The 72,089-nt window shown below is 43.8% G+C and overlaps 1 protein-coding gene across 1 annotated transcript; it reads left to right on the top strand.

The window, feature by feature from the left end:
• The first annotated feature begins 30,232 nt into the window (after positions 1-30,232).
• SNX18 (sorting nexin 18) lies at positions 30,233-59,910 on the top strand. Its single transcript, XM_068990539.1, has 2 exons — positions 30,233-31,868; positions 56,745-59,910. Exons 1-2 carry the CDS (start codon positions 30,233-30,235, stop codon positions 56,996-56,998), a joined length of 1,890 nt encoding a protein of 629 aa, XP_068846640.1. The 3' UTR covers positions 56,999-59,910.
• Positions 59,911-72,089: the final 12,179 nt, after the last annotated feature.

The raw sequence follows: 72,089 nt of genomic DNA, 5'->3' as shown, positions 1-72,089 counted from the left end.
TCCCTCCCCATCCCATCCCTCAGGGTCATCCCAGGGCACCAGCCCTGAGCACCCTGTCTCATGCATTGAACCTGGGCTGGCTATCTGTTTCACATATGGTAATATACATGTTTTAATGCTATTCCAAATGTTGAATTTTAAGCCAACTTTTTCACTCTCCTCTTTCACTTTTATCAAGAGGCTCTTTAGTTCTTCTTTACTTTCTGCCATAAGGGTGGTGTCATCTGCGTATCTGAGGTTATTGATATTTCTCCCGACCATCTTGATTCCAGCTTGTGCTTCCTCCAGCCCAGCATTTCTCATGATGTACTCTGCATATAAGTTAAATAAGCAGGGTGACAATATACAGCCTTGACGTACTCCTTTTCCTATTTGGAACCAGTCTGTTGTTCCATTTCCAGTTTTAACTGTTGCTTCCTGACCTGCACACAGGTTTCTCAAGAGGCAGGTCAGGCGCTCTGATATTCCCATCTCTTGAAGAGTTTTCCACAGTTTGTGGTGATCCACACAGTCAAAGGCTTTGGCATAGTCAATAAAGCAGAAATAGATGTTTTTCTGGAACTCTCTTGCTTTTTCCATGATCCAGTGGATGTTGGCAATTGGATCTCTGGTTCCTCTGCCTTTTCTAAAACCAGCTTGAACATCAGGGAGTTCACGGTTCACGTATTGCTGAAGCCTGGCTTGGAGTATTTTGAGCATTACTTTACTAGCATGTGAGATGAGTGCAATTGTGCAGTAGTTTGAGCATTCTTTGGCATTGCCTTTCTTTGGGATTGGAATGAAAACTGACCTTTTCCAGGGCTGTGGCCACTGCTGAGTTTTCCAAATTTGCTGGCATATTGAGTGCAGCACTTTCACAGCATAATTTTTTAGAATTTGAAATAGCTCAATTGGAATTCCATCAGCTCCACTTGCTTTGTTCGTAGTGATGCTTCCTAAGGTCCACTTGACTTCACATTCCAGGATGTCTGACTCTAGGTGAGTAATCATACCATCATGATTATCTGGGTTGTGATGATCTTTTTTGTACAGTTCTTCTGTGTATTCTTGCTACCTTTTCTTAATATCTTCTGCTTCTGTTAGGTCCATACCATTTGTGTCCTCTATTGAGCCCATCTTTGCATGAAATATTCCCTTGGTATCTCTAATTTTCTTGAAGAGATCTCTAGTCTTTCCCATTCTATTGTTTTCCTCTATTTCTTTGCACTGATCACTGAGGAAGGCTTTCTTATCTCTCCTTGCTATTCTGTGGAACACTGCATTCAAATGGGTATATCTTTCCTTTTCTCCTTTGCCTTTAATGTCTCTTCTTTTCACAGCTATTTGTAAGACCTCCTCAGTCAACCATTTTGCCTTTTTACATTTCTTTTTCTTGGGGATGGTCTCTTATCCGTCTCCATCAGAGGGCAGACAGACTGAAAACCACAATCACAGAAAATTAACCACTCTGTCTTGCACAAGACCACAGCCTTGTCTAACTCAATGAAACTATGAGCCATGCTGTGTAGGGCCACCCAAGACGGATGGGTCATGGTGGAGAGTTCTGAGAAAACATGGTCCACTGGAGAAGGGAATGGCAAACCACTTCAGTATTCTTGCCTTGAGAACTCCATGAACAGTATGAAATGGCAAAAAGATAGGACACTGAAAGATGAACTCCCCAGGTTGGTAGGTGCCCAATATGCTACTGGAGATCAGTGGAGAAATAACTGCATAAAGAATGAAGAGATGAAGCCAAAGCAAAAACACCACCAGTTGTGGATGTGACTGGTGATAGAAATAAAGTCTGATGCTGTAAAGAGGAATATTGCATAGGAACCTGGAATGTTAGGTCCATGAATCAAGGCAAATTGGAAGTGGTCATACAGGAGATGGCAAGAGTGAACATTGACATTTTAGGAATCAGCAAACTAAAATGGACTGGAATGGGTGAATTTAAATCAGATGTCCATTATATCTACTACTGTGGGTAAGAATCCCTGAGAAAAAATGGAGTAACCATCATAGTCAACAAAAGAGTCCAAAATGAAGTAGTTGGATGCAATCTCAAAAGTGACAGAATGATCTCTGTTCGTTTCCAAGGCAAACCATTCAATATCACAGTAATTCAAGTCTGTACCCCAACCAGTAATGCTGAAGAAGCTGAAGTTGAATGGTTCTATGAAGACCTTCAAGACCTTCTAAAACTAACACCCCCAAAAGATGTCCTTTTCATTATAGGGGACTGGAATGCAAAAGTAGGCAGCCAAGAAATACCCAGAGTAATAGGCAAATTTGGCCTTGGAGTACAGAATGAAACAAGGCAAAGGCTAATAGGGTTTTGCCAAGAGAATGCACTGGTCATAGCAAAGACCCTCTTCCAACAACACAAAAGAAGACTCTATACATGGACATCACCAGATGGTCAACACCGAAATCAGATTGATAATATTCTTTGCAGCCAAAGATGGAGAAGCTCTACAGAGTCAGCAAAAACAAGTCCGGGAGCTAACTGCGGCTCAGATCATGGTCTCCTTATTGCCAAATTCAGACTTAAATTGAAGAAAGTAGGGAAACCACTAGACCTTTCAAGTATTACCTAAATCAAACCCCTTATGATTATACAGTAGAAGTGAGAAAGAGATTTAAGGGACTAGATCTGATAGACAGAGTGCCTGAAGAACTATGGACAAAGGTTCGTGACATTGTACAGGAGGTCAATGGAAGGTCAATGGAAGGGTTGAAAAGCCAGGTACCAAAGTTAAGATTCAGAGATAAAAAGAAAGAGGGAGATTAATCTCATGATGTTCCTGCTCAAGAACGATTCTATATTGCTCATCCTATTAGCTCCAAAGGTGGCTTCAAGTGTTTCAGTTTGACAGAATGGACATTATACATTTATGTAGGTATGACAGAACAAAACTGAAGTGAGAGTGAAAGTCACTCAGTCGTGTCCGACTCTTTGTGACCCCATGGACTATACAGTCCATGGAATTCTCCAGGCCAGAATACTGGAGTGGGTAGCCCTTCCCTTCTCCAGGGGACCTTCCCAACCCAAAGATCAAACCCAGGTCTCCCATATTTCAGATGGGTTCTTTACCAGGTGAGCCACCAGGGAAGCCCAAGAATACTGGAGTGGGTAGCCTATCGGTTCTCCAGCGGATCTTCCTGACCCAGGAATCAAACAAGGGTCTCCTGCATTGCAGGCAGATTCTTTACCAACTGAGCTATGAGGGAAGCCCTGACAGAACAAAACTAGATCCTGATCCTCTGTGCATCAGCTGGGCCACCGATGGGTAGGGCTTGTGAAACGTGTCCTCATTCAGCCTTGCCTTCCAAGCATCTGCCTAGAAGGCAAGCAAGGCTGGAAGTACAAGTGTGAGATTTAATATGTTGATATATTTAAGAACTGAAACCATGACACGTGAAGCTCCCTGAAAAATAGATTGTAAAGGAGGCAGAAGAGAAATACCAGTAGAAGAGGGAACATGGGCAACCCAGGGCTGTGGGTGTTAATTGACCTGTAAGACTTTCCTGGTCAGCTCCTTTAAAGTAGTGGCAGAAGATGAGGACAGGTACAAAGCCAGGAAATTGAATAATGAGTTGAAAATCATAAAAGAGAGGAGATGAAGCTTGGCTTCTTCCCTTACATCATTAGTGCATCAGGTAAAGAAACAGACAGGTTTCCTGGTTTGTGTGATGCTCCATACTGTTCACCATTCTCCTGGGGCACTGCTCTTGCTGCTGTTTAGTTGCTAAGTCATGTCCCATTCTTTGTGACCTTCAGACTACAGCCCGCCAGGCTCCTCTGTCCATGGGATTTCCAAGGCAAGTATACTGGAGTGGGTTGCCATTTCCTTCTCCAGGGGATCTTCCTGACCTAGGGATTGAACCTGCATCTCCTGCTTGGCAGACTGAAGGTGAATTCTTTACCATTGAGCCACCTGGGTTTTAAACTGGCTCTGATGCTGCTGGCAGTGGTGGTGAACAGGCACTTTAGAGAAGTTTGGCAATAACAAGAAATCAGGAAAGGGTAGCAGATTTTTTCAAAGATCTTTTAAGATAAAAGGATTTAACAGAATGCCCAACTCGTGGTATCATATATGTTTAATTCTTCCTATATAAATGCCATGATTATGTTATCAAGATCTTCGTATCAGTCCAGACCCCACCAGAAAAGCAGAAACCATCATGACCACTTGAAATTGGGGGCTTTAACGCATGTAACTTATGTAGGTGATAGAAAAAGTTGAAAAGCCAAATAGAGGACAGTGGGACAGCTTAGAAATTAGCAACAGCAGGAAGCCACTTCTTTGCCAAGTCTGTGATTTGGAGGGTCAAAGAGAAGAGGCTGCTTTACTGGACATCAGAGACCAGTTTGACCTGCAGACACTGGAAGAGGTGGGCCTGTGGGAAAGTTTGATAAAGAAGAGATGCAACTGCTGCCACAGCATCCCCAGAATGGGGGCGGGAGGAGCCTCTAGCGTTTCAATTCCTCCCACTCCAGTCTCCCTCTAGCACCTCCCATGACCGAGTCCAGTGGGACATTCACTGACGGGGAGCCTGGGAAACTGATCCAGGAGGGGTCAGGCACCAGGACACAGAACAAAGCCGGGGACTGGCCAGGGGGAGGGGGCACCTGAGGGCAAACACATCCCAGTCCTGACCTGTGCTCATGTAACATCTGGCCCATCGTGGGGATGGTCTCTTCCTTACCAAGAGCCGAGGCTCATCTGAGGGTGACGTCATTTCTATGAGAAATAATTAGACTCATTCTTCAGCCTCAATTCCAGAAGAATCAAGGTGCCTATTGGTGCCTCTCGGGTGGGCATGTGGTTTCTCCCAGATGGAGGGAGGCCAGCTGAGAGGTCGAGAGTGAAGGGTCAGGAAGAGCGTCCCAGGAGCACCTCCCTCCCCCGTTAGAAGCTGTGAGAAACATACTGCGGTGGGGAGCAGAGTGGGGCAAAGCTGGGCGTGCTGGAGCTGAGTTGTGATAGGAATAGAGACCTCTACCGTGTAAGCCAGAAGGTTTCTATGTATCCCATACTTCCTCTTTGGTTTTCTTTCTGTGTTTTGATAAATTAAGAAAAGACATTTGAAACCCCTACATGTGACGGTGGTGTTGAGGAGATGGGTGGGGTGGGTGGAGTTTTGTTCAAGCTTGTGCCACAGCTTTAGAGGGCAGTGGATTCCTGGGGCTGGTGGTCATGGGAGCCGAAGCCCAAGGGGAAATGAAATCCAGAACAGAAGGTCCAGGCAGAGGGAGGCAGTTGGCTGTGTGCCTGACTATATAACCCTGTGAGATGGTTGGAGAGTATCTTCAACTCAATGGACAGGAATTTAAGCAAATTCCAGGAGGTAGTGAAGGACGGGGAAGCCTAGCGTGTTGCCAGCCATGGGGTCACAAAGAGGTGGACATGACTTAGCAAATGAACAACAACAAAGCTTAGTGATTTGGAGGTTTTTTGTTTCGTTTTTTTTTTTTTTTTGGCCACACCTCCAACTTCCCAAACAAGGATAGAACCTGTGCTCTACGCAGTGGAAGTGTAGAGTCTTAATCATTGGACTGCCAGAGAAGTTCTATTTGGAGTTTTTTTTTAATAGCTAAGAGTTATTGAGCACTGTCTAACTCTATGTCCTTTTATTTACACTGCCTGTATCAATTAATTTAACCCCAATAACAAACTTATGAGGTAGATTAAAGATGGGGAAAACAAGGCTTAAAGGTTAAGTAACTTACCCTGGGTAAACTGTGGAGCCAGGACTGAATTTTAGGCAGGCTGTTTCCAGAGTCTGCATGTTTAACCACTTTGAGAAAATCTGAGAACATTGAAAAACAAGAGAAGATGTCTCTGGGAAAAGAGGGAAGATTCTGGAAAAGATAAGATGAGGGAGGGAGCTCTTAGAAGAAGATGGGAAGGGCTGGAGAGGAGAGGACAAGTGAGTGGTTCTATGAGAAAGTCTACGCTGCCCTGAGATTACATCAGCCAAGCTGAAAACACTGCTGTACAGTCTGTGTCTGACGATTCTAATAGCTGGATTCCCTGTGGAGCTGTCTGTTGTGTCTGTTATTTCTTATTTAGGGTCTTGTCTCCTCATGTTTCTGGCACTCATTGAGAGGTGGAGTTGTACTTTAAAAAATAATTTATGGAAATATTTTAAAGTCTAACTTGTGTAATTATCCTCAAAAAAAGACTTTGGTTTATTTCTGGGAAACGCTGGCAATCTGGGATCAGCTTACTTCAAGTTCAAGGCCTGAGGTTTTTCTGAACCACCAGGTAATGATAAACCTTGCCTGGTATAAGCTGGCTTATTTCTGATTTACTCTTCCTCTTGTGGTTATGGGAGAGGTCTTTGGGGTCATAGGCCATAGCAAAGGATTACTTGCCATGGAAGAAGTGCTATTAGAAATAATGAGAAAGCAGTGAATGGATTGCTGTACATTTATCATGAGTTGGTTCTGCATTTCCTCTCAGACCTCTGCTTTCTCTTTCCTATCAACTCTTGTTGATTGTTGATTCTGGGCTGTGGACTGAGGCAGGTGACGTGGGGAGAGGTCAGGGTGGGGTCACAATCAGTAGACTAGACAGAGAACTATAGAAATGGTTGAGTGTAAATTCAATGCTGAACTTTTAGAAATACCCTGAACAATCTAAACTCACTCTCTGATTCAGAGAGTCAACATGAGTCGTGAGGGCGCCGTGGGCTGTGACGTCTCCCACATCATGAAAAGACAATGAGGTGGGGAGAGGAGGTTAGGTGGTCCTCGCTCAAGCACAAAAGGGCCCAGGTCAGTGGGCTCCCTGACCTTGCTTTTCCCACCAGACCTTCTCTTGGCTGTGAAGGGGGCTCCCAGGAGCTGAGGAGGGCAGACTATGTGCCGTGACTCAAAATTGGAAGGGGCAGGGATGGTCAGGGTCTGGGATTTGATTTTATCCTGTTTTTAAGTGAGTAAGTTAGCTTTAAAAAGCTAATTTGGGTAAAGAAAATATGGGGTGTATATACACACACACACACACACACATCCATATATACACACACATCCATATATACATACACAATGGAATATTACTCAGCTATAAAAGTAATAGCTTATACACACACACACACAATGGAATATTACTCAGCTGTAAAAAGGAAAAATGCCATTTGTAGCAATATGGATGGACCTAGACATTATCATACTAAATGAAGTAAGTGAGAAAAAGAAAGACAAACACCATACGATATCACTTATATGTGGATTCTAAAAAATCATACAAATGAACTTATTTACAAAACAGATTAACAGACATAGAAAACAAACTTGTGATTACCAAAGGGAGAAGGTGGGGGAGTTGGGGATTGGCACATACATACACACTACCATATCTAAAGCAGATGAACAAAGACCAACTGTATAGTACAGGGAACTCTACTCAGTATTCCATAATAACCTATATGGGAAAAGAATCGGAAAAAAGAATCAATATATGTATATATATAACTGAATCACTTTGCTGTACACCTGAAACCAATGTAACATTGTAAATCAACTATACATCAATATAAAATAATTGGCAGAGGGGAGATGGTCATGATCTGGGATTTGATTTTATCCTATTTTTAAGATAACAAATTAGCCTAAGTATTTCATGCACGCTAGTGACAGACATTGACTTGGGTTTCACGGAGATGGGACTTTACTACCCATGGCATAGCACGGCCACTACCACATTGGCATGGAGTCTTCTTGCCTCTGGCAAGTCCCTTGAGGGTAACAGAGGGGCCTGGGATGGCCATCTGCACGGGCAGTGAGGGGTGCAACAGAAGATAACCTTGAACTTGGGAAACCTGCTGTTTAAGAACCAGCAGTGAACAGCTTCCCCTTTGCCCCAGGGGGACACTTGATCTCATTCCTCAAGGTTGCCCTTAGCAAACAACGCTGAGAAATGAACTGGGAAAATCGAGGCCCTGCTTCATCCACATGTCAGCAAAAATGCCCAAGGGCCTTTCAGGTTTCATGGTAAATTTGTTTTCAGACAGAGGTGCTATAGGGGTATAACTTAAAATGTGCATAACCTTAAAAAATTCTTACTTTCCATTTGCAGTCTCTAAACTTGGTGGTGAAAGCCCCAATTGTTAGGGTTCTGCTACTTGTGGGATCCCATCCGTCCAGTTAGCACGGCCTCCTTCACTGTTCTCTCCTGAAGTTTGCTGCCTCATTTCAACGCTGTGCATGTTTTCAATCATGTTCTTTGCATGCTCTGCTGATTTTGAAAGCAGTGTGCACAGTGGCATGTTTGCTGATCTTGGCATTAAGAAAGCTGGGTTTAGGTCCAAGCTCTACCATTTGCCAAACAGGACACCAACATGGCTGTCAGGCAATTCAAAGTTGGGGTAACATAATACCTTTCCTTTGTTTAGTGAAGTACACTTCAAGATGTTCATTTTGAAAGTAACTTCTCCTCCCAAAACGAGTTCCACTGCATTCTTTATCTCACTGAGGGACCCCATCTATCTGTCCGGATTCTTAACTTCCCTGCCTCTGCCTCAGGCTGGCAAGCTTTACCTTTTAAGTAGTGCTGTTCTTTTCATCCTCTACTCTCTCTTCTCACTGACACTGCTCATCTTGATCATGTTTCACCTGGAATCATTCAACAGTTCCCGCAGGAGCTTCTGACCTCAGGTTCACTATCCTTCAATAGAACCATCTTACTACTTACTGCCTGGTCTTTTCGTTTCGCTCATTTCAAATGCCTCGCATCCTTGTCCAGTCAAATCCCCTTACAGCATGCTTTTTCCTTAAGTCCTTCTGTACCTTACATTGTATTATTGTTACTTACTTCTTGTATTTCTTAGCTCCCAGCATGGTGTTTTAAATCACTGAGTCTTTGACGTTCTTCCTACCTGGAATGACAATCCTCTCTATCTAAGCCCCATTCCTTTAAAAACTCAGGTCTTCTAATAGCCAATTACATCGAAAGGAAATTAGGAGTATAAAGCTGGAACGGATATTATAACCCAGGAAAACTCAAAACAATCAATAGAAAAATTACTAGAAGCAGTAAGAGAATTCAGTAAGGTAGCTTGATCAAAATAATACCCAGAAACATCCATCAATGGGAGAGGGAATGTTTCAGTGTATTATGGTACATCCACATAGTGTGATGTGATTGTGCAGTAGAAGGACAAGGGCATTTCCTATATCCGGACACGGAAATATTTCTAAGATATGTTGCTTAAAAAAGTTGCTTTACAATGCATATAATATGCCACCTCTGTAAAGGAGGAGGGATAAATATATTTGTGCAAGGAAACTGTGTATGCAGGTCAAGAAGCGACAGTTAGAACTGGACAGATCCACTCACAGTCTGGAACAAGAGACTGGTTCTAAATCGGGAGAGGAGTACGTCAGAGCTATATATTGTCACCCTGCTTATTTAACTTATATGCAGAATGCCAGGCTTGATGAAGCACAAGCTGGAATCAAGATTGCCAGGAGAAATATCAATAGCCTCAGATATGCAGATGACACCACCCTTATGGCAGAAAGTGAAGAAGAACTAAAGAGTATCTTGATGAAAGTAAAAGAGGAGAGTGAAAAAACTGGCTAAAATTCAACATTCAGAAAACTAAGATTATGGCATCATCTGATCCCATAACTTCATGCCAAAGAGATGTGGAAACAATGGAAACAGTGAGAGCCTTTATTTTGGGGGATCCAAAATCACTGCAGATGGTGACTGCAGCCATGAAACTATAAGACACTTGCTCCTTGGAAGAAAAGCTATGACAAACCTAGATAGCATATTCAAAAGCAGAGACATTACTTTGCCAACAAAGATCCATCTAGTCAAAGCTATGGTTTTTCCAGAGGTCATGTATGGGTGTGAGCGTTGGACTATAAAGAAAGCTGAGCACTGAAGAATTGATGCTTTTGAACTGTGGTGTTGGAGAAGACTCTTGAGAGTCCCTTGGACTGCAAGGAGATCAACCCAGTCAATTCTAAAGGAAATCAGTCTTGAATATTCATCAGAAGGACTAATGCTAAAGCTAAAACTCCTATACTTTGGCCACCTGGATGGGAAGAACTGACTCGTTGGAAAAGACCCTGATGCTGGGAAAGATTGAAGGCAAGAGGAGAAGGGGACGACAGAGGATGAGATGGTTGGATGGCATCACTGACTCAGTGGACATGAGTCTAAGTAAACTCTGGGAGTTGGTGATGAACAGGGAAGCCTGGCGTGCTGCAGTCCATGGGGTCGCAAATAGCTGGACATGACTGAGCAACTGAACTGAACTGAAGGAAACTCTTGAATGATAATGCTAAGCTACTGCTAAGTCACTTCAGTCATGTCCGACTCTGTGCGACCCCATAGACGGCAGCCCACCAGGTTCCCCCATCCCTGGGATTCTCCAGGCAAGAACATTGGAGGGGGTTGCCATTTCCTTCTCCAATGCAGGAAAGTGGAAAGTAAAAGGGAAGTTGTTCAGTCGTGTCTGACTCTTAGTGACCCCATGGACTGCAGCCTACCAGGCTGCTCCGTCCATGAGATTTTCCATGCAAGAGTACTGGAGTGGAGTGCCATTGCCTTCTCTGTTGAATGATAATAAGAAAGTATAAAAGTTCTTGCTTTGGGGGACTTCCCTGGTGGTCCAGTGGTTAAGAATCTGCCTTGCAACGCAGGGGACAGGAGTTCGATTCCCAGTCAGGGAAATAGGATCACACATACTGCATAGCAACTAAGCCCTCGGGCCACAACTACTGAGCCCATGTCCTCTGGAGCCGACGTGCCACAACTAGAGAGAGTTTGTGTGCCACGACAAAGGATCTCACATGATGCAAGGAAGATCCAGCATGCTGCAACTGGGACCCAATGCAGCCATATTAATCAATTAAGTAAAAGTTTTTGCTTTTGAACAGGGATAGTGGAGAGGGCTGGAAGGAGACAGGACAGTACAGGGGCAAGACTTCCTGCTGCACACTTTATATTGTTGAGTTTTGAATTAGATGAGCTTATTCAAAAGACTCAAAACAAAAACAAAAAACAAAACCTCAAGCAGTATCTCTGCTCCTTTATGTCTCCTTCACATGAGAAGAAGTCCAGCGCAGTGGCCAGGAGCAGAGGCTTGGTGTCCAACATGTCTGGATTCAATCCCATGCCTCCACTTAACAACTTTTTGACTGAGGAAAGTCATATGTTCTCTGAGTCTCAATTTTCTTCCTTATAATTTGGGAATAACCGTCCTCAAAGTAACACTTTTAGATGCATATTGCAATGATGTTTGCAATGTAATTAACATGGTACTTTAAATAAAATCAGCACTTGGCATTTTATACATACATATTGACATATATCTACATAATATACACACATATATACACACACAGTTAACCCTTGAATAACATGCAGGTGAGGGGTACTGAAACCCCACGCACTCAAAACCCAAGTACTGCTATCTCTGTTTGAAAAACAAAGGAATTGGTAAATGGCTCATCTAAAGTTGTAACAGTTTAGATAGAATCAGGACTCAAATCCTAGATCTGCTGATTCCAGATACGGTGACCACTAATTGAAAACAAACTTTCCCCCACATTTAAAGATAGACATTACTTTGCCGGCAAAGGGCTGTCTAGTCAAGGCTATGGTTTTTCCAGTGGTCATGTATGGATGAGAGAGTTGGACTGTGAAGAAAGCTGAGTGCTGAAGAATTGCTGCTTTTGAACTGTGGTGTTGGAGAAGACTCTTGAGAGTCCCTTGGACTGCAAGGAGATCCAACCAGTCCGTTCTGAAGGAGATCAGTCCTGGGTGTTCACTGGAAGGAATGATGGTAAAGCTGAAACTCCAGTACTTTGGCCACCTCATGCAAAGAGTTGACTCATTGGAAAAGACCCTGATGCTGGGAGGGATTGGGGGCAGGAGGAAAAGGGGACGACAGAGGATGAGATGACTTGATGGCATCACTGACTTGATGAACATGAGTTTGAGTGAACTCCAGGAGTTGGTGATGGACAGGGAGGCCTGGCGTGCTGCAATTCATGGGGTCACAAAGAGTCAGACACGACTGAGCAACTGAACTGACGAACTGAAAATGGCCAAAAAACACACCAAATTTATGGTTACCAAAGGGGGTGGTGGAAGGGGAGATTAGGAATTTGCGATTAAGTCATCTGCTATATATAAAATAGATAAACAACAAGTTCCTACTATATAGCACAGTTAAGTTCAGTTCAGTCACTCAGTTGTGTCTGACTCTTTGCGACCCCATGGACTGCAGCATGCCAGGCTTCTCTGTCCATCACCAACTCCCGAAGCTTGCTCAAACTCATGTCCATTGAGTCAGTGATGCCATCCAACCATCTCATCCTCTGTCATCCCCTTCTTCTCCTGCCTTCAATCTTTTCCACCATCAGGGTCTTTTTCAATGAGTCAGTTCTTCGCATGAGGTGGCCAAAGTATTGGAGTTTCAGCGTCAGTCTTCCCAAGGGATATTCAAGACTGATTTCCTTTAGAATTGACTGGTTTGATCTCCTTGAAGTCCAAAGGACTCTCAAGAGTCTTCTTCAACACCACAGTTCAAAAGCATCAATTCTTCAGTGCTCAGCTAGCTTTCTTTATGGTCCAACTCTCATATTCATACATGACCTCTGGAAAAACCATAGCTTTGACTAGATGGATCTTTGTTGGCAAAGTGATGTCTCTGCTTTTTAATATGCTATCTAAGTTTGTCATAGCTTTTCTTTCAAGGAGCAAGTGTCTTTTAATTTCATGGGTGCAGTCACCATCTGCAGGTATTTTGGAGCCCAAGAAAATAAAGTCTGTCATTGTTTCCCCATCTATTTGGTATGAAGTGATGGGATTGAATGCCATAATCTTAGTTTTCTGAATGTTGAGTTTTAAGCCAGTTCTTTCACTTTCATCAAGAGGCTCTTCAGTTCCTCTTAGCTTTCTGTCATAAGGGTGGTATCATCTGCATATTTGAGGTTATTGACATTTCTCCCATAAATCTTGATTCCAGGAACCATATTCAGTGTCCTGTAATAAACCATAATGTAAAAGAATATGAAAAAAAAAAATATATATATAACTGAGTTACCTTGCTGTACATCAGAAACACAACATTGTAAATCAACTTCAATAAAAAACTTAAAAAATAAGGGTCTATAAAATGAAAATATAGATACTATATTCGGGGGAGAAAAAATTCATATATATAAATGGACCCTTGCAGTTCAAATCCATGCTTTTTGAGTCAACTGTCCACACACATGCGCACGCGCGTGCACACACACACACACCTGTACATATAAAATACATACATATATGTTTTAGGAGAAGTATAGTTCATGCTACACAGCTACTTTTCAACAGGGCACAGACATTCTTTCTCCAGCCAGGATTTAGGCAGGTAAGAAGTAACTTGGACTTCAAAACACGTGGCTGCAAACTGGAAGCTAATAGAGCAAATGTTGCCCTTAGAAACATGTTACTAGATTCACATGTCTTCAAAATAGGGACATTTTACATCCAAACCACAGTTTCTGGCAATACGAGGCCTGTATTACAGCAGACAGGTTTCCAAGAGGCAGTGCTGAGTGTCAGCGTCCTTTTTAGAAGAAGTGCTACTGCTGCTGCTGCTGCTGCTAAGTCGCTTCAGTCATGTCCAACTCTGCGACCCCATAGACGGCAGCCCACCAGGCTCCCCCATCCCTGGGATTCTCCAGGCAAGAACACTGGAGTGGGTTGCCATTTCCTTCTCCAATGCATGAAAGTGAAAAGTGAAGGGGAAGTCGCTCAGTCGTGTCTGACTCTTTGCGACCCCATGGACTGCAGCCTACCAGGCTCCTCCGTCCATGGGATTTTCCAGGCAAGTACATTGGAGTGGGGTGCCATCGCCTTCTCCATTAGAAGAAGTGAGCTCCCCTCATTTCACCATAGGCCCCCAATTTCTAGCACTCACCACCCCAGCCTCCACCAGTTCCATTTACGCTATTTCTCTGTCTCATGTTGGTATTTAAACTGATGATTTCTCACCTAAAATGTTATTTCTCTCTCATACTTCAGCATCTATGTTTCACATTTAAACAATAGGTCTGCTCTGTACCCACCTCAGGTAAGTCAGATTCCTGGATTAGCACATAGTTTTACCCTTGTATTATAAAAAAATGGGAACACCCTCCTAGACTGCTGTGTTGTTTAAGTTCTCAGGAAGATAAATGTTCTATTTCAAACATATTCACTTCCCTTCCAACTTATTTCCTCATCTTAGAGACATTTGTTAGTGTGTTTTGATAGGCATCTTAGAGGAGTTAAGATATTGTGAAAACTGATCCTGAATAAATTTTCACTTAGGTTTTGTTTGGCTGTGTATCCTTTTAGGTTTGCTTATTGGTTTATTTCTCTGAATCTTAGATTTTCCTCCAATTTCTGACATCCAGGCAAAGGTGAATGAATGCAGTTCTGAAATGACAATGAGATAATCAGACAGTCAGAATTAACTGGCAAGAGAGATGGACACGGCTGCTCTAGGGAGAGCCACCATGGTCTGAGGCATGCAAGGGCTTTTCTCTACAGGATGACTTCTTTCTTTCCTGAGCTGCTGCTGCTGCTATGTCACTTCAGTTGTGTCCAACTCTGTGAAACCCCATAGATGGCAGCCTACCAGGGTACACTGTCCCTGGGATTCTCCAGGCAAGAACACTGGAGTGGGTTGCCATTTCCTTTTCCAATGCATGAAAGCGAAAAGTGAAAGTGAAGTCGCTCAGTCGTGTCCGACTCTTTGAGACCCCATGCACTGCAGCCTTCCAGGCTCCTCCATCCATGGGATTTTCCAGGCAAGAGTACTGGAGTGGGTTGCCATTGCCTTCTCCATTCCTGACTAAAGGATGAAAATGGAAAACTCTTACTACTTCTATTCAGGAACTGAAACTCACCATATTTATCCCAAACATCTCCTTTGATTCTCCTACCTAAGTTGGCTAATGGTCTCTTGGTATTACGTTTATATTTCCTATGTTGTTGTTCAGTCACTAAGTCATGTCCGACTCTTTGTGACCCCATGGACTGCAGCACACCAGGCTTCCCTGCCCTTCACTATCTCCCAGAGTTTGCTCAAACTCATGTCCATTGAGTCAGTGATGCCATCAAACTATCTCATCCTCTGTTGCCCCTTCTCCTCTCACCCTCAATCTTTCCCAGCATCAGGGTCTTTTCCAGTGAGTTGGCTCTTCCCATCAGATGGCTAAAGTTTTGGAGCTTCAGCTTCAGCATCAGTCCTTACAATGAATATTCAGGATGGATTTCCTTTAGGATTGATTGACTGGTTGGATATCCTTGCAGTCCAAGAGACTCTCAAGAGTCTTCTCCAGCACCACAGTTTGAAAGCATCAGTTCTTCAGCACTCAGCCTTCTTTATGGTCCAACTGACACATCCATACAGGACTACTGGAAAACCATAGCTTTCACTTCAGAACTATATATTTTCTGTTTGTTGTAGAGTCACTCAGTCATGTCTGACTCTGCAAACCCATGGACTGCAGCACACCAGGCTTCCCTATCCATCACTAACTCCCGGAGTTTACTCAATCACATGTCCTTTGAGTCAGTGATGTCATCCAACCATCTCATCTTCTATCATCCCCTTCTCCTCCTGCCTTTAATCTTTCCCAGCATCAGGGTCTTTTCAAATGAGTCAGCTTTTCGCATCAGGTGGCCAAAGTCTTAGAGTTTCAGCTTCAACATCAGTCCTTCCAATGAATATTCAGGACTGATTTCTATTAGGATGGACTGGTTGGATCTCCTTGCAGTCCAAGAGACCCTCAAGAGTCTTCTCCAATACCACAGTTTAAAAACATCAATTCTTCACTGTTCAGCTTTCTTTATAGTCCAACTCTCATATCCATACACAACTACTGGAAAAACCATAGCCATGACTAGACGGACCTTTGTTGGCAAAGTAATGTCTCTGCTTTTTAATATGCTGTCTAGGTTGCTCATAACCTTCCTTCCAAGGAGTAAGCATCTTTTAATTTCAGGACTGCAATCACCATCTGCTGTGATTTTGGAGCCCCTCCCCCAATAAAATCTGTCACTGTTTCCATTGTTTCCCCATCTTTTTGCCATAAAGTGATGGGACCAGATGCCATGAACTTAGTTTTTTGACTATTCAGTTTTAAGCCAGCTTTTTCACTCTCCTCCTTTACTTTCATCAAGAGGCTCTTTAGTTCTTCTTTTCTTTCTGCCATAAGGGTGGTGTCATCTGCATATCTGAGGTTACTGATATTTATCCCAGCAATCTTGATTCCAGCTTGTGCTTCTTCCAGCCCAGCATTTCTCATGATATACTCTGCATGTAAGTTAAATAAGCAGGGTAACAATATACAGCCTTGACATATTCCTTTCCTGATTTAGATCCACTCTGTTGTTCTGTGCCCAGTTCTAACTGTTGCTTCCTGACCTGCATACAGATTTCTCAAGAGGCAGGTCAGGTGGTCTGGTATTCCCATCTCTTGAAGAATTTTCCAGTTTATTGCAATCCACATAGTCAAACGCTTTGGCATAATCAATAAAGCAGAAATAGATGTTTTTCTGGAACTCTCTTACTTTATTGAGGATCCAGTGGATGCTGGAAATTTCATTTCTAGTTCCTCTGTCTTTTCTAAATCCAGCTTGAACATCTGGAAGTTTATGGTTCACGTATTATTAAAGCCTGGCTTGGAGAATTTTGAGCATTACTTTACTAGCATGTGAGATGAGTGCAATTGTGCGGTAGTTTGATCATTCTTTGGCATTGCCTTTCTTAGGGATTGGAATGAAAACTGACATTTTCCAGTCCTGTGGTCACTGGTAAGTTTTCCAAATTTGCTGGCATATTGAGTGCAGAAAGTGAAGAGGAACTAAAAAGACTCTTGATGAAAGTGAAAGAGGAGAGTGAAAAAGTTGGCTTAAAGCTCAACATTCAGAAAACGAAGATCAAGGCATCTGGCCCCATCACTTCATGGGAAATAGATGGGGAAACGGTGTCAGACTTTATTTTGGGGGGCTCCAAAATCACTGCAGATGGTGACTGCAGCCATGAAATTAAAAGACTATTACTCCTTAGAAGAAAAGTTATGACCAACTTAGATAGCATATTCAAAAGCAGAGACATTACTTTGCCGACTGAGGTCCGTCTAGTCAAGGCTATGGTTTTTCCTGTGGTCATGTATGGATGTGAGAGTTGGACTGTGAAGAAAGCTGAGGGCCGAAGAATTGGTGCTTTTGAACTGTGGTAGTGGAGAAGACTCTTGAGAGTCCCTTGGACTGTAAGGAGATCCAACCAGTCCATTCTGAAGGAGATCAGTCTCGGGTTTTCTTTGGAGGGAATGATCCTGAAGCTGAAACTCCAGTACTTTGGCCACCTCATGTGAAGAGTTGACTCATTGAAAAAGACTCTGATGCTGGGAGGGATTTGGGGCAGGAGGAGAAGGGGATGACAGAGGATGAGATGGCTGGATGGCATCACTGGCTTGATGGACATAAGTCTGAGTGAACTCCGGGAGTTGGTGATGGACAGGGAGGCCTGGCGTGCTGTGATTCATGGGGTCGCAAAGAGTTAGACACGACTGAGCAACTGAACTGAACTGAACTGAGTGCAGCACTTTCACAGCATCATCTTTTAGAATTTGAAATAGCTCAACTGGAATTGCATCACCTCCACTAGCTTTGTTCATAGTGATGCTTCCTAAGGCCCACTTGACTTCACATTCCAGTATGGCTGGCTGTAGGTGAGTGATCATATCATCGTGATTATCTGGGTTGTGAAGATCTTTTTTGTATAGTTCTGTGTATTCTTGCCACCTCATCTTAATATCTTCTGCTTCTGTTAGGTCCATACAATTTCTGTCCTTTATTGAGCCCATCTTTGCATGAAATATTCCCTTGGTATCTCTAATTTTTCTTGAAGAGATCTCTAGTCTTTCCCATTCTATCATTTTCCTCTATTTCTTTGCAGTGATCATTGAGGTAGGCTTTCTTATCTCTCCTTGCTATTCTTTGGAACACTGCATTCAAAGGGGTATATCTTTCCTTTTCTCCTTTGTTTTTTGCTTTCCTATAGCTACTACATATTTGTTGACTTCCAACATGAAATATTTCAGTGTCTCCTGCCATTAGGATAGCTACAGAGAATATAGGTGTGAACCAAGAATAACCTAGTCTGTAAGAACCATCACCTCAAACTCCTGGAATTTTCACTCTGAAATCCATGTAAGGGGGCAGCCTGGTGATGAATCTGTAACACTGGAGTGGGTTGCCATTTCCTTCTCCAACAGAATGGGATAGTTGCCATAAAACAGGTATAAAGAGAATGCTGTGAGAACACGAGGGAAGGAGTAAATTATTCTGCCAGGGTTGCCAAGAGATGGTTCTTGGGAGAAAGTTAACAGGATTTCAAAGTATGACCAACAGTTGTGCTAAGCAGATTACTACTCCAGGTAGAGGAAAGAGCCTGTGTAAAAGTCCCAAGTCTAGATAGGCACAGAGCCTATTGAGGAAACAATGGGAGAGCTAGTATGGCTGAAGTGGAAAGCAAATAATACCAGCGCACTTACAGTCCATTATAGTGAGAAATGAGCCTAAACTCAAGTAATGGTAGACTGGATGCAGGAGAAGGGTTAACCTCGGGACATAGGTGAGGGAGGGAGGAATTAAGCGTAAGTGAAGTTTGCACTTCGGGAGCACTTCTGTACTCTGACACTATCACTAGAGGAGGAAAACCCAGGGTGGGCAGGTTTGGACACTTGGACCCCATTGAATGACTCCTCTGGCTAAATGTTAAGGGATGTTCTTCATTTTCATTTGCTGATGTGAATTTTTCTTCTGTGAATTTTTTTCTTTCATTTTCGAAGACATCACTCTCTTGCATTTCTTCTTACCTATCCAAACCCTCTTTCTCAAGCGTGCAGACAAAAAGATGCGTCTGAAGGAGGCATTCCTATCTGGAATAGGCTATGGTTGCTATCTCTTGTCTATGCTCTCTTACTATGGCAATTTCCCATTTTACAGCTTCTCAATTACCACCTAAACTGGTGACTTCCAATTCCATGTCTGCATCCTTCATCTCTCTCTGGATTCCAGACCTTTTTGTGCAGCTGCCTACTGAACATTTCCACCTGGGTGTCCTGCAGGCACCTCAAACTCAATGTCCAAAACTGCATTCTCATCTTCCCAAGCCAAACCTGCTCCCACGTATGTCTCATCTCAGCAGATGACTCCTCCATCTACTTGGCTGCCCAGGCTCCTCACAATTCTAAGTTTCACAGGACCATGTCAGTCTTGGTCACCGCTAGCACAGTGAGTGGCCCACACATAGCAGATGTGTGTAGGTACAACAAATGAAGGAGGCGGATCAGGTCCTTAGGTTTCTGACTTCTGTCAATCTTCTTGGAATAAAAGCCATTCTCTACCCTCCTCCTATCCCATTTTGATCAAACCGAGCACTATTTGCTTTAGAAAGACGTCCCTAAGTATCATCCCACCTCTGTCCATGATCTGCTAAATGCTGTAATTTCCTGCATATGCCCCAGTCATAGTTCATAGCAAATGACTTCCACGACAAGTGCATCCACCAACTCCCTAAAGGAAGAAGCAGGTATCTTCTTTATATCCTACTCCCTACTTGCTTGATGGAAGGAAGCAAAGAAAGAAGGACAAACTGACAGGAATTCTGCAGTTAAAAATGAGTAAGGGGCTTGGAAGAAGTCTATGGCAGAGACAGATGTGAATTATCCATGGTGATGCCACTGGGGTGATTGCTTCTGCCCTGAAGGATGTGTGAGGGACACACGCTTCCATGTCTGTAGGAGCTGAGATGGAAGGTGGTCTCCAGTAATGAGTAACAAGGACTGGCAAGAATGTTCCTATCTAAAAAACAGTTACTTTGAAGAAGTGCTAGTCCAGGGTAGCCAGATCTTCTGATCTCTCTCTCTCTCTTTTTTTTTTTTTCCAAAAGAAATCAGAAATAAATATATTTCTGAACGAGAAATCTCCTACATTTTAAATGCTGGTCAAACTAAAAATAGGGAAGGCAATGGAAACCCACTCCAGTACTCTTGCCTGGAAAATCCCATGGACGGAGAAGCCTGGTAGGCTGCAGTCCATGGGGTCACTAAGAGTCGGACATGACTGAGCGACTTCACTTTCACTTTTCACTTTCATGCATTAGAGAAGGAAATGGCAACCCACTCCAGTGTTCTTGCCTGGAGAATCCCAGGGACGGGGGAGCCTGGTGGGCTGCCGTCTATGGGGTCGCACAGAGTCGGACACGACTGAAGTGACTTAGCAGCAGCAGCAAACTAAAGAATGTAAAAGTCGCTCAGTCCTGTCCGACTCTTTGCGACCCCACAGACTATACAGTCCATGGAATTCTCCAGGCCAGAATTCTGGAGTAGGTAGCCAATCCCTTCTTCAGGGGATCTTCCCAACCCAGGGATTGAACCCAGGTCTCTTGCATTGCAGGCAGATTCTTTACCAGCTGAGCCACCAAGGAAGCCCAAGAATACTGGAGTGGGATTGAACCAGGGTCTCCTGCATTGCAGGTGGTTTCTTTACCAGCTGAGCTACCAGGAAAGCTGGTCAAACTAAACATTAGGCCAGATTCAGGCTTTAGCTTGACAAATTGTAATCTCTAGTACAAAACATTGAAGAATGTTGACTTTTAAATCATCAGATTGTGGAGAATTCCCTGGTGGTCCAGTGGTTAGAATGCTGTTCTTCCACTGCAGAAGGCATGGGTTTGATCCCTGGTCAGGGAATTAAGATTCTGCATGCCACATGGCCAAAACCAAAATGAAACACTATCAATTTTTGTATATATTGAAAGTGAGACAGAGGCCACATTCAAAAGGGAAAAGTAAAAAAGCAAATGGGGAAATCTATCTATAAGAACACCCTCATCAGTCGATAGCTGAGTTAACTTAGGAAACACATGTTTGAAGAAAATGGAAAATTTATAAAAGGTGTCGTTGAATTGAATATTGAATCAGGTTCTTGATTTGATTTTGGAGTAGGAATGAGCCATATATGAAAGAAGGCCAGTACTGAAAAATGAGGGATTTGTTCAATAGTATTTTAGGTCCTTGTGTTATATTCAATAACACTGCAGAAAAAGCAAATCTCATAGAATCCAAATACGAAAGTGTATCTAAGTCACTGAGCTCTCTGCTCACCTCAGGAATGAATTGTGCAATTTGGGAAACTGATTTTAATAAAGAATTGGACTATGTTTTAAATTATATTAAAATTACTTTTACGCTTTGAACATTATTAAAAAAACCATATGAACTAAGTACTTCATTAAATCCTATTGCAAACCTATGAATTATTTTTATTCTCATTTTTTCACACTAAGAAACAATTGATCGGAAAGATTTGTTCATTCATTCATTCATGTGACAAATATTTATTTGATTTAATATGCTGGGCATACAGCAGTGAACAAAGCAGACAAAAAATCCCTGCCTTCATGGAACTTATTCTCCTGGTAAAATCAAGTAGTCACAGAGACATAATAATTAGCCTTCCTTTCAGACACAGAGCTGTCCTTGAATCCAGGCCTCCTGTTAAATCATTTACAAAACATCCAGCAAGTGGTCAGTACTCTTTAGCAGTAGCAGTTTTGAGGAGCCAGCAGGGGGCAGACCTACGACAATGGAAGTTCTCACGGCAGCTAACCCAGCTTCATGACCTCAGCAGAGAGCCCTCCATGCAGTCTGTGACAGTGGAGATTACATCTGCTCTGTCATGGAAGAGCTTCTGTGAAAATACATCAGCAAATAAGATTTTAAAGGATGTGAGCGCTTGTAAAATCCTATGTATGTATTTGTGTAATGCTTGATACAGTAAATGAAAAGCTTCTAAGTAAATTGTAAATGCAGTGTTTTATATAATATTATACAAATAACTGAATACAAACATAGATTAGCCAGCTGTGAAATTTTCAGCAATCTCAGAAAACGTGGAGTGGTGTTTTAGGTGGTTGAGTTAGCTTTAATGATGTTGCTTTAAAGAAGTGTAATTTGGGACTTCCCTCAGGGTTCAGTAGTTAAAACTCCACACTCCCACCTCAGGGGGCTTGGGTTTGATCCCTGGTTAGGGAACCAGATCCCACATGCTGCAACTAAGGGTTTGCATGCCGCAGCTAAAGATCCCACATGCTGCAAGGAAGGGATGATCCCGTGTGCCACAACCAAGTCCTGCAGCCAAATAAATAAAAATTAGATATATATATATCTATATATCATATCACATGATCTAGTTGCTCAGTAGTGTCCGACTCTTTGCGACCCCATCGTCTGCCAGGCTCTCTGTCCATGGGATTCTCCAGGCAAGAATACTGTAGTGGGTTGCCAGTTCCTTCTCCAGGGAATCTTCCTGACCCAGGAATCAAACCTGGGTCTCCCATATTGCAAGCAGATTTTCTTTTACCATCTGAGCCACCATAAACATATACATATATGGGTTCCCCAGGTGGTGTTAGTGGTAAAGAACCTGCCTGCCAATGCAGGAGAACTAAGAGGCGCTGGTTCCATCCCTGGGTTGGGAAGAATTCCTGGAAGAGGTCAAGCAACCCACTCCAGTATTCTTGCCTGGAAAATTCCATGGACAAAGGAGCCTGGTGAGCTACAGTCCATAGCGTTGCAAAGAGTCAGACACGACTGGAGCAACTTAGCACATGCACATATATATGTGTGTGAGTGTGTGTGTTCAGTTGCTTCAGCTGTCCTTGAATCTTTGTGATCTTATGGATCGAAGCCCACCAGACTCCTTTGTCCATGGGATTTTCCCAGCAAGAACACTGGAGTGCATTCCATGCCCACCTCCAGGGGATCTTCCTAACCCAGGGATCAAACGTGTATCTTCTGCATTGCAGGCAGATTCTTTACCACTGAGCCACTGAGGAAGCCCATAAATATATTTAGCTGTCCTTAGAAACATTTAATTTCTGCCGGCAGTTGAGAGGCACAGGCAAATAGAGCCAGACACAGGAAGAGCTACTGAGAAGAGCTGACCTCCAGGGAGATAACAAGTGGACATCCCCTCATTTGTACACTGAACAAATATTTGTGGGTTTCCTACCATGTCTGTTGTGTTCATTGCTGTATTCTTAGTACCTCCAAACAAACTCGCTGCCGTGACTATATTAATGTGTTTATATTGGGTAGTAAGTGCTATGATGAAAAGTAGCACAGGATGAAAGAAGGAGATGGGGAAAGGGGAGGTGGTATTTGTCAGAGTAACTGAAGACAGCTGCCTCAATAAACAAACCCATGCAATCTCACTAGCTTACCCAACAAAGGTTTTTTTCTCTCCCAAAATCCAATTGCAGTTGGTGACTCAGGGGCCTGAGCTCCCTCCATCTTATTTCCAGGTTCTCCAAGGCAGGAGAAGAAAGGAGCGAAGGAAAATCCATGTTGATTTGGAATGAAATGAAAGTGCAGTATGGTGGACCTCTGGGGGAAGAGGAATCCAGACAGAGAAGACAGCAGAGAGAGTAAAGCTGAGCAAAGTGGGAAATCAACCACTCTTCTTAGACCTATAAGAAAAGTGGGGTCACAGGGCAAACTCTCCAAATTGGAGAGACCCATGGGAGGATATAGAGAATCACAACTTCCTAGAGTAGAAACCTCTGCAGGAACCAAGGCTGGATAGGAAAACCTGAACTGTAATTCAGGAATTGCTGGAGGCTTAGTGTGGACAACTCTGAGAGTCACAAACTCCAGGGAGACCCAGTTGTCAGGGGGTCCCACACATCTGTGAGTTTCACCTCTTGGATCTCTACCACGTGCTCACAGTGAGTATCAGAAATATTCTGGCAAGGAAAAAGGAACCATTTTGAAATATTCCAGAGCATTCTGTTCTTCTTAACAAGGACTTCCCCCAGGAGAAACTTTCACCAGAGCCTAAGCTGCTTGGGCTTTAATGGAGCCCAGCTGATCTGGGGGCAGGGAAGTGCCCAAGTCCAGCGTCCTCTAGCCATCTAGCCTTACTTAAGAGAAGCACATGTGAAGTTCAAAATCCAGAGACATAAGCTCGCCAAAAGCTTGAGACCTAATCATAGACTAAAATGTTTCCTAGCCCCCTACATCTTACCATGTAGCACTAAAGGCCAATACCTCATGCCTGGCTAGCAAGAAAATTTTACAAGGCATACTAAAAGGCAAAAATATAGTTGGAATAGAGAAAGATCAAGCATTAGAACCAGATTCGTATATGGCCAGGATGCTGGAATGATCAGATTGGGAAATTAAAACAACTATGATTAAAACGCTAAGGGCTCTGATGAATAAAGGAGACAGTACACAAGTGCTGATGGGCAGTGCAAGCAGAGAAATGGAAATTCGAGGAACTAAAAGAAATGCTAGAGCTCAAAAACACTGTAAAGAAATGAAGACCGCCTCTGATGGACTTACAGTAGATTGCACATGACTGAAGAAAGGGTGCATGGGTACCCTTGTAGGAGATGCAGCTCTTCATGCCCTTGAACTTGGTCTGCTAGCTGGGGCTGTTGATGATGCCCTGGAAGGGGTAGGGGTTCTTCCTGCCACTTGGGGCCACAGGGGCCCAGCACCATACATGACTTGTCCCCATCCTTCCTCTTCTCATGACTGCTTTTCAACATCATACTGGAAGTCCTAGTTAAGGCAGTGAAGAATAGGAAAAGTTATACAGTTTGGGAAGGAGGAAATAAAACTGTTTGCAGAGGATATGATTATTTATGCAGAAAAATCCAGTAGAATCAACAACAAATTCCACCTCCCCCCATAAAATCCATTATACATTATAGCAAGGTTGCAGGATGCAAGGATAATATACAAAAGCCAACTGTTTTCCTATACACACCAGCAATGAACAAGTGGAGCTAAAATTAAAAGCACAATACCACTTATACTAGTACCCCCTCAAAATGAACTACTTAGGCATACATCTAACAAAACACACACAAGATGTACATGAAGAAACTACAAAAACTGGGGAAAGAAATGGAAGAACAGTTACACAAATGGAGAGATAAGAACAATTACACAAATGGAGAGATGGTCCATGTTCCTGAATAGGAATACTGCATATTGCCAAGATGTCAGTTCTTCCCAACTTGACCTATAGATCCAACACAATTCCAATCAAAATCCCAGCAAGTTATTTTGTAGATATCCACTAACTGATTCTCAAGTTCATACAGAGAGGTAAAAAACCTAGTATAGCCGACATAAAGTTGAAGGAGAAGAACAAAAGTTAAGACTGCTGAAACCACTCAACTTCAAACCTTCCTCTAAAGCTGCAGTAATCAGTACAGTGTAGTACTGGTGAAAGAACAGACAAATCAGTGAAACAGAGAGCCCAGTAACAGACTCATAAATAGAGTCAACTGACCTTGGACAAAAGAGCAAAGATAGGTTTTTCAATAAATAGTGCTGGAACAACTGGACAGCCATATGTAAAAAAAACCGAATCTAGACACAAATCCTATACCCTTCACAAAAATTAACTCAAATGGATCAGAGACCTAAATGTACAAAATGCAAAATGATAAAAATCCTAGAAAATAACATAGGAGAAAACCTAGGTGACCTTGGGTATGACAATGACTTTTCAGATATAACTTCAAAGGTGCTATCCATGAAAAAAAATAATCGATAAGTTGGACTTCATTAACATTAAAAACTTCTGCTCTGTGAAAGATTACATCAAGAAAATGAGAAGACAGGCCACAGATTGGGAGAAATATTTGCAAAAGACACAGTTGATAAAGGACTGTTCTCTAAAATATTCAAAAGATTCTTCAAAATAAAAAATAAGAAAGTAACCCAATTTAAAAATGGGCCAAAGACCTTAATAGACACCTCACTGAAGAAGATATACAGATGGCAAATAAGCACATGCAAAGATGCTCCACTTCATATGTTATCAGGGAAATGCAAATTAAGACAACAATGGCATACCACTACAAGCTTCTTCAGTTCAGTTCAGTTCAGTTGCTCAGTCGTGTCTGACTCTTTGCCCACACTGGAGTAATGGAGTACTGGAGTTTCAGTTTCAGCATCAGTCCTTCCAAAGAACACCCAGGACTGATCGTTAGAATGGACTGGTTGGATCTCCTTGCAGTCCAAGGGACTCTCAAGAGTCTTCTTCAACACCACAGTTCAAAAGCATCAGTTCTTCGGCGCTCAGCTTTCTTCATAGTCCAACTCTCACATCCATACATGACTACTGGAAAAACCATAGCCTTGACTAGACGGACCTTTGTTGGCAAAGTAATGTCTCTGCTTTTGAATATGCTATCTAGGTTGGTCATAACTTTCCTTCCAAGGAGTAAGCGTCTTTTAATTTCATGGCTGCAATCACCATCTGCAGTGATTTTGGAGCCCCAAAAAATAAAGTCTGACACTGTTTCCACTGTCCCTCCCTCCTAATCCTTGGTAAACACTGATACCTTTTCTACTCCAAAGTTTTGCCTGTTTCAGTGTCTCATACAGTGGGAAACATACTATAGAGCCTTTTCAGATTGGCTTCTTTCATTCAGTAATGTGCATTTAAGATTCCTCCGTGTCTTTTCATAGCTTGGTAGCTCATTTCTTTTTAGAACTGAATAGTATTTCATTGCCGGGGTATGCCACGGTTTATCCATTTACCTACTGAAGGACATCTTGGTTGCTTCCAGTTTTGCCAATTATGAATAAAGCTGCTGTAAATATCTCTGTGCAGGTTTCTGTGTGGCTGTAAGTTAGCAATTCCTTTAGGTGAATATCAAGTAATGTGATTACTGAAGTATGTTTAATTTTGTAAGAAAATGCCAATGGTCTTCTGCAATGACTGTACCAGTTTGCATTCCCACCAGCAAAGAATGAGAGTCCCTGTTTACTGCAAACCCTCACTATCATTTGGTGTTATCAGTGTTCTGGATTTTGGCCCTTCTAATAACCTCATGCTGGAGAAGGAAATGGCAACCCACTCCAGTACTCTTGCCTGGAAAATTCCATGGGTGGAGGAGCCTGGTAGGCTATAGTCCATGGGATTGCAAAGAGTCAGACACGACTGAGCAACTTCACTGACTTCAATAACCTCATGTGAAGAGTTGACTCATTGGAAAAGACTCTGATGCTGGGAGGGATTAAGGGCAGGAGGAGAAGGGGACGACCGAAGATGAGATGGCTGAATGGCATCATCGACTCGATGGACGTGAGTTTGAGTGAACTCCGGGAGTTGGTGATGGACAGGGAGGCCTGGCGTGCTGCGATTCATGGGGTCGCAAAGAGTCGGACACGACTGAGCCTGAGCGACTGAACTGAACTGAACTGAACTGAGGAGGGAGGGAGGAGGGAAGGGATTAGCAGGCAGAACACAGAGGAGTCTGGGGGCAGTGAAAGTATTCTATATGATAATGTACTGGTGAATACATGTCATTATACATTTGTCCAAACCCACAGAATGTACAACACTGAGTGAATCCTAACAGAAGCTCTGGACTTTGGGTGATGGATGTGTCCATGGGGAGGCTGTGTATGGGGGTGGTAGTAGAGTGGCAGGCTGTATACGGAAATATCTCTTTACTTTCTGCTCAGTTTTGCTATGAACCTACTACTGCTCTAAAAAACCAAAGTCTACTGGAAAAAAAAAAAAAAAGCAAGGCATGCTTGTCTTGTTCCAGAAATAGCAGAGAAACCACTGCGGTTTCTCTCCAGTAGAAGAGAGGGATAGAAAGAGGGGCAAGAGCCCAGCCACCTAAGGCCTCTGAGGCCAAGGAAAGAAGTGTGGAAATGTCGTTGTTTGGAGCCATTTAGTATTCCCTAGTGACTTGAGATGGAAAATAGAAAAGCATGAGATGGAAATAGTTGATAGCTATAATGATGATTCTGTAAATTGAGTTAATTGAAGTTCTGTAAATTGAAGTAATATGCTTCATTTTCTAGAGAAATCTCTTTACAATGTACTACTATATCTACTTCCTTGAGTGAACATTTATAAGATTTAATACTTGAGTATATTTTCTAGCTATCCACGGCCTTTAAGGGGTGGGGTCTTTCCTGCTATTAGGGTGCCATGGGGCTAGGAACCACGTCCCTGTCGTTCATGACCGCTAAACATTTTCTCCTGCACTGGTTCTGCAAACAACCTCTGGAATCCAGCAGTTCCCCAGCCATGACTCTACAGAGAAGTCCAACCTATCTATAAATCCCCTCAAATTTCAGCAACATTCACAGCTGAAACAGATTTTCAGTCTCCCTCCCTATTTGAAATCCCAAAGCATCACAAGTTTCATGCTACTTAAATAACTCTTTAAGGTTAACTACCAGATGAATAGTAAAGGTGAAATAGTATAGATTTATCTTAAATATTTCTGATTAGCTTCTCAGGAGCTAATAAGTAAAATAAATTGTAATCTTGATGTTTCATAGATGTTGATGTCATGAATCTGACCACATCGATTGCTGACATCAAAATTCAGTGACCTCTGTTACTTGCTGTGAGAACTGTCCTAACCCAGAATTTTCAGCTACAAGTGGTGTAATTCAGAAGTTGCTTACTGAACTGAATTAAGGGTTTGTATTAGGGATAAATACTGTGGGAGTAACTCTGGTATACTGGGTTGGTGGTTTTGTGCAGGAAGCTTAGAATTCCACAGCTCTTATAATGATTGTATACTCTTCTGGCTTGTTTCCCAGATTTGCTTGAAAAGGGTCAGAAGACAGGATGAAATTAATGACATATGAATGCTAACACCCAATTAGAGGTGTCTTCAAAGGAATAATTAGGCTAGACTTAATAAGAGGAGATTCTGAGAAGAAAAAGCTTTAGGCAAATTATACTCTGAAAGAAAAGAAGATGTGAAATAAGGCAACTCTAGGAGATTGGCATTGATTTAAACTTCAGGAAGTGATTTTATCTACTTATCTCAAAAATAATATAAACATAGTGAGACAAATGAATGGAGAGGGGTGGTCACTGAGTCCAGACTAGGAGCAGGGGTCTGAACACTGGTACCCTTCCTCCAGCACATATCCGGAGACTGTAATTTTAGGACCCCTATTCTCTTTATAATGGAGAAGGAAATGGCAACCCACTCCAGTATTCTTGCCTGGAGAATCCCATGGACAGAGGAGGCTGGTGGGCTACAGTCCATGGGGTCACAAAGAGTCGGACAGAACTGAGTGACTTCACTTTCTTCTTTCTTATCTTTCTTTCTTATGAAGGACAAGGTTTTTGCTTTTCAAAATAACGGCAGCAGCAACAGCGGCAGCAAACACTTAAACTGTGTTTCCCACCTATAATGCTAGCTCTCTGTTTCATTTTCCTCCTCTGTAAATAGGGATTCCACGATTATCAAATCCCCACAAATCCCGGAGTGCAAAAAGTGACTTGCTCAAGGTCATACAGGCAGGGATTATCAGAAGACAGATCGACCCCAGTAGCCTGGGGCGGAAGCGTATGGAAGGGACACAGGCAAAATGCGAGCTTTCTCAGCACATTTATTTTAGTGTAAACTCTCCAATGCCTCCCTCCGCCACACCACCCTTAGCCTCTTAATTGGTGAAATGCAGCGCCTTCCTTACTTTGCTCTTGTCACGCTCCTCTCTTTTTTGACCAAAAACCTACAGTGGGTAGATGTTAGGGAGCTTCTCAGTCAGTTTACAGCGCCCCTCCCGGCATATAGCTAACCTTCACTGAAAACCCTTCAACAGACGCGTGGGTTTATGTCATTGTACGAGTATTCACTGAGCACTCAGAGTGGGAACGTTAATCAGCAATGAAAATATTAACTTACTTTCTAGGATACTTTTTTTTTCAACTTAAAAGCCTAAAAAAAGAAAAATCTCAGTTCACTTCTGAATAGAAACCTTCACCCTCAAGCTCTCACCCCTGCGCCTCACTGAACGGCACTGGCCACAAGGGGGCAGTGGCGGCCACGGAGTCGAACTTGGGGTCGTGCGCGGCGGCTCGGCCATCGCTTGCTCTCGCCTGGAGCGCGGCTCTCGGCCGTGGATTAGCGCAGCTGGGGACGTGGGAGGCCCCGGGCCCCGCCCCCGACCGGCGGCGGCGGCCCAGCGCGGCAGTCTGCGCTGCTAGCGGAACGGCGCGGAGGGCGCGACCAGCGGGTGGGGGCTCAGGAGCGTGTACTGCCTTCGGGGCTCCTTTCCGCGCGCCAGGGCGCGGGCACCACCGCGGGCCCCTCGGGCGGGCGCCAGGCTCAGGGCGCCGGGGGTCAGGGGGCAGCCCGCCGGGGTGCCGGGACCATGGCGCTGCGCGCCCGGGCGCTCTACGACTTCAGGTCGGAGAACCCGGGCGAGATCTCGCTGCGGGAGCACGAGGTGCTGAGCCTGTGCAGCGAACAGGACATCGAGGGCTGGCTCGAGGGGATCAACAGCCGCGGAGACCGCGGCCTCTTCCCGGCCTCTTACGTGCAGGTGATCCGCGCCCCCGAGCCCAGCCCGGCGGGGGACGGCGGCCCGGGCGCCCCGGCCCGCTACGCCAACGTGCCACCCGGCGGCTTCGAGCCCCTGCCTGCCGCGCCGCCCACCTCCTTCAAGCCGCCACCCGACGCCTTCCAGCCGCTGCTGCAACCGCAACAGGCGCCGCCGGCGAGCACCTTCCAGCCGCCGGGCGCGGGCTTCTCGTACGGCGGGAGCGCCCTGCAGCCGTCGCCGCAGCAGCTCTACGGCGGCGGCGGCGGCGGCGGCTACCAGGCCAGCCAGGGTAGCGACGATGACTGGGACGATGAGTGGGACGACAGCTCCACCGTGGCTGACGAGCCGGGCGCACTGGGGAGCGGCGCTTACCCAGACCTCGACGGCTCGTCGTCTGGGGGTGTCGGCGCTGCTGGCCGCTACCGCCTGTCCACGCGCTCCGACTTGTCGCTGGGCTCCCGCGGCGGCTCTGCGCCCCCGCAGCACCACCCGTCGGGGGCCAAGAGCTCGGCCACCGTGAGCCGTAACCTCAACCGCTTCTCCACCTTCGTCAAGTCGGGCGGGGAGGCCTTCGTGCTGGGTGAGGCGTCGGGCTTCGTGAAGGATGGGGACAAGCTGTGCGTGGTGCTGGGCCCCTATGGCCCCGAGTGGCAGGAGAACCCCTATCCCTTCCAGTGCACCATCGACGACCCCACCAAGCAGACCAAGTTCAAGGGCATGAAGAGCTACATCTCGTACAAGCTGGTGCCCACGCACACGCAGGTACCGGTGCACCGGCGCTACAAGCACTTCGACTGGCTGTACGCGCGCCTGGCCGAGAAGTTCCCCGTCATCTCGGTGCCCCACCTGCCCGAGAAGCAGGCCACCGGCCGCTTCGAGGAGGACTTCATTTCCAAGCGCAGAAAGGGCCTCATCTGGTGGATGAACCACATGGCCAGCCACCCGGTGCTGGCACAGTGCGACGTCTTCCAGCACTTCCTGACCTGCCCCAGCAGCACCGACGAGAAGGCCTGGAAGCAGGGCAAGAGGAAGGCCGAGAAGGATGAGATGGTGGGCGCCAACTTCTTCCTGACCCTGAGCACGCCCCCCGCCGCCGCCCTCGACCTGCAGGAGGTGGAGAGCAAGATCGAAGGCTTCAAGAGCTTCACCAAGAAGATGGACGACAGCGCGCTGCAGCTCAACCACACAGCCAACGAGTTCGCGCGCAAGCAGGTGACCGGCTTCAAGAAGGAGTACCAGAGGGTGGGGCAGTCCTTCCGCGGCCTCAGCCAGGCCTTTGAGCTGGACCAGCAGGCCTTCTCGGCCGGCCTGAACCAGGCCATCGCCTTCACCGGAGATGCCTACGACGCCATCGGCGAGCTCTTCGCCGAGCAGCCCAGGCAAGACCTGGACCCGGTAATGGACCTGTTGGCGTTGTATCAGGGCCACCTGGCCAACTTCCCTGACATCATCCACGTCCAGAAAGGTAAAGCCTGGCCTTAAGAGCATACGGTGTGGGATGTGTTGTTTGGGCTGAGAGGGTCACTTTGACAGAAGTCCCATTGTCTGTTTCAGATTAATATCCCACAGGTCGGGATCCCGGCAGGGATGTGGGCAGCCAGGCGGTGCCCCAAGGGTAGGGCGAATGGTGGGCTGGTAGCTTCCTCCTTAAAGTATTTCCAGACAGGCTGCGGGTACACTCTTCAGAGGAGGTTGGGAGAGCACTTTTGGCAACAGTGCTGTCATTTTAGAGTTTGAATAGCTGGGTAATGAGCTTCTGGGATCGGTCATCTTGTGTCTAGGGTAGAATGAGAAGGAGACCCAAGCCATGTTAGGCATCCATTTGAACACTGGCAGTGTCACTTAGCCGTGGGTTTCAGGAAGTGTGGAAATCAGGGGCAAGAGTGGATATCTGCAGAAAGGTAGGTCCTGCTTTTGCCCCTCTGCTCGTCTCAGCCCCTGCATTGGTAGAGAAATTAGGGTCATTTCTCTGTAGTACTACTTAAATGGGGCGGCATAGGAATTTCCTGCACAGTTTTCTTGCTTGCAGCCTTTGTAAAATAAGGTAAAAGACTCGGCCAAATTTCAGGAAGTTTTAAGAAAATTACTCTCTTTAAGCTTGGTCATTTTCAATTTGGTGTCTACTAACCGACTGAAATTAAGAGTATTATTTAGGAAAATGGTGTAGGGAATCTATGCACAATGTAGAGGATCTGAGTATTGTGTCTGAGAGCAGTGTTTCTGGTATCTCAGCGAGTTAGCTGCCCAGCTGTCGGAGCTTGTTGTATTTAGTCGTCGTTAGTGTCCCTAAAGACTGAAGTTTGCAGATTGTTTTCTTAGAAAATAAGTTAGGGCAGAATTAGAGCAGTAATTCCTGCCTTAACGTTACTCGCTGGCTTGCATTCTGATAGCCTGCCTGGAGAGGGGTTGGAGCGGGGAGGCAGCCTTGCTGAGAGGTTTTCGGTTCAGTGTGGGGGAGGGGAAGAGGACGTCACTAACCACCTTCCTGAGGGGGTGGAAACCTCCTGGCCTTGGGTAATGAGTCGCTGGCTGCCCTTTCAGGTGGGACAACCCATTTACAAACAGCCCAGATCTTTAACCTGTTCTTCCTGGTATTAAACTAAAGTTTGTCTCTCTTGATTCTCTTTCTGTTGCCTGGAAACACACACAGTAAGTTTCTTCCTCGTCATGTCAGCCCATCAGACCCTTTGGGACAGCAGCTTCCTTCCTCTCTGCTGCACTCCTGCCTCTTCCGAATAGGTGACAGGCTTCTAACTCCCCAGAGCGGGGTCCTGCAAACATGCTGATGCTGGTATAGTCCCTGCTAAAATGCACTGCCCCAAACATCTGCAATACTAGTTTCAGTGGAGAACAGTAACTTTTTTGACAATTTACATCTTGTAAGTGCAGTATAAGGTTAAATTAGCTGTTTGGGCAGCCGTATCACTATTGACCTGCATTGAACCTGCATCTTTGTTCCCTGTGACCCCCCCTTTTTTGCATAAATTGCTATGAATTCTTGATATTTTAGTCGGTGCTGGTGCAACTGACTCTTTGAGCCTTTAATGCAGGATCTAACATTTAAATTCCACTGTGTTACATCATTCTGGATCCAGTGCTGGGTGCCTTTTTACATGTTTCTGTGAGTTTATGCAGATTGTTGGTAAACAGTTGAAAGGGTGCAGCCAGGTGCAGACTCCTGCAGTCACACACAGGTGGCTGGCTACTACAGGGCAGCATCAGTTCATTCAGTGACTTTCCTGTCTTCAGACCACACACTCAGCCTTGTTGAGTGGCTCTGCTGTCGAAGTGAGTAGAAAATACTTGATGTTTGCCATAAAGTCTATTTTGAGTTTATATGTAGTCTGTTAATTTAACACTAGAACTAAAATCATCTCCTATTGGGATCTGAGAAACTTCCTTCATTAAAACCAGTACCATTTTTATGTTGTTTAAACAATTCAAGGGCCCTAAACATAATCTTCAGGAACTTCAGAAAGAACATCTGTTGATATTCAACATGGTTTGTCTCTGCTGTAGCCTTGGTGTGTGATGTACAGTGAGCCTGTGTCCCTGGATAACATGTCTTTAGAATGTACTGCCATTTAGAGCTGTAGTGTGCAATGCATACAGCTAAAAGCATTTGTTTACAGCCAGCATTTATCAAGGATGCTAGTTTGGCCATTTTAAGAATACAGATGAGCTTTAAGCCCGGCTGAAGCTTTTTGAACATGTTCTGGATGTTCACATGATGGTATAGAGCAGAAGAAACATCCCCCTCCCGCCCCTGCTACACAGTTGCTGTTGGAATGAATCTTCATCTGAGCACTTGGGAATTTTGTTTTCAGGTTGTTTTTTCCTTCAGGATCTCAAAACATAATCATATTGTAGGCCTTACTGTGACTTTTGAGAGAAGAGTCAAAACAAAAAAAAGTGAAAATCTTTAAGCAGTTTGTGCGATCTTTTGTTGTAAGTATTTGGCCCAAAGTTTATATTAGGTCTTTGTTGTTTTCAGTAAGAGAAAACTGGTTTTATCCCTTTTACATTTTACATGTTCTAATCATATATTACCCTGGAGAAAAGCTTGGCAACCCACTCCAGTGTTCTTGTCTGGAGAATCCCATGGACAGAGGAGCCTGACAGGCTACAGTCCATAGGATTGCACAGAGTTGGACACAACTGAAGCGACTTAGCACGCACACAATCATATATTAAGAGACCCACATTCAGTTGAGTCAGAAAAAGATTAGAAAGTACTTTTTGATTACTAAAGCAGTTAAGAAGGGGCGTTAATTAGTTCTTTTTCTCCCTTAATTCTTGGGGGAGAGGATGGGACCATTAGACTCCTCTGGAGCCTCTTTCTTATCCAGGAGACTACTGCCGTCAGCCAGCTTTCCCAGAGTTTTGGACCTGAGTTCTTCCATGCTGAGTCTGTAAGCCACACATAACTCTTTAAGTTAGTTACAGTTCAATAAAAATTTTAAAAATTCGGTTCCTTATTCATACTAGCTATACTTCAAGTGCTTTATAGCCAGTGGCTACCATACTGGACAACAGATATGAGGCCTGTTTCCTTCCTTGCTCTAGGTTCCCATTGGACCGTGTTGAGCTGGACTGTTGGCCAGAGATTAACTGTCCATCCTGTCATGGGTTTCTCGCAAATCGATGGTCTTTTCACATACTTCCAGATAGTTTTCTTTTCTCTTTATTATCACCTGGCATCCCCTCTCTATATGGACTTAAGGGATAAAAAGTAGGCGGGGAAACAGGTCCTGCTAGATCTTTCTCTACAGAACATCCTGGGTACCCAACCATTGAATACTTGTCCAGCGGGAGGAAGTCCACCGGCTTTGCCGCCTGCCTTCATGGCCCGTTCAGAGAACCCACCTGGGTTCTAGATGGACATTTGAGGCTCATAAGGAACCATCTCCAGAAAGAGGGTGGAAAACGTAAATACCCTGCAGTGTGGTCGACTGGGGTTTACTGACCATGCTTAGTACTGAAACCACTTACGCGTAATAATGGTTTTAGTATAAGTGCTTTCTGCAAAAATGAAGAGAGCCTTGTGTTTCCTTCAGTGAAGAGGGAATGTTAGAATTCTGATTTTTTTTAAAAAAATCTACTGATGAAGTCTTAGATAAACAGACCTATTTTGGTTCATGGAGTTCAGTGTAGGAAGAAGGCAGTTTTCTGTAGTCTGAGGTAGAGTAGATGGAATTCAGAACCTGTTTGAATTTTATTCATATTTTGCTTTGTTGTCACAGGAGCCCCTTAAATTCTTTGTTCATGGACAGTTCATTGATTGCTGATAACCAGCCTACACAGGTCTTTCAGTGAGCTTTGTAACCCTGTGCTCTTGATTTTCTTTTCTTGAAATGGCAGCCTCTTATCCCCTTCCTCTTAATCGTCCCTGCGTGCTATATGCTTTTATAATGCCAGTGTTAGTGAGTTTGGTGTGGTGTGTAGAATATATTTCACTATCAGTTTCTTAGCATATTCAATTCTGTTTCCAAAGATACGATTAATCTCTGGTATTTAATGAAGCTTAATCTGGAAGGCAGCGAGGGATGGTGGTTTAAAAGCTTTGGGCTTACCTCTTGGGGAATTCTGTGAAAGGGAAAAACTGGAATGTTAGATGATGAGAAATGTTGGTTTCATCTTTGTTTATGAATCTGGACTAGATAGCCAGAGGCAGTGACTTAAAGGGAAACTGTATTCCAGAGAAAAGGTATAAAATCATGTAAAAGTGATTGGTTGGTAAAGTATAGTCTGAGTATGTGAAGTGGGGATGCAGAACCAGACAAATAAACAGGCAGTCCTGTTTTCTGTGCTCGTAAATTAAACACGCAGGGTCTGCTTCACTGCCATCTGTAAATGGTCCAGACGGAGCTTTCTTTTCAACAAAAAACAACCCCAGGACCTCAGGAATGGTACACCAGTAGTGAGCCTGTCAGTCTTGTGGGTAGAATTTCACCATTGTGCTTCCTGTCAGCACAGGGAGGGTTGGTCTTCTGTCCCTCAGACATTAATTAAAGATAGCCAGAGTCCCGGCAGGGCACTCGAGGTGAGACTGGGCCACTGCGAGCCCTTCGCTCTCTGCTCCCCATTCTCCTGTGTCTAAACATAGCCCTGAGAAGGTGGTGCCAGAAGTACAGAGAAGAGGTCTATTAAGCGGGCTGTTTACAAGCTCATCCTTACTTTGAAACCTCTGGGCTAGCAACTGAGGTCATTCACCTTTTTTGCTTTAGTCTCATCTTTAACTGTACCATTTCTCTTCCCCCATCCACTCCCAGCTATTTTTTAAGGAGACTTCAGTTCCAGCCTTACGATTTGGCCCAATCTGTATTTTCTTAGTGGAGACAAGGTTGCCTTTGGGGTTTTTGTTATACAGATGACTGAATCCCTTGGTTAAAGCATCAGTGTGACTGGCCACCAAATGTCATGGTCACAGTCTAGGTGGGGACACTGCTCACATCACCTTGTCATTGGTTTCTCTGACTTCTTTTTTGAGCCCTGAAGCCCTCTACAGAATCGTATCAGGAAGTCTGGTCTGTTAGGCCAGTCGCTGTAGAGCCCAGAGGTGGCAGGGTCCCGAACTTCCACTCACGGTCTTCTGAGGAATCCTGGGCTCAGCTGGACTGTCTGTCCTCTTGAAGTGTCATATGCACAGGCTCCTATCTGGTCATTTTTGAATTTTCAAAGACCATGTGGAACCCAAACAACCCTTACCAACATGACACTTTTCTTAAACAGATTCCTTCTTTTCAGGCTAAATACCCTGGTGTCTCTTGAAGTGTTTTTTAAAACTAAAGTTTCATATCAAATTAGATTTAATTTGCTATCTATTTATGATGATCACACTCACACATACAAATAGCACACTAATGCTTAGCTCTGTTTAGAGAGACTGTGCCCAGAAGACCTGAACTGTTCTTCATCCAATGTTTACAGAGCACAGACTCGATTTGTGTCTGCAAAAGGGATGGACAGGACTCTGATCCTCATGGAGGTTTTTGTTGTTGCAGTGGAGGTGCAGAGGAAGTCCCATCACGGAGTCTTTTGACTGGTGGCAGAGAAGCTGTGTGCCAGGGTGCTGAGAGTCCCCGGGGCTACACAGAGCAGATGGGGTTGGTCTGGGTCTGATGAGGGGCTGAGTCGGCTCTAGAGCCCCACAGCAGAGTCCGGTCACCATGGGCCAGCCCGACATCTGGGTGACCAGATGTGAGGGGATCCTTGGGCCGCTGTTTTAACCTCTTTGAGCCCCATTTTCTCCCTGACAGAGGGAACACTTCCTCGTAAGGTCATCATGAGGACCAAATGTTACGGTTCTTAGTAGTTGCTCACTAAGCAATTGATTTTGCAAAGTATAAAGGTACTTTTAAGATGGGAGATACTCTCTCTTAAAAGACAATTCCAGAGATCTTATCATCCCTTCAGGCGGCCTTTTACCACCAGAATTGCAGACAAAGTATAAAACCCCATCGAGTCACGGGTGCAATAGTTGCGTGCTGTATTTTAATGCAGCTGTTGTTTTGCACAGCAGGGAAAATGGTGACAGAGGAATAATCCTTGGCGTAATTGGAGTCCCCAGTTTGCTGTTGTTCACATTAAGGGTTTATGTAAATTGTCTCTTGTCAGCCTCTCTCTTCCTCCAAATTACTGTGTCCTTGCACAAGTGCTGGCGTTTCTGAGCTTCAGTTCTATCACCTGAAACTATGAGGTTCATGGTTTCCTAGATATCGTTTTGTTGGTTAACCCTTTTAATAGCATCATTCCTGCATTGAAAATAAAATATTCCAAAAAAAAAAAAAGAAAAGAAAATATTCCAAAGTATATAGTGAACATTTTGACCTTGTTTCAGGCTTAGTTTCAAGAGCATTCTATTTGTTTATGTGACTCTGTAATCTAGGGGCATGAAAATCCTTTATCGGTTGGCATGAAAGAAAAGTCACGCACATTTAGTTCAGATCAGCAAACACACATCCAGGGCTTCCCCTGCCAGGTGTTGCAAATGTGAAAGTGATGACTCCCTGGCCTCCTGCCTGTGATGAGAGCTCCCAGGTGTTCCGACGCCAAGGCGTGCTGGGTGGCTGGAGCAGCTTCCCTCTGACCCAGATGAGGGTGTAATTAATAGGGCCACCGAAGAGAGAAGGTGTGATCGGCTGTTTTCCCTCCTGCAAGCTGTAGTCCCCTTGAGTTCTAAATACTGTCTCCTCTTCAGACGTAGAGCCAGTCTTGTATTGTTGATCTTGATTTGTAGCTCGGTTAAACTTCACGGTTAAACGAATTTTAGTCCACATTTCATTTCTTCTCCCTTTCCTTGGAACTCTGTATCTCTCACTGTGATGCGACTTTTTTCTTCTGATAAAGAAGTTTTATTTGTTATTTAGCAGGTAGGGGGACACTGGTTGGGGAGGGGAGCTTAACATCATTCAGTTTATTCATGAGATCTCTGAAAGCTAAACCTGATTTTATTCAACAAGTTTTTAAGTGCCCATCATACATCAGACACTAGTAAAGATGCTAGGGTTGTACCAGAAGTCAAAGCAAAGATCACCACCCTTGTAGAGTTTGCATTCTAGCAGGGTGGAGACACAAAGAAAAACACACACTGAGTAATGTGTGTCCAAGTTTGGTATGTGTTCAGTTCAGTCACTCAGTCGTGTCCGACTCTTTGCGACCCCATGGACTGCAGCATGCCAGGCTTCTCTCTCCTTCACCATCACCCAAAAGCTTGCTCAGACTCATGTCTATCGAGTCAGTGATGCCATCCAGCCATCTCGTCTTCTGTCATCCCCTTTTCCTCCTGCCTTCAATCTTTCTCAGCATCAAGGTCTTTTCCAGTGAGGGCTCTTCGCATCAGGTGGCCAAAGTACTAGAGCTTCAGCTTCAGCATCAGTCCTTCCAGTGAATATTCACGGTTGATTTCTTTTAGGATTCACTGGTTTGATCTCCTTGCTGTCCAAGGGACTCTCGGGGAACCGCACCTAAACCCACACCAGCCTCTCTGGGTCACCCCTCACGACCCAGGCCGGTCCCCACCTCCAGAGTGCAGTGGGAAAAACACCTCGGTCAGAAAGAATCTGGCAAGCGGGACCCAGGTGTGCCCACCACCTGCCTCAATGCCACAGTCTGGGCCTGTCCCCACCTCCAGAGCAGGTCACCGGGGGACCTTGGGGCCGAGGGGGAATGAACACTCCTAAGGGTGGCACAGAAGTAGGCCAGACCACCAAGCCACAGGCGCTCTGGGCGCAGAAGACCCTCTCCCTGCCCACCGCGGTGGCCTGGCCCAGGTAAGGCTGGGCCAGTTGGTCTTTGCAGCTGGAGGGGCACAGGGCGGTGCTGGTTGACCTGATCAGGTGACCCCGGAGCTTGAGTCTGGAGCGCAGTGATAGTCACCTGCCTCATGGTATATGTTGGGGGAAAATAAAAGTGGAACAGAACAGGTGGGCTTGCGGAGGCAGGAAGCAGAATGAGGCACGTATTTAAAAGCACGATCACCGAGGCCTCATTGAGAAGATGAGATTTAAGGAGGTGAGGGCGTTAACCAAACAGGTATGGGGGGAGAGTTTTTCAGGCAAGAGATACAGCTAGAGTAAAGGTGCTAGTGTGGGTGTGTGCTGGGCCTGCCGAGGAACGGCAGGGAGACCAGGTGATGGGTGCTAAGAGAGTCTGAGTAGGAGGTGAGGTCCCAGAAGCTTCGACTTACAGGGCTTCATAGGTCATTGTCAGGATTTGGAGTGAAAGCCCTAGTTTGTCGGGAGCCATTACAGGTTTTGAAGGAAGGAGTGATATACCAGTAGACCTTTTAATAGACTTACTCCAGTTGCTGTGCTGAGAAGAGAATGGGCAGGGATGAGGCAGGGTGGGGAGGTCCAAGGTAAGAGCTGCTGCTGCTGCTGCCAAGTCGCTTCAGTCGTGTCCGACTCTGCAACCCCATAGACGGCAGCCCACCAGGCTCCCCCGTCCCCGGGATTCTCCAGGCAAGAACACTGGAGTGGGTTTGCCATTTCCTTCTCCAATGTGTGAAAGTGAAAAGTGAAAGGGAAGTCACTCAGTCATGTCCGACTCTTAGCGACCTCATGGACTACAGCCTACCAGGCTCCTCCGTCCATGGGATCTTCCAGGCAAGAGTACTGGAGTGGGGTGCCATTGCCTTCTCCAAAGGTAAGAGCTAGGGGCCAGTAAATCTGATAATGTGGCTGAGAGATGATGAGACAGTGAGGTTTCACTCTAGACTGATTTTAAAGATGGGATCAGCAGGTTTTCCTAAAGGAACGGATGTGGCACCTGAGAGGAAGAGGAGACCTCAGAGTGAGTCTGGTTTGGGCTTCACCAGTGCTAAGAGTGGAGTTTCCATCAAGTGAGATGAGGAAGGCTGTGAGTGACACAGGGGTGCGGATGGGCTCTTAGGACTTGAGTGTAATCCTTGAGGGTGGACAGCCTCCTGCATTCTGTTCCACATCCCTTCCACCCAGCGCATTCACAGTCAAGCCCCAGGTCAAGTTCCTGTCCTTGGAGTATCCCAGCCCTTTTCTAAGTTGTCTTTGCTGATAGAATGCTGACTGGTGTGCCAGAGACTGTATGTTGCTTGGTTAGTGTGCAGGGATCGTGTTTTTATGTTCCTCAAGTATAAAATTCCACTATTTCATACATGCATAGTAAGTACTTGATGAATGCTTGTTGAATTAATGAAGTAGGCACTCCAAAGTACTTCTTAGTTAATTTTGAAATAGATTTCTTCTGTGAATTACAGAATGTTTTTGTTTTTCTATTTATATGATGATGGATAACAGGATTTAAAAGCGTACAGGAAATAAAGATAGGATCTGGATGTGTTTTATGGGTGAAGTCACGAACATGTGAGCAGTTTAAGTCTTAGACTTAAGTATCTACAAAATGACTTTCCAAAATTCACTGGAGTTGGGAGGAGGAGAGGAAGTTTGAAAATGCTTCATTTTATGCGCTAGAAAAATTATGTACCTCATGATTAAACTTTATATTGATTCTTGGTGTTTCAACTCGTGTATCGTATGTTTCTCTCCTCTTTGATAAGCTTTCATGATACTACTCTTTCCCTGGGGTCCCTTTTGCTTAATTCAAAACATGTGAATTGGAGCATGTGTGTTCAGGGTGTTGAGTGACTTGGATACACAAAGCACCGGGTGTGGGTGTTGACCAGGAGGTGCTGCCCTCAGGGGAAATGCAGTTCCATGAGGGAGGGAGAGTGTGTGTACAGAAAACTGAAATCAGAGGTGGATGTAACTTAGTGCCTGTGTAATAATAGTGTGTGAGAGGCCAGGGTTGTGTTAGAGGTTTGAGTGGTACCATTGGTTTTCCCTTTGAAAGATAGTTGTATTTTGCCTTTTGGAGGAACATTGATGGACAGTGCATGGTTAATCCTGGGAATGCTTTAGGATAGGTTTGATAAGCATATAAGAGCTAATACGCTCCATGCCCAGAGCTTAGGTCACTGAGGGAGGCTGACAGGTGAGTTAGCTGTCACTATGCAGTGTGAGCCATACAGGCATGCTAGCACATGCCGTGGTGTGAAGTAAGAAGAGATGTGGTTACTTATGCAGAGTTCAAGGGTGGCTCCTCCCCGTCTCAGTCGAAGAACAGTTTTGAAAAGCAGTTGGGAGTTTGCCTGGTGGGCAGCGCAGGGAAGGGCATTCTGGGCAGAGGGAACCATAAGTACAAAAATCAGGGACTAAACCCGGCTTCCTCCCCCACATCAGCCTTGGCATGGTTGCAGCTGGACATAGGGCCCCTTCCGGATGCACTGAATCTGAAAGACGGGAACATGTAGCCTAGACACTGGTGTTCTTAAGAAAGGTCCTTGTGATTTTGATGCTGGAGGTGATGGAGGGAGCCTCATGGAAGATTAACAGGGGTATTGATGTGCTCGGTTCTGCAGTCCTGGTGACAGGTGTGAAGGGTGGCTTGGGGTGGGGCAAGATGGGAAGTTCCTGCAATAATTCAGGCAAGACATGGTGAAACACTAAACAGAAAATGTTTTTGGGGTGGGGAAGAGGAGACAGAAGGAGGTGTTGGCCAACAGGAGTGGGGGAAGGGGCAGGGAGAATAAAATGCGCTGCACACTGAGCCTGTGGAGCTGCCAGCAAAGATGCTAGATGATGCAGTGGGGTCTGCAGCCAACAAGTCAAACCCACCCAGGTGCCTGTTCATTTATAGCACTTGAGCTTAAGGGTGTTTTATATATATATATGTATGTATATACATATCTATATTTTTTTAGGCCTCAATTTTGCCTCAACTTGCAAAGCATCAAATATTTACTGTCTGACCCTTAAAGAAAATGTTTGCTGACCCTCCACTTGGAGGTCAGGCAGGTTAGAGAGTTGATGTCTGTGTGGCTGTTGCTACCTTTTTTGAGTACTTACTGTGTGAGCAGCAGTATTCCGGGCAGTCACATCCATTGCATCTAATTCTCTTCAGGGGTGGGTGTGACAGCAGAGTGGTCGTGAGCCTGGATCTCAACCATATGGGGCTGAGTTCCCACCAGCAGCTTCGCTCAGCCTCAGTTTCTTTGTGTGACACCTGGAATAACCATTTTCTATGGCAAATATGTCTCTAAGCATTAATGATTAGCTGTTGAATTAGTTTGCCAGGACTGCTGTAACAAATTAACCACAAACTGGGTGGCTTAAGAAAAGTATAAGTTTATTCTCTCCCAGTTCCGGAGTCTAGAAGTCTGACATGAAGACGTGGGCAGCGCCACTCCCCTCCAAAGGCTGGAGGGGAGGACCCTTCCAGCTTCTGGTGGTTGCCGGCATTCCTTGCGGTTCCTGGCATGTGGACCCATGGCTCCAGTCTCTGCCTCCGTCTTTACCTGGCAGTCTCCCTGTGTGCTCATCTCCTCTTCTTTTAAGGATACTACCACATTGGATTTAGGGCCCATTCTTCCAGTATGTCCTTGTGCTTGCATGCTCGGTCACTCAGTCATGTCTGACTCTTTGCAACCCCATGGACTGTAGCCCGCCAAACTCCTCTATCCATGGGATTTCCCAGGCAAGCTTACTGGAGTGGGTTGCCATTTCTTCCCCCAGGGATCTTTGACCAAACCTGTGTCTCTTGCATTGGCAGGCGGGTTCTTTACCATTGAGCTACCTGGGAAGCCCAATCCAGTATAACCTCACCCAAACTAATTATGTGGGCAAAGACTCTGTTTCCAAATAAGGTCACAGTTCCAGTTCCAGGTGGATGTGAAGGAGATGCTGTTCAATCCAGTATAGCTATTTAACTCCCCAACTGGGTGCCAGGTGAGGCTCAAAGAAGTTGAGTGATTTCCAGGATCACACAGCTAATAAGGAGACCTAGGATTTGTGTTCACTTTTAGCCTGACCTGAGATCAGTACTCTTTATGCTACAATAGGTAGGATGCCTGCTAGAAAATTGTTTTATCCTATAGGCAGTCAGCAGCCACTAAAGGTTTGAAACTGAAGAGTGGCTTCTGAATTGTGATAAAAGTAGCAAATGTACATTGAGGGTTTTTGTGTGCCAGGCATGGTGCTTTGCACTGGATTATATCTATTTAAACCTCATGGAAGATTTTGAGGTAAATTCTCTCATTATCCCCAGTTTGCAGGCAGGAAGGCGGTGAGCCATAGAACCTAACTGAGCTCTTGGCATGCGTCCCCCGAGTGCAACCTGGTTCCCAGGAAGCTGCTCCTGTTGGCTGAGTACAGACCTGCAGAGGCTTGTTAGTAGACCAGGCTTGAGGCGGGCTTTGAAAGAGCAGGTGAACTGAAGACACCTGTCAGGGAGAGTGGAAGACTGGCGAGGGGTGGCTCTCTTGAATCTAGAGTTATTGTTTAGTTGCTAAGTCATGTCCAACTCTTTTGTGACCCTGTGGACTCTAGCCTGCCAGGCTATCCTGTCTATGGGATTTCCCAGGCAATACTGGAATGGGTTGCCGTTTCCTCCTCTGGGGGATCTTTCTGACCCAGGGATCCAACCCACGTCTCTTGCATCTCCTGCATTGCAGACAGATGCTTTACCACTGAGCCACCAGGGAAGCTTGAGTCTAGAGTTACCTTTGAAGTTTTAAGTTTGAGTGACAGAAAGTAGTGATGCCAAGAATAGAAATAGGTAGGTTTAAGAAAAGAAAGATTAGAGGGAAATAGAAGGAATGGGGCTGAAGGGATCCTTAGAAAATCCCATTTTCTGGACTTTTTATTATATTTCGTTATATTGACATTTGTGATTTTCACAAAAGCCCACCTATTGCCTGCAGTGAGAAATCTCTATAAATGCTAGTAAATGTCAGCATGGGTAATCTATAAGTTTTCATGTTTTTTGAGTTATATTTTATGTCTGTTTTAAAATACTGTATTTCTATTTGTAGGTTGTTTTGACTTCAGATGTTTATTTATGATTGGTTCAGGAAGTCTAGATGTGGCCAGAGTAGAGACTCATAGCCAGTGGAAACCTGGTCCCCGCCATTGGCAGAAAGCAGGGACACCCCAGGGCCAAGAGTGTTCTTAAGTTTAGAACTGTTGATTTAGGAATCATCCCCAAAGTGTAGTGATTGTAAAATGATGTGAAGTGCCGGTCATAATGCCCACAGCAAACACCACTGAGGGGAGGCATTAATGCTGGGCTGCTCACCACTTAGTACCCACCAGAACTTAGGTAGCTGCTGGTAATGCTGGGGTTTACAATTACATTTCTTAAGTTAAAAACTAGATATTATTTGGGAAGAATACTTGAAAGAAAGAAAAAGATCCTTTGAAAATATTGTTCTAACTGTGGTAGTAACTGCAGCCCTCTCAGAAGCAGTCTTGGGAATCACGGGTCTGGCTTTGGATGTGTGCCTCGCGTGTCTGTTTCTTTTCTACAGGGCCGGTGCCACCTCACTCTGTTCTTCCCCCATGGAGTGAGGCCTGTCGGCTTAGCTGCTTCTATTAGGTTTATGTTAGTCTGTGTGTATGTGTGCTCACTCGTGTCTGACTCTTTTGCGACTCCAGGGGCGATAGCCCACCAGGCTTCTCTGTCCATGGCATTCTCCAGGCAAGAATACTGGAGTGGGTTGCCATTTCCTTCTCCAAGGAGCTTCCCAATCCAGGGATTGCACCTGCATCTCCTGCATTGGCAGGCGAATTCTTTACTACTGTGCCACCTCTTAGCTTGGGCCTCCCTTTATCATCCTAGAAATAAAGAAACTTAAGGTTTTACCTTTGGTTAAAGGTAGTTTCCAAAGTCCATTTTAGTCTTAGGTATAGGTATGTTTGTTGTATATCAAAGGTCATTTAAATCCAAAGTACTGGCAGCTTGCAAATATCCCTGCTGCTGCTGCTGCTGCTAAGTCGCTTCAGTTGTGTCCGACTCTGTGCGATACCATAGACGGCAGCCACCAGGCTCCCCCATCCCTGGGATTCTCCAGGCAAGAACACTGGAGTGGGTTGCCATTTCCTTCTCCAGTGCATGAAAGTGAAAAGTAAAAGTGAAGTTGCTCAGTCGTGTCCGATTCTTAGCAACCCCATGGATTGCAGCCCACCAGGCTCCTCCGTCCATGGGATTTTCCAGGCAAGAGTACTGGAGTGGGGTGTCATTGCCTTGCCGCTTTATTTGTACAGACCAATATCCATGCGTGTATATCAGGAAACAAAAGGATTAGGAATTAGGAATTATCCACTGTGCACCTCAGGCATCAAGTGTATTCTCTGAATTTTAACCACACTATGGATTCTGTTTTATAGCATTTGTTGTTTTATTCGAGTTTTATTGTATGTTCATGATTATTAAGAATATTCCTTCTACCTTATTTTATTATGATTCTGTGGGTAGAAAACCTTTAAGAAAGAAAATGATACATGTTTTTATTATCCTCAGATTTTGGTCTGTATCTCGATTTGCTTGGCCGTAGGCACATCAACATTTTCACCATTGTATCCAGAGTCTTCTGAAATAAAAACACTATTTTTACAGTATTCTCTTGAATCTATCATCCTAGTATCTTTATCATGTATTTAATACTTAATATAAGCTGAAACACAAGAACCTTTATTATATATAACATTTGTTAGCTGTGAACAGAACAACCTATGTTACAAATGAGCCATAAGAGATATAATCACGTGATTTCCGTCTTCATTTCTGAAACAAGGTGAGCTGTATGGATATATGTACATAATGAGTAGAAGTAATCCAGTGTTTTAAGATCTGGTGTACTCCAGTGAATGTTTTCATTCTTACTAAATGTCATCCTGCCTGTACACTTCTGGTGATTGCTGAATGGAGCTAAAAGGGCTGCTTAATTAGGAAATAATAAGACTTTTACCAGAACAAACAGCTTCTTATTGTATCTTCAGGACCAAAACGTAGAGGCCTGAGTTCTTTAAGTGATTTTTTCATCATCAAGCAATCAGGTCTTTGTTGTTATTGTTATTATTTTATTTTATTTTTTGTAATTAATTATTCTGGCCCTGCCCCTCTCTCTTCTTTTTGAATGACTCAAAAGTTCTCATTGTGAATTGAAAGTGAATTTTAAATTACTTGTATCTTTGAATTTTGATAGTTCTTGGCTCTAGGGACATTTTGTCCCTTCAAAAAGTTGCTCTCACTGATGAGTTCAGTGGTACTATTTGCACCCTCTCAAGTTTATTTACGTGGTCCAAATCTGGAGCCCACTTAGTCAGACTTGATGCAGGAATAAATAGAATTGTGAGGGCCTGGAGGCGGTTCATGCATGCCTGCTGGGTTGCTCAGTCGTGTCCTACTCTTTGCGACCCCATAGACTGTAGCCCTCCAGGCTCCTCTGTCAATGGGATTTCCTAGGCAAGAATACTGGAGTGGGTTGCCCTTTCTTTCTCCATGGAGGTGGTTCATGGGTTGCTTATCCCAACATGAGGCCTCTGGAGGCTTGGTGTGGTGTGGTGTGGTGTGGTGCCCTGTGTTCTGAGCCTGGTCCGTGGGGCTTTGAGATCTCAGGCAGGAGGCAGCCCCAGTTGGGCAGGTACAGGGAACTGCGTGGGTTAGGAAGCAGACCCAGATTCACACGTAGCTGACACCTTGTAAAGTTATTTACCTTGCCTAAGCCTCTTGTCCACCTCTGAAAATGAGTCATCCTTGCTTTTCTTTCCAGGTTAAAGATTAAAAAAAAACTAGACATGCGGGGTATAGACCACAGCTTTGCATAGAGCAGGTGCTCACATGGGACTGTTTTGCCTGGATGCATGGCCGTCCTATCCTGCTCCTTTTATGTAGATGTCAGTCTTTGTTTTTGGAGCTATTTCACTAATAAAAAAAAATTAAAAAGTAAATATTGGAGCAGAGAGAGGGGAAGGAGGAGTCAACGAGTGGGTGGATAGAAACCAAAAGGAGGGAGGAAAGTGGAGGGGGAAAGAGTTACTGGGGAGTTAGCAGGGACCCAGGGGGGTGGGTACCAGTGATGAGAGGATGAGAGCAAAATAGGCCACGTTGGCCAAATTAGCATTTTCTTTCAACATTTTACAAGTACCAGGGAATGAAGAAAAACAGGTCTAGTTCACCCAGCTTCTGTACAGAGGTCCCTGTGCCCTTCAGCCTGTATCCTGTTCTGTGCCTCACTGCCTGGGTTTTCTGGGGCAGGGTCCCAGGAAGACAAAATCTTGTTAATGTTCTTGGCACATTCATGATTTCAAAATTAAATGAAGTGCTTACTTTTTTCTTCTAATTCTTTTTTTTTTAAAAGGAAGAAAATGTAGCCTTTGGATCCCTGTTGCTTAGTGACTGAACCTTTTGTATAATTGGTCCGAGGAGGGACAAAGCATACGAGAATAAGAGATTTGGTTAAGGAAAGGAAGGCAAAGTTCAGGTGCAGAAACTAGTGGGTTGGGAGCTTCTGAAGCAGCCAGCAAGCCTAGGGGGTAGGGTGGGGGCCTGAGAAGGTGAAGGTGGAGGAGAGGGCCTAACCCGGAGAAACTGAAGGGAGGCCAGATAACTTCAACTGAGTTGAGAGCCTCCCTGGTTAAAATGTCTGAGGCACTGCAGTATGTGAGTGGGTTGTTTTTTTTTTCTTTTTTTTGCCTCTTCTGGTTTTGCTGGGTCAGAAGTTGCCAGGGCAGTGCTTTCTTTCTGCAAATCAGAAGGAGATGATACAGCAGAGTTTAGTGTAGTGTAACTGTATTTGCTAATGTGCTTTATAGTTCAGCTCACGGAACCGATCAAAACTGACAAATGTAACACGGAATGATCAAATCTCTGAAAACAAGGTTGAGCAGCTGTCGTTGCTTGAGGGCAACAGAGAGCCGGCTGGTTGACTGTCCCTAACTGTTGTCCTGTTCTCTCCTGCCCTGGCATCACTGTTCGCTCTCTAGGGCTCAGACATCCCTTCCAGAGCAAGGCAGTCTCTGGCCAAGCCTGAAATCCTACCGCATTTTCTACATGTATGTGTATTACTTTTTATTTTTATTTTATTTTATTTTTTTTTGTGTGTATTACTTTTTAAATTGCAAGGGAAAAAATAAACATTATATTTTTAAAAAGAAAACTGGGTATATTTTCCAAACACATTTCCCTAAGCGATTGCTCTCAAAATTTAAAGAAGTGGAAGACTGTTCCTGACTGTTGGCTATTCTTCACAAGTTCTCATTGACTAGATGATACCAGAGCGTCAGTGTTCTCATTCTGCTGCTGCTAAGTCGCTTCAGTCGTGTCCAACTCTGCGACCCCATAGACGGCAGCCCACCAGGCTCCGCCATCCCTGGGATTCTCCAGGCAAGAGCACTGGAGTGGGTTGCCATTTTCAAAAACAAAATGGCAATGAAATGCTTCCTGAACAGTTTTACTAATGTACATAATTTAATGGCATGCTGTATAAATAATGTGATGCTTTTGAAAATGGTGCTGACTTCCTGGATTGTAATTAATCTATGAATTTGAGCCCTTTAAGGTTATAATAATAATGAACTTAGTCATGTGATTGGATTCTTTTATGTGTCATTATTTTGTGTTCCCCACAAGCATGCGTAACATCATTCCTCTAAAATTGAGTGCATGTGGGTTATGAATTAGGATGCTCCTTCTGGCCTGAGCATGCTTTAAAATTATGCTCACATTGGTAAAATACCAGAACATGGGAGGAGACGAGTGGGAGTGAAGTTAGGACATGAGTTCTGCTGGGCTTGGTGATGGGGAAGTGGGCAAAACGCCTTTCTCTGAGCCTGGGTAATTTCAATAAGTATCAAAATGAACACAGTTAGGAATTTTGCATGTAAGAGTCAGCTAAGAATGCCAAAAAAGTCTGGGTCCTAAAGCAAGGTTGAAATACTGGTTTAGTTTTCCTTTTATGACTCCAAATGTAGAAAGGAAAGGACCCTTTTCAACAGAGTGGAGCAGAGGCCCTGACTAGAATGTGAAGTGAAAAGTGGCAGGGCTGGCAGGCAGGTAGGAAGGGTGAGTTCTTTGCCAGGAATTAGCTGTGGGACTTCGGACAAGTCACAGCCTCTTGCTAGAGAGACTGAAAAAAAACTACCAAAACCTCATCTAACCTTCCCAACCTTATAGCTCATTGAAAAAAAAAAATCGGAGACACAACTCTGCCCTTCTTACCAAGGACTCAGTTCTCCCAGCTTCCCCAGTGGGTACCTTGCCAAGGTGGAGTGGTGGATGAGGAGGAAGTTGTCATGGTCCTGCTCCATCCCTTGGAATAAAGGTTTAGGGTGATCAGTTCCTGAGTGAACTTTCTATCCTGTGGAAATCCTTTAATACTTTGTCCAACTATTTTAATAGTTAGATTGAGTGCTCAGCTGCACGTCCCTTCTCAGCCTGGAAGCCTTTTTAGCAGGGTGACTCTGTATTATGAAAAGACTCTTTGCGGCCCATGGACTGTAGCCCGCCAGGCTCCTCTGTGCATGAAATTTTCCAGGCAAGAATACTGGAGTGGGTTGTCATGCCTTTCTCTAGGGGATCTTCCCGGACCCAGGGATCAAACGCGCATCTCTTATGCCTCCTGCACTGGCAGGCGGGAGGCATACCACCAGCGCCACCTGGGAAGCGCATCTCTGTACTCCTTTCTGCCTCCCTGCCACAGAGATTCCCTGAGGAAGAAACACCTGAAATGTGTCCAGCTCAGCCCAGTGTCCTGCGTGGAAGCTAGATTGCTTTTGCCTGTTGGGGAGCACAGTCATGGGTGTGATGGAAATACATTGCCCACTTTCATGATACCTTTTCCTGTACTTCTAATAAATACCCTTCAAGAATTTATTTTTAGTTGTATAACTTGGGGAGGCTGCACCATTTTTCATGTATTACCTTCTTGTTATTTTGTCTTGTTATTGGTACCTTAATGAAGAAAGTGTTCATTGTTCTGTAATTTCAGCCTCTTCTTATTTAATGTCAGAATTTAATAATTGCCTCTATTTTCTTTTCTTGATAAAATCTTATTTTGTCCATATATAACCCCATATACTGTTTATCTTGTTTGTCTTTTAGCCCGAGAAATAATTTTGCAGTTATATACTTGTGTTCCTACTCTGAAATGTGTTTCCCTCTGATCCCTCCTATTTTTAATTTTTTTTCACTTTAAAACAGTTGCTGTGCCCATGAGTATTATGGGTCTTTTGTTTAATCCAGAGGCAACCACTTTACACCTTAGGCTTTATTTTATTATTTCTCCCCCTTATTGTTTGATTTTCCTTACTGTTACAAAAGCAGGGTGACAGTGTGATGTTTGTGACAGAAGAGGCCTGGTAGGTGTTAGATTTCTCCTAAATTAGCCACTATCAAAGTACAGCTTTTGGGGGAGGGGAGTTTGGGGGACAATGGATACATGTATATGTATGGCTGAACTCCTTCCCTGTTCGCCTGAAATTATCACAACATTGTTAATATGCTCTTCCCCAAAACAAAGTTAAAAAAAAAGAAATACAGGTTTTGGAAACCTTTGCCTGTTTTTGTATTGACGGCATGATAAAAGTATGTGTTCCTGTTGGTCTTTAGATTCTGGGCCATGTTTCTAGCTTTTATTTACACTCCTCTTGGGTTTGGTACAGCTGAGAGAATACTTAAAATATGCTGTAATGTTTGTTACAACTCTGCAGCTGGTTACATTGTACCTCTGCAACTGATTCGTAGGCTACAAGTTAATATTTTAAGCTATCCTGGAAGTAGCAAGTCCGCAGGGATTTAACCCTGCCCCTAATAGTTTTCTTTCTCCAACACTTCACTCTTTAGAAGCTAAACCTGATTGAAAATGTGGCTATCTCTGCCTTGTGATGTTTAATATTTTAGATTTGGAAGTATGAGAAGCATAGATGTGTGTACAGATAATTCCCAGTTTGAGAATTGGCAAATAAACTGCAAGAATACACCATCTGTGACAAAACGTAAGTCCTAGTTCTAATAGTGAAACTATTTTACTTAATATCTAATGGATGTTTGTAATATCATTTCTATTGGAAAAGTATGTTCCCACTTTGACCTTGAGAGAAGCCAGAGTTTAGAAGTGCAGTGGGTAGAAGTGGGGTAGAGGAGAGCTTCGGGGAAACTCCAGAAAGTAGTTCTGTTCATCAATTCCCCAGTGGTTTTTCCTTTTTTTCTGTATACTCTCAGACAGTAAACTAATTAACTTCCATAATTAGCTTATTGAATGATTTGACTTTATCTTTCTCATAAGAAAACACACTAAACCCTTATTATTTGTCAAAAATGTATGGGAAAAACTAATCAGAGGCTTGTGAGGTGAATATTTAAACACAGAATGGTTTTCTTCTTGAAGGAAATGATTTTTTAACTGTCAATAATGTTTTGACTTACTTAAGATAACTTTTGAGGGAGCTTGGGGTTCAAGGTCTTTGGGTTGTCATCCTGAAATGTAACAGCCAGATGCTTAAAGAACAGGATTGCTGTCAACTCGGGAAGTCTTTCGATTTTTCAAAAAGTATATTGCTGTCAGGCCTGTTTTTTGTTGATCATCTTTCTTCAGAAGGTGGGTCTGGAGGGAAACCAGTTTAACTACATTTTAGTTAAAAGACATTGTGGTTTTAAAATTTGCTCCAAATTCATGGGTCCAGTTTTGTGAAGACATAATCTTCCTTGATGACACCTAGCACTCCCTCTTCTACCAGCGTGTATGTTTATGGAATGCTGTTCAGTACCTTCATTTTCTATCTTGTGTAGGTCTTTAATGGTTTCAGGAATGTAAATCTTGTCACCTCAAAAAATAATTCGAGTCCCTAAAATAGGAACCATGTCTCTTTCTGATAAACATATTTCACCTGTTTCCTTGCTCCTTGCAATCCTGATGCGTTATGCTAATAGATTTGAATTGTATTAAGTGCCTTAAACCAAAATTCCAAGTGAAATTGCCCTTTGGGTACTTTTCTTCAGTGGCTTGTTCTGTTCTTCTTATTTTGCAAAATAATTTTTGGCTGGGCTATCCAACTGCACCAGAGCAAACAAAGGCAAAGCCCATCCAGGGATTGTATGTTACTATTTTTGGTGATCGTTCTTGACTTATATAATTTTCCAAGAGAATCTAAGTCAGTGAGAAGGGGGCAGGTGGAGGGAAGACAAAACCCCCCACCCCCCATGTAAGTTTGAGTTTAAAATTTCAAAATAATGAAATATGTGCTGCCTTTTCGATTTCTTTTTTGTAGCACCCTAATTGTATGCTTCAAAGATAAGAAAGTCAGACATCTTATGCATATTTTTTAAAAGGCTCTACAGGCACAATTAATGACTTGAATGAGGTTACTAAGATTCCAGAGGGAACTTTTCAACACCTATATGGTTTATTTTACATATTCACAAGGTCTCCGGATGTGCATATCAGAATAAAAGCCGGGGACCAGCAAGGAAGGCGAAAAGAGAGAAGGGGAGGGCAGGAGCTCCTGCCCTTGTCCCCAGCACCCTGCTCGCCAGCCCACTGTGCCTTTTTGCCTCTTCAGTCTCCAGTTTCTTTCCTGAATATTTGTGGTGTTTGCTTTGAAGTCTGCATTCAGATCCCATCTCTCCCGCCTCTTACTGGGTTACTGCTAACTTCGGGGCTCAAAGAAAGTGGGTGGCTTTCTCAGTTTCCTTGTTGTAAAACAGCAGTAATGTCTGTAGCAGAGTTGCAGCAGGGTTAGACTTGGTACACAGAAAGTGCCTCACATATACAACTGTTTTAGGCAGCTCCCTTTTACTGTTACCTCCGCTTATTCCTGCCCCCACCCTGGCACCCTTTGTCCTCAGCACTGCCTGGCACAGAGCAGGTCCTCCAAGCATTTTCCCTTGTGACACGATTACATTATCTTGGAAGAAGCCATAGTCCGTTCCCGTGCAGAATTCCGTGCTTTGCAGCGCTGTTTCACTTCACGTCATGGCTGTGTGCTGGTCCTCAGTGTGCTTTCTCATGGTGTCTTCCTTGAGAGTTCCGGAGGCTGGGGACTTGAATGCTTGGTGTGAGCCCTGCCATGTGCATCCCCCTTGCCAGCTCTGTGCTGTCCTTGTGTGTGTGTTAAGTTGCTTCAGTCGTGTCCAACTGTTTGCAATCCCACAGACTGTAGCCTGCCAGGCTCCCCTGTCCATGAGGATTCTCCAGACAAGAATGGAGTGGGTTGCCATGCCCTCCTCCAGGGGATCTTCCCCTCCCAGGGATCTAACTCATGTCTTCTGCAGCTTCTGCACGGCAGGTGGATTCTTGACTGCTGAGCCACTGGGGAAGCCAGGCCCTCCACAAATGTTGGTAAAAGAGCTGAGATTATTGCCTCGGAAACCCAGCTGTTCAGAGCTCTGTGTTATTTACAAAATAAATTCATAGCTGGGAGAAAAGTGAGTCTTCAATTCACAGCTCCTTTTTAGTATGTACGCTCAGAAAGCTTGAAGGTGACAAACGCCCAAAGCTCTTTAGGCCTTGGGGAGATTTAGTGCTTGTACTGTGTCCAGGAGTTTTGAAAATGTATTCTGATGTGATTCAGGTTGTGAAAACGTCAGGCTTGTTCATTTGTAAATTGGTTTTTACGGATGCACGTCTGCAGGTCTGTGTCATAGAATGTCATTTCTGAGAAGGTGGTGATCTCATCTGGAGGCGGATGAGCTGCAGGTTCATTGACCTTGGCACTGCTCAGGGCCAGGTTTCTGAGTTCCTCTGCGCTGGACTCCAGTGACTGGAACAAGTGACACTCGCAGCATATTCCCGGTGCCCAGCTGCTTCACGGCTGCCCAGGAATCTGTGCAGGGCAGGGCGTCAGTGCCTGTCCTCCATGCTCAATAGCTGGCACCTCGGCCCTGAATCACACGAAATCAGATCGCCTGAGACTCTGCTCTCTTGATGCCTTGTTTGGGCTTCCCAGGTGGCGCGGTGGTAAAGAATCTACCTGCCAAGCAGGATACACAGGTTCCTTCCCTGGATCAGAAAGATCTCCTGAGGAAGGAAATGGCAACCCACTCCAATATTCTTGCCTGGGAAATCTCATGGACAGAGGAGCCTGGCGGGCTACAATCCACAGGGTTGCAAAAAGAGAGTCGGACACGACTTAGCAACCAAAAAGTAACAGCAAGCGCTCTCTCAACCATTTTCAACGTAAATTTCATAGTTTCATATTCTCAGTCATCTTTTAGGTAATTTTTTCTTTTTTAGTTTTCTGTCTCATGCTTTCCTAGTTTATTCAACTTCAGTTTTTATATATAAATGATAATACTTGTACAAATATAATGAACATAAGTTCGCTATAAGAAATTATTCTTTTCTGTCTCTAAGGAAGAGGAGCATTCTCTGTTTAGTGTAGACCACAGGCAGGCAGGTTGCACTGCTTCTTGAGGCTTTTCTGCTGTGGGGCAAGTGTTAACAGGGCCACGTTTTCAAGGTGATGGCTACTTAGGGGATTGGGTAGGGGTCTTCCTGTAGCCCTGTTAACCTGGACGACATCTCCACTGTGTGGTTACGGGGGAAGCAGGATATTCTGTCTGCTCCAGGGCTCTCCCGCTTTTCAGGTTAAGGTCTTCTTTAGAATAGATAAATGAAAATATACAAACATACATACATTTATATCTGTAACATTTGTTGTTGATGAGTTTTAATTTCTCAGGTCTTGGAGTTGTGCAAAAAAACCAAAAGTGTTTAAGGATTTTATTTAATAGTAGGTTTACTCTATTTTGTAGATTTGAAGAAATTTAGATACAGGGCTTTTCCTTTGTATATTTCACCATTGGCTAAAACAACATTTCCACAACAAAGTTGCTCAGCTTCCCCACTGCCTTCTAAACAGGCTACCTTTCCCTCCACTTAGCATCATCACATCCTCAGACCAGCAAGCCTGGTGTCCCAAGTGTTTCTCTCATCTTTCATCATGGTTCAGTAGAATGGATGCATGTGGGGTCAGGAATCTGGATTCTTGAGCTGGCTGTGCTCAAGTGATTTGAACTTTATCATCACTCATTTTTAAGAACACATGAATAGTCTTTATTTTTCCTACCTCCTATGCATCCTCAGGCTTTTGTGCTTTTTTCAATGACTGTGCTTCTAGGGGAAGATCTGCCCTCATGTGGCACTTGCCACAGAAACCATCCTCTCCACCCCACCCCACCCCCAACCCCTTGGGCCCCGCATCCTCTGGTGATGTTTCTTGGCCACAGGCTATGACACCTCTGGCTTCATTCCCAGGTCACCATTAGGGCAAACTCAATACTCACTGATCTTTACAGCCTGTAAAGAGAAGGTGGCATATGTTTACTGCACAGGGCCATTATGCTACAGGTATAGATCTCCTGGTAGAATGTGGAGTCAGAATCAGGCATGCATGCAGTATGCTCCACTTTAGAGATGACCGTCTTAATATATGTGTATATAGTGGTGTTGGTGGCTCAGATGGTAAAAAAAATCTTAACTGCAATGTGGGAAAGCCAGTTTTGATGGCTGGGTTGGAAAGATCCCCTGGAGAAGTGAATGGCTACCCACTCCAGTGTTCATGACTGGAGAATTCCATGGACAGAGGAGCCTAGCAGGCTAGTCCATGGGGTTGCCAAGAGTCGGATGTGACTGAGCGACTAACACACACACATACAGAGTGGTGTTACACTTTGTCCCTTAAGAATGTTAAAATTACAGAGTTTCTTGGTTTGTCTTTAGGAAAAATTCCTTGCAGTTTTTTGTCTGTAGTATATAGTATCTCTGCTGTTGGAAGAGATGAAACATACTATTTAGTCAATGGCAAAGGCTAGTTTTGATAAGTGAATTTGTAGCAGTGGAGATGTTTTCAGAAACTTTACCAGATTTCTTCTTTTTTAATAAATAATTATAGTCACCCCTTTAAATGCCAGAGGACTTCAAAATAGTTCAGGCAAGTATTTATAATGCCCAACATTCTGTTTACTATGTAGCTGTAACACTGGGATACATATGTATTTTTTAATTAATTTTTTTTTTTTTAAACTACAGGAGCTCTTACCAAAGTAAAGGAGAGTAGGCGACACGTGGAAGAAGGGAAGATGGAAGTCCAAAAGGCTGATGGCATTCAGGATCGCTGTAACACTATTTCTTTTGCTACTTTGGCTGAAATTCACCACTTCCATCAAATTCGAGTAAGAGACTTTAAATCACAAATGCAGCATTTCTTACAACAACAAATAATATTTTTCCAAAAAGTGACGCAGAAGTTGGAAGAGGCTCTTCACAAATATGATAGTGTTTAATGACTGGACGTTGGATTGTGGACTTTTTTTTTCAGTTCAAGGATAATTTCTACAGCAGAATACAAACTGCTATCAAAGAACTATTGCCAACTATCAGCAGTGGCACAAGGATGGTTTTGTGTTCAACTGAAACTGGGCTGAATATATAATTATGTAGGAAAGAAGCAGTTAATATGTTTATATAACAGAAACAGTACCACACATTGTAACTAAATTATACTCTGTATGCCTACACTACCATTGTAACTTTTGGAATAATGAGTATACTATTTGCCTTATTGCTTTTTGAAGTATGGGTATTTTAGTGCATACTTTGTAGACCTCAAAACCCATGAAGGGTCTCAAAGAAGCTGGCTGGTTAAAAGCCTGCTGTGGATGCCTTTTTACTCTCATAGATTGGGATTACCTAAATTCAGCCTATTCTCTGTTTACAAACTCCAACTAGAGCAGCTATGCGACTTTGTGCCTTTAGACTCTTGGTTTTTCATTTCTCCACCCCCTACCCCCTTTTTAAAGCAACCACAACTTTTCTGATGGAAAGAGTGAAAGGCCAGTGCACATAATGACGAACTGCTGGGCACCTCCTGTTGGCACTGGGGGCAGGGTGGGAGGATCAGCTGTCACCAGTTTGCCCAGCGAGTTTTGTCCCCTGATAGATGCTGGCGAGCACAGAGGAGGGAGCCTCAAGTTCACCTTCAGATAGGGTGTCTGTTAGGGAAGAAAATGGTGCCACTCTGCTCCCTTAGATGCTGCAGTAGCCTAGTCTCTTCACTCAAGTGTCCTGGAAACTTGACGTGGAGATTTAATCAAACATGTCTTACAACCCGGAGAAGGGGTCTAATCTGTTGGGGACATGAGCACAGAATCAGTGACAATACACACTCGGTTTTAATTCTTACGAGAGTTTTCTTTTCTTTTTTTCCTTTTTTAGCTTGAAATTTTTCTTTTAATATTCAGTGTGTGTGTGTGTGTGTGTGTGTGTTTTAATGGATCTACACTGTTAACTGATTGAGACTCCACTGTGATTCACTTGTTTACTTAATCAAAAACTTTTCAGGGATGTCTATAAAATTCAGTGTTATACGTGATGAAAAGTAATGTTGGTTGATCTAATGAGGGACCAGAAATAATTTCTACTATTCCAAATGCTGATGGAAAAAAGTAAATTTTTTTTTAAGTATTGATAAGCCCCAAGGACATTTAACCTTAAAAATTACTTTAAGTATATTCTTTTATTACTATAAGGGAAATACAAATGGCTGATAAATACCAAAAATATTCAAAAGCAGCTTAATCTAAAAAGCACAAAGAGATTTTGGTTTGAAATACCAGAATCTCAATGTTTTTATAGTTGCTGAGCTCAATAATGTGATTCTTGAGTTTACAGATTTTAAAACTGTCACTGAAAGGTTAGTGTCTACTGTTTTTAATGAAGTCAAACTTATGCTGCCTCAGAAATCCCTGGGTATTCAAGTGGTAACATAGAAGTAAAGAGGTCAGTTTGAAATGTTGGTGAGTCACATTGATTAAAAGAAAAGGGTCAATTTGCATATAGTCATACAAAGTGAAGGTTATTGAAATGATTTCTCAGTAGCACATTTACTCTATGAAGTAATCTCACATGGGTTGAATTTTTAAGATCAGATTTGATCAAAACTTTATACCTTAGGTAACTTAGAGCCAGATTTAACATCATGTGGCTTTGTCTCTACTACCGACATGCGGAACTGTAACCAAATATATGGTTCTCTAAAAAAATAACTTTCTCCTGTTGATTGCAAGATACAGTTCTATAAATGAAACCCATATATATATATATATATATGTTAATTTTATTGCAGAAGTTTAGAGATGATAATGATAGCATTTAAGTTTGAGTCTGTATTGGACAAATAAGCACTATGCTTTTCAAATGATTGGAAAATCATTTTTATTTGCCTCCTTTTTTTGACAGTGGTTTGATTTTTTGTTTGTTTAAGTAAAAATCACTAAACTTGTGCAATGGTAGCATGGAAATTATCTGAGGTGTCTTGTATGATTGTGCTTTGGCCAGGGCGGACATAGTTCAAATTGTAAGAGCTAAAGATTAAAGAGCAAGAAGGTATAGGTTCATGCTGCCTATTTAGAAGAGAACTTTCATTCTTCAGAGCTACATAACATGATAATGCCACTGATTCATAAGGGGTTTAAATTAATTCTAAGGGGTAGGACACCAGAATCATTAGTGTTCATTTTCATCTAAGATCTTTATCTCTCTAACGTTCTTGGTCCTATTGAAACATTTCAGTATACAAAAATACTGCGATGTTAATACCCAAGAGAAAAGCCATCGTAATGTGTATGCTGGTCATCATGATCAGTGTGGTACAATTTAAAAAAAATAAACTATCATGCCCTTCATGCCATTATTTGTCTTTTTTTCTGTAATTCATAATCTATGATTCAAGTGTGTATTTAGAGCAGGGCGTGCACTTGAGCCTGGCTTTGCTGTTTTAATTAGAAACAGTTGTAGCTGTTCATGTGCTGTGACTATAATGCAGCAAGACTGGTTCTGCAGCTGTGCCCTGGAGCTCTGTCACTCTGCTAGACTCTCTTATCTGAAGGTATATTTCTAACCTGGAATAAGGGAACACGTTGGAAAGTGAAATGGAAAGCCAGTGCTCATTGGCTTGAATGGAGTTGTAACTGGGATTTTCTTGGGCTTCACTAGTACTTTTGTCTTACATTTATTCTTAACAACACAGCAGCTTCTTAAATGCCAGCTTTTAATTGTCTTGAATTTTGCTGCTGTTCTCATCATTAAGGACTTGAAAAGTGTTTTGGTCTCAAATGAAGCATGTAAAGTTTACATATAAACCTTTAAATGTCATTCTTTCCTAAGTTCATTTTTTTCTACTAATTTACCAAGCCCATTTTTCCATTTATGCTTTTATTTCTTCAGAATTGAATACCATGGTCAATACTTTTAAATCCATAGGCATTATCCAATATTCTCATTTCCAACCTTGTCTTTGGCTGACAGAATAAGTAAAACAGGGTATTATTTATTTGTAGACTAAAAATATTGAATATTGTTTTATTTCCTTCACAATATTATGATTAGTGCAGATCAGCCATGTTTATCTTTTAAAAAATAAACAAAGGTTGCTTTATTTCTCAGCTTCAGTGGAATATTATAATTATTTTTTTCTCCAGTAATCAAGGAGGCATTTATTTAACGTGAAAGACTTAAACAGAAAAATAGAAGACTGAATTCACTGTCTTGAGCTTCCACCTGCAGTTGCCGTATAAATTGTTCATGAAATTCTGCACTGTTTGATTAATTTAAATCTGTAAGCCATTTGGAAGTCCCACTGAATATCTGCTTGTATTAGTAACTTCAGTAACTTTTGAGCTTATAACAATAAATTGTGAGTGAGGTGTTTTGAAATAGTAGCTACTGTGTGTCTAGCACCTGACACATAGTAGGTGCTTAAGTAGTTGCGTGTTTTCTCTGTTGGGAATTGTCGCTATTGGTTGCCAGAGGCAAGCCAGCTCCAACTAGCCTAATCCGAAATGCTAAGGGTCGCAATGGGTACAGGGACCTGGAAATCCCACACAGGGCCAAACTCTAGAACTAAGCTTGCCATCCATGTGGGGCTTTGTAATTTATTTTCCTGTGGTCTTGCAGTTCACAGATTTCCTTAGGCCAGTGGTGGAAACCTGACCCAAGCTGGAGACTTCATCTGCGGCCCAAGATTGAGGGGTGGGACATGAGAAGGAGAAGGTCTCTTAAATGGTGTTTGAAAGAAGAAAGGAAGCCACAGGAACTAATGTGAAATTCAGCATTTAATTCCACTTGGTCTGGGTCAGAATTAGCCATGACAAGTTCCCCTTGGTCACAGGTAGAAGCAACAAATGATTTTCCACGTGGTAAGTTCTGCTGAGGCTGAGGAGTGGTGGAGTAAACTTCTAGGCAGAGTACAGAAGGGTGCTCTGCTAGGGGTCTGGGGGCAGGCCCCTGGAAAAACCCAACTCAGGGATTTGCCTCTGTCCCAGGCCTGATATTGTGGGCAGTTAATCTAGGATTGAGTCATAGCTAAAGCCTTTCTAGGGATCACGAGTTCCTCCTACTTGGTCTTGATTTCCCAATCCCATTATTCCTGTGGCAGAGATGGAGCTTCCAAAGGTGGCTTGTTTTATTAAGTCTAGTTTAGTCACTCAGCCACGTCCAACTCTTTTTGCCTCTTTGGACTGTAGCCTGCCAGGCTCCTCTGTCCATGGGATTCTCCAGGCAAGAATACTGGAGTGGGTTGCAATTTCCTTCTCCAGGGAATCTTCCCAACCCAGGGATCAAACCTGGGTCTCTTGCATTGCAGGCAGATTCTGTACCTGCTGAGCCATTGAGGAAGTTCCATTTCCTTGGATGAACTTGTACCAGAAGCCAGCATTACCTGTGAAGCTACCCTAAAAGGGACTTAGAAAGACACAAGATGTGTGACATTCCTTTGCTGTGCATCCCATTAGCATATGTGGAAATGATTTCTAAGTTTGAAGTGGCCAGATGCATCAGATCTTATTTTTCTAGTGGTTAAAATTTTCAGTTACTCCAAGAAATAGCTCTCAGGACTTAATAACTGCTGAGTTGCTGGACTTCTCTGCCTACATAATGGGGAAGCTGACCCAGCATATCTGTGAGGAAGAGAATGCATTGGAGCCAGGGGTCATACACTAGCTCCTACTCTCTGAATGACCTCAGGCAACTCACCAGCCCATCTCTGGGCCTCCATTTCCTCCATTGTAAGATAGGTCTATTTAGATTTTATTGAATTATTGAGAGTAGTGGATTAACCAGTATGTATAGCCCTTCACCATTCAGCAGTATTCCCTCTCTAAATAACAACCATGGGAAGTGATAAAAATTCCAAAAGTAGGTACTTAGTAAATGATGGCAATGTTCCCAAATGCTGTGTGACCTTGAGGTAGTCACTTAACTTCTCTGAGCCAGTTTTCTGTCTGTGACTAGGAGAGACTGCTTCACAGAAATTGCAAGAATTGAATGACACATAAAGAGCCCTGAGCCCAGTGCATGGCAAGAGTAAGAATGATAGATTGTGATTATGTGAGAAGGGATGAGATGTTATAGGGACCTCGTATAAGCTATAAGGAACCCACACCCTGGTCCCCATCAGACAGGAGTTCCCACTGTCACCTTGTACCTATCTTGGCCAGCTCTCCCCTATCCAGCTCTGGCTCAGGTCTAAACTCCTCTCCAGGTTCCCAGAATCCTAGCACAGCATCCTTACATATTCTGCCTAGCAGCATAATTCATTGCTTCTCAGACTCTAAATTCTTCCGGCTGGGGTGGGCGGGGGCTCAGCTCTCTAGTGATCAGCCCTTGTCCATAAGGTTCCCTACTTGATTTTAAAGAGTTTAAATACCAGTATGTTTACAACATTGTCCTGTAGCTCTTACCAAGATGAAGAAGACAGCTCAGAATTCTGCTTTTGTTCACCAAATTAATAACGGTTTTATTGATGTCTGCTGTGTTCACACCCTAAAATAATATACTTGAGGCCTAGGATGAACAAAGAGGGGTAACATGTTTTTGTGTTCAGTGTCTCAGCCCTGACCTCATGAAATGCACATTTAGACACATTTCAAAATGACTGTCATTGTGTTCATTCTGGGAAGCTGAATTTTTCGAATGACTTTTGGAGCAACCATGCCCTGTATCAAAGAAGACATCCATGTAGACCAAGTTTGGTTAGACAACGTCGTAGTTCAGCTTTTGTTCAACCTCATGGTTTTAGGAAATGCAGTTTTCATTTTTAATTCAAAATGGTTTACTTGGGGAGAAGAATCTTTTTTAAAAGTTGGAGTATGGTTTAGTATCTAGCAAATTTGTTTCAGCTTAAATCCTGCAGTGTTTCAGTATATCTGTTGATGTTCAGAGTCTATAGTTTTGATCACTTATGTCCTGGCCTCTGTTTGTGAACTGATTTTGAGTCACCTGGAGTAGTGAGGTGCTAGCTGCATACTCAGTACAAGGCTGCAGCCACGTGAGACCAAGTCCATGTTCTTTATCTGAACCCAAATGCCTATGGAAAAAGCAAAGCCTTCCCTTGGGGGAAGGAGGGAGGCCTTCTTAACAAGTGGTGCTTTTATTCTAGAATCCATGGAAAGAAAGTTTGACATTTTAGGTACCCATGCTGATACGTGATCCCATGATAAATTTCACAGTTACCTGAAAGATTAAGACAATAGGTATCAAACATCTAAAAAAATAAAGAAATATCTTCATATACTAATATAGAATTTTCTCAAGAAAAATTACATGATGAAAAGAATGTGTTACCCTTAGAGTGAAAGAGGAAATTCTATTTGGTTATACACGCTGGGACTATTTCTGCAGAGACAAGCAGTTGGTGACAAGAGTAACATTGTTTGCTTTGGGGTCTGGGAACTAGATGATGGGTGAGAGGGAGTTTTTTTATTATGTGACTTTTTATATCTTTGGAAGTTTGAATGTATTTTCTATTTTAAAAATAAGGATAAATTTTAAAGTTAACAGAGGTACTAGTCAAAAAAAAAAAAAATATATATATATATATACACACACAAAGGAGGTTGGAGCCACCTCTGAGACCTGGAAGCAGGTTGTCCAAATGTAGAAGGAACAGTCTCCTGTGGACAATGGACTCACAATAGTGAGCAAATTAGCCTTCATTGTGATAGTCCTTGTTGAAATCCAACAGCATTACTAAGTATCCTATTACCAGGATGGGTAAAGTAAACTGTAAAGAGTGAAAGTGAAGTGAAAGTTGCTCAGTCATGTCCAGCTCTTTGTGACTCCATGGACTATATGGTCCATGGAATTCTCCAGGCCAGAGTACTGGAGTGGGTACCCTATCCCTTCTCCAGGGGATCTTACCAACCCAGGAACTGAACCCGAGTCTCCTGTATTGCAGACAGATTCTTTCCCAACCAAGCTATTAGGTAAGCCAGACTGTGAAGAGAGGTAGGACCAAACCATAGCCTTGTTTTCTGTAGCCCAGTTTACTCTCTTGCCTTCCTCCCTGCCCAGTGAAACCTTCCACAATGCTCCCTTGTGTCTGGTCCCTTCCCTGAAACCTTGTCACTTTTGTGATGACATTTAGCAAATAAGCACACATGGATCCTGGGCTGAGATGGATTTCTTTTTCCTGCTGCTTACATCTAGAGTGTGTGTTATGCTCTAGGTGTGGTACTATTCCTGGCCATTAAGTACATTATCTATAGAACTGACTTAAACAAAACCATTTTGCAAACAAGGATACAGGCTTCTAGACATTCTGTGATGGTTACACTAGCCATAAAGAGGCAGAGTTGGGATCTGAACCCAGGTCACCTGATTCCAACGCTGCTTCCAGTGGCTCAGAAATAAAAAAACCTGCATGCAGTGTAGGAGCCGCAGGAGACGTGGGTTCAATCCCTGGGTTGGGAAGAGTCCCTGGAGGAGGGCATGGCAACCCACTCCAGTATTCTTGCCTGGAGAATCCCTATGCACAGAGGAGCCTGGTGGGTTACGGTCCATGAGGTTGCCAAGAGTCGGCCATGACTGAGGCGACTTAGCACACACGCATGCACCTGATTCCGGGATCACCTAACCCCACAACTCGGTCCTCCTATTTGAGAACAGAGGTGCAAGTGCTTGAGCCTAGAAGGAGGAGGCGTGATATTCCCCTTGAGGACCTGCCCTGTCCTCCTCCTGGTGCCCCAGCAGGCAGCATGAAGGGCCCAGGCAGTAAGTGCGGGAGGGGGGGCCTGTGCTTAGAGAGCAAAGGATGTCTGGGACTCGCCCAGTTCACGAATTACACCAAATTGCATTTTAGGAAAAAAGGAAAGGCCAGAAAATCTTAGCCCTCTGCATTCGCACTACCAGCACAAGTGGTTAGCCTTCTCGTGAGGGCCGTTTTCCACAAGGACAGACCTGTGTTCTGGTTCCAGGAGGAAGGAGCCTGAGGCCGCAGGAGGAGGGGCTGGGGAATGGCAGTGCAGTCAGCCCAAGGCAGCGATGAGCCATCGTTTTGCCTGTCAAATCCACAAACACCAGGTTGCTGCTGTATGTTTTCCCTAGACACAACTGGCAGAGTTTCCCTAAACACAAAGGCCCAAGCTGAGCTCCAGAATCAAGAGGAAAGCTGGCCTCCTGGCCTCTGAGTGCTGGGGCAGGGGGTCTCATGGGTCAAGCCCGAGAACTCACTACAATGGAAGCTGTTTGGAGTTTGAAGCCCTAAATAAGATGAGGAAGTCACCACTGCCCTGCTGTGTTTTCACTCCTTCAACAGGAAAACTTTGACTGGAGCTAGACAACATATCCTCTCCTGCTTTACTCTGTGGGAAACCAAACCCTCATCAAAAGGTTGCTGTGAAAATGTAGTCACCCCAACGTCATCACTTCCTTTGGAAAGCTTGATGAATCCATCGGTACAGTAGAGATATCCTGGCTGTTGAATAAATACTTACTGATGCCTATTTTCTAGGTATTGTGCTAGGCTCTAGGAATATAGCAGTTAACAAAACCAACCAAAATCTCTGCCCTCATGTATTTACATTCTAGTGGGAAAGACATAATAATCAAATGTATTAGTGAAATATGGTAATTTAGATGATGATAAGTGGCATGGAGAAAAATAAACTGGGGTGGAGGTGGGGATGAGTAGAGAGAGGTGGGAGAATTTGTTATTTTAAATAAAGAGGTCAGGACAGGCCTCCCAACCTGAAGTAAAGAACTGAAGGACTTGAGAGTGAGCCCAGTGGACACCCAGGGGAAGAACATTCCAGAAATTCAACAGCAAATGCAAAGGCCTCAGCATGTTTGAGGATTTGACAGTCAAAATGATGACTGATCACCAAGGGAGGCTGGGTGGGGTGGGAGTGGGAAGTGGGGGGAGGGGTAGAGGTAACACAGGGCTGAGTAGGAGGAGATGAGGCCCAGAGGTGTGGATTCAGGTCATAGGTGGCCATATACAGGCTGTTGTAAGGATTTTGGCTTTTCCTCTAAGATGGGAGCCAATGAAAGGTATGAGGAAAAGAGCATGACCTGCCTCATATTTTGACAGGGTGACTTTAGCTGCTTGCTGGGAGCAGCAAAAGCAGAAGCAGGGAGACAAGTTGGGAGGCTTTGTGTTAGTCCAGACACAATGGAGGCCACACTAGATGAGGGCAGTGGGAGATCAGGACAGTTGGGTGGAGACCCCTGACCAGGGTGCTGTGTCCCCACTCTGGAGCTTATGAAGCACAGATACAGTGCCTTCCTGGTTTTCTGTGGCTCCACGGCTGACAACCACTCCTTCCAATTAGATAACTTCTTACTCTGTAATTTCACAGTCCGTCTTGCTCTGATTCAAGAGCTATTCATCTCGCCTTAGCAATACTCTTCCTATTAAGTATTGATTTTGTAACTAAGCTCTCAGAGAATACCCTATGGAAGTCCATAGGGCCCCTTCATCACTGTCCCCAGGTATAAGAGCCTGACTAGAGCTCTGACACAGAATATTAACTTCCATGGTTCTGTATGCACGCATCCGTATTTCAGCAGTAGATTGACTATCCTGGTCACAGCCTGAGAATCTTGTCTCTCTCTTGGCACAGTGATGTCTGCCTGGTTGCCATGGAAGCTAACCTCTGACCAGTGCTGGGATCTCCAGCATAGGGGTTGAGGGCCCAGTGCTTGCCTCTCCATCCACCCTGGGGACCTCCCAATTGCTTAGTCAGGATGTTGCCACATGATATTTGCAAACTGAATTGACAACTTTAACAGACTGTTCACAGTCCTTCTCACTGCTGCTGCTGCTGCTAAGTCGCTTCAGTCGTGTCTGACTCTGTGAGACCCCATAGATGGCAGCCCACCAGGCTCCCCCATCCCTGGGATTCTCCAGGCAAGAGTACTGGAGTGGGTTGCCATTTCCTTCTCCAATGCAGGAAAGTGGAAAGTGAAAGTGAAGTCGCTCAGTCGTGTCCGACTCTCAGCGACCCCATGGACTGCAGCCCACCAGGCTCTTCCGTCCATGGGATTTTCCAGGCAAGAGTACTGGAGTGGGGTGCCATCGCCTTCTCCGTCCTTCTCACTATGCATTGGCAAGTGCATGAAGATGCGTTGCTGTTCATGGTCGGGCCTGCACCATGACCAACACCCATTGGGCGCCCAGGGTGCCCCGGTGGTACCATTGTCTGTCCTTAGTGAGACTTTTTATTGAAAGTTCCTTTGGCTCCCATTTGTTCATCTGTGTTTTGTTTTAGTTTTTTACAGTTTTCTTTGAATATCACAAATGAATTGATAAAACTTTAAGGGGTTCCTACGTCAGTCTCTCCTGCTTTCATTTATGGTATTTTTTGACCCTGGCTTAACATTGGCATCACTTGAAGAGCTTTAAAAAAATATATATATATTAAAATGCCTGGACCCCACTCTAGACCAATTGAATCAGAATCTAGAAAGTGGGGCACAGGCTTCAGCCTGTTTTAAAAGCTCCCCAGATGATTCTGATGCACAACTTGGCTTTCTTTCTTCCAGTCAATATAAACAGGGCCTGGCACCGGCAGGCTGTTGCAGCATCTTATTCACTAGGCTCTCAAATGTACCCTTTACGTGAGGCCTTACAGAGAGTCAGATACAGGGAAGGGATTGAAAGAAGAAAATGTTCATTATATAAATTTCAAATCTGTTCCATTCCCAGAACACATGGTCTGTCATGAACTGTGAATTAATACATAATGTTATTTCATTGTGTTTTATATGTGTTAAAATGAATGATCTGTTAAATATAGAATATACCATAAAATCTTTTTCCTTCTTTAATTCATCAGGGCTTTAGAGAATTAGGAGTGGCTTCAGCCTGCAGAGCAGAGTGCAGGGCTGGGACTTCTGAGAGCCAGGTCTTCCTTTTCCCACCTAAGACTGTGCAGATCCGTTAATTCTCTCTTGAAAGGAAGATTTTTATGATTCTGTCATGAAGGTGGGGAAACTGAGGTTCAGAGAATGTAACAAAGCTAATTATGTGAAAGTCCTTGTGTAGGGTTTTAAAGTTGACTGTTTTTTTCAAATGCCACCAGGGTCACACACCCACAGTGGACCTCACACCAAAGAGCCTTTTGTAAGCTGTTTCTTCTACCGGGACGGGCTTCCAAGTCTTCTTTGTCTGACTGAATCTCACTCCTGTGGGACTGGATTCAGGCATTGCCTCTTCCTGGCAACTGTCCCTGTCCTGCCTTCCCACCCTGACTTCCCGCATGAGAACCTCCTGTGCCCCCAAGGTACCCAGTCTTCCCTCTGCTTTGCCATGTCTTGCACTGAATGATATCCTTTTGCTTCTTCTCTTCCTCCTCTAGTCAGCCAGCTTTTCTCTGTATTTTCCAGTGTTTAAAGTGCTTGGTGTATTTACAGGTCAATTATAAGAAGGAAATAAGACTGGGTGAACCCAGAGTACTATAATCTCAGTGTTGTGTGTTCTATTTGTTATGCATTTACGATTAACTGGAATCTCTTTGCTATATTCTAGAACCTCTGTTCTATTAAAAAAAATTTTTTTTTAATTCATTTTTGGCTGCACTGGCTTTTCGTTGCTGTACTCAGACTTTTCTCTGGTTGCGGCGAGCTGGGGCTACTCTCCAGTGGCAAGGCATGGGTTTCTCATTACGGCGGCTTCTCTTATTGTAGAGCACAGGCTCTAGGTATATGGGCTTAGTTGCCCCGCAGCATGTAGAATCTTACCAGCCCAGGGATTGAACCCGTGTCCCCTGCATTGGGAGGTGGATTCTTAACCACTGGACCACCAGGGCAGACCCCTCTCTTCTATTTTAAATTGATGGGCAGGCCCCCGCCAAAATCAGAAAGAGAGAGTACCTCCTGGGGAGCAGCTTGCTCTTTGGTGAAAGCCTAACATCCTCAACATCCATGGTAACAATGCAGTATTTTGTCAGGCTTTTATTAATAGGGGTTAAGCTGCTTGGGCTTCCCTGGTGGCTCAGAGGTTAAAGCATCTGCCTGCAATGTGGAAGACCCAGGTTCTATCCCTGGGTCGGGAAGATCCCCTGGAGAAGGAAATGGCAGCCCACTCCAGTATTCTTGCCTGGAGAATCCCATGGACGGAGGAGCCTGGTAGGCTACAGTCCACTGGGTTGCAAACAGTCAGACATGACAGAGCAACTTCACTTTACTCACTTTAAGTTTGCTTACAATTTTTTTTTTCTTTTTGGTCACAAATGATGCTGCAGTGAGCATCTTTACTCACTGTGTTAATTTCCTATTGTTGGTGTAACAAATTATCACACACTTGGTAGCTTAAAACAAATATATTGGAACTTCCCTGGTGGTCCAGTGGGTAGAATACATGCCCTGCAATGCAGAGGACCCAGGTCTGATCCCTGGTTGAGGAACTAGATCCCGCATGCTACAACTAAGGAGTTGCAGTAATGAATAAATAAAAATAAATAAATACATTATCTTACAGTTCTGGACAGAGGAGCCTCGTAGGCTACAGTCCATGGAGTCGCTAAAAGTCGGACACGACTGAGCGACTTCACTTTCACTTTTCATTTTCATGCATTGGAGAAGGAAATGGCAACCCACTCCAGTGTTCTTGCCTGGAGAATCCCAGGGACAGAGGAGCCTGGTGGGCTTCCGTCTATGGGGTCGCGCAGAGTCAGGCACGACTGACGTGACTTAGCAGCAGCAGCAGCACAGTTCTGGAGGTTAGAAAACAAAAATAGCTTTCATTGAGCTAAAATGAAAGTATTGGCAGGGCTGCATTTTTTCTATGGTGACTCAAGGGAGAATCCTTTTTCTTGCCTTTACCAGCTTCTGAATATCACTGCCTTCCTTGCCTCCTGGCTTTCTTCCATCTTCAAAACCAGCAGACATTGAATGAGTCTTTCCCACACCAGCACTGAATCACTCCTACACTGACTTTTCTGCCACCCACCCCTTATCCACATTTAGATAACCCTTGGGATTTCATTGGGCCCACCTGGTATCATCCAGGAGCATCTTATATTAAGGTCAGATGATTAGCAACTGTAATTCCATTTGCAGCCTTTATTACCTTCTGCCATGAATACGACATACTCACAGGTATTCAAATTCTAGGGATTAAATTGCTAGGCATCTTTGGGTGACCATTATTTAGCTTAACATACCTACATCTTTGAACATTTATATGACTGTCTTTGTTGAATACATTAACTAGAAATGAACTTGCAGAGTTGGGGATTGACGGGAGACACACAAAATTTTTCTTGAATTATTTCGGTTTTTTCTTTTTTCTTTTTTTTGCTTGTAGGATCTTAGTTCCCCAACCAGGGATTGAATGCAGGCCCTTGGCAGTGAAATCCCCAAGTCCTAACCACTAGGCTGGGAATTCCTAAGTTCTGAATCTTTAATGTTTAAACATTTGCCAATCTGACTCTTAAAAGTCAATTAGTACTCCAGAATTTGAAAACTGAGGAATTCTGACATGTACATTGACATTAAGAAGCTGATGAGACACAAAAGGGTTTGTGATCCAAAACTTGATTGAGTTTGCATTTTGAAGGTCTAATGCAAGTGTGTTTTTCATCTACTTAATCTTTGAAACTGTGTTTTGCTTAGGTTGATATTTAAATAATTTTGCATTCTCTAAGTACCATCAGTTGATGACTAAGGGTGTGGCACAGAATCAATGAGAAGGGAAATACCCCGTGTTGGACATTTTCTTGCTAGCAATTCGTGAAATAGAATCTGAATCCACTAGCTTATTAATTTACTAATTAGTCCATTAGTATTTAATATATTCTTAATGCACACCTGCCTGACCTCCAAAAATTTCCAAAGCAGTGAAAGGGATAAGACACAAGTGCCATTACATGGCAGATCATTTGAGGATGGACTGTTCTTGTGTAAAATTCGTCCACTGAAATTTATATGATCTAACATTATAATAGATCACCTTTATTTTGGAAAACTTTATGATTTTTAACTAAATAGATAAATGAGCAATATATTGATATAGCATGTAGTGGCCAAACTTTTGTCTGAGTATAAAAATTTAAGTCTCAAAAAATAATCTAAAAATTTGATTATCTGAAATAAGCCAGTCACAAAAAAACAAATTCCACTTATAAGAGGTACCTAGAGTAGTCAGATTCATAGACATGGAAATTAGATTCGTGGTTGCCAAGGCTGAGGAGAGGGGAAGATGGGACTCGTTGTGTGCTGGGTATAGAGTTTCAGTTTTGCTATTAGATGAAAGGATTTCTGGAGATCAGTGATAGAACAATGGAAATACACTAAATACTACTAAACTGTACACTCAGAAATTATTGAGATGGTAAATTTTATGTGTTTTACCTGTGATTTTTAAAAATCTAAGAGATGATTATCTACTAAGCAGTCATAGGAGGAAGTTACTGCAAACATTTATTAAGTGCCAACTGTGTTGGGCAACTCCATGCATCATTTTGTTTAATCCTCCCAACAATCCTCTGTGGTAGGTATTATTTGATCTGTTTTGTAGGTGAAAAAATTTGAGTAACTTGCCCAGAGTCACACAAACTGGGATTTGAACTGGCTTTTTCTTTCTCCTGTGTCCTCATGCCTAATCACTAAAGGTGCATGAGTGAGATGAAAGTGATTTACACTGAGAACAGTATCCCAAATATTCTCTAAAGTTGTTGTTGTTCAGTCACTAAGTTGTGTCTGATTCTTTGTGACCCCATGGACACACACCAGGGGGGTGTCTTTGCAGCATGCCAGGCTTCCTTGTCCTTCACTGTCTCCCAGAGTTTGCTCAAACTCATGTCTATTGAGTCAGTGATGCCATCCAGCCATCTCATCATCTGTCACCCCCCTCTCCTCCTGCCCTTAATCTTTCCCAGCATCAAGGTCTTTTCTGATGAGTCGACTCTTCGCATCAGGTGGCCAAAGCATTGGAGCTTCAGCTTCATCAGTCCTTCCATGAATATTCAAGGTTAACTTCCTTTAGGATTCACTGGTTTGATCTCCTTGTTGTCCAAGGACATGGTAGACATGGTCATATTAAAAGTGACACAAGGACACACACTTACTTAGCTGGAATATAAAATTCCTAGAAAC

This window comes from Capricornis sumatraensis, chromosome 18 (assembly GCF_032405125.1).
Source record: "Capricornis sumatraensis isolate serow.1 chromosome 18, serow.2, whole genome shotgun sequence".
Lineage (NCBI taxonomy): Eukaryota > Metazoa > Chordata > Mammalia > Artiodactyla > Bovidae > Capricornis > Capricornis sumatraensis.
Note: the sequence above shows the minus strand (reverse complement) of the source record. Positions and strands in the feature narration are given on the sequence as shown.

Excerpts from the sequence above, each read along its gene's own strand:
- SNX18 (XM_068990539.1), top strand. The coding sequence starts at position 30,233 with ATGGCGCTGCGCGCCCGGGCGCTCTACGACTTCAGGTCGGAGAACCCG. Across the intron at positions 31,869-56,744 it reads CATCATCCACGTCCAGAAAG|GAGCTCTTACCAAAGTAAAG; the intron begins GTAAAGCCTGGC and ends TTTAAACTACAG.